The sequence below is a fragment of the Furipterus horrens genome, unplaced genomic scaffold (genome assembly GCF_987537825.1).
Source record: "Furipterus horrens unplaced genomic scaffold, mFurHor1.1.pri manual_scaffold_7, whole genome shotgun sequence".
Classification (NCBI taxonomy): domain Eukaryota; kingdom Metazoa; phylum Chordata; class Mammalia; order Chiroptera; family Furipteridae; genus Furipterus; species Furipterus horrens.
Genome location: NW_028327177.1, coordinates 106583564 through 106655652, shown reverse-complemented (window position 1 = coordinate 106655652; position 72089 = coordinate 106583564). Strand labels below are relative to the sequence as shown.

The 72089-nt window shown below is 41.5% G+C and overlaps 1 protein-coding gene and 1 non-coding gene across 2 annotated transcripts; both read left to right on the top strand.

The window, feature by feature from the left end:
- The first annotated feature begins 32098 nt into the window (after positions 1–32098).
- On the top strand, positions 32099–51508 carry CCDC174 (coiled-coil domain containing 174). The gene is made up of 12 exons (XM_090284933.1): positions 32099–32150; positions 32258–32505; positions 36203–36307; positions 37132–37232; positions 41150–41208; positions 41984–42161; positions 45369–45464; positions 46787–46929; positions 47376–47470; positions 47985–48117; positions 49814–49966; positions 51036–51508. The coding sequence occupies exons 1-12, from the start codon at positions 32099–32101 to the stop codon at positions 51332–51334; spliced, it is 1662 nt and encodes a 553-aa protein (XP_090141059.1). The 3' UTR covers positions 51335–51508.
- LOC150004991 (U6 spliceosomal RNA) lies at positions 36503–36609 on the top strand. The gene has a single exon (XR_016512480.1). It is a non-coding gene; the product is annotated as a U6 spliceosomal RNA (small nuclear RNA).
- Positions 51509–72089: the final 20581 nt, after the last annotated feature.

The following is a 72089-nucleotide window of genomic DNA, read 5'->3' as shown; positions in this document are numbered from 1 at the left end:
CTACTACTTCTTCAAGGTTGGTGTAATTAGCCCCATTTTACATATGAGGACACTGGGGCTCAGAGAGGTTAGGTGCCTTTTCCAAAGTCACACAGCCAGAAGTTGGCAGAACTGGCATTTGAACCCAGATATGCTCAGCTCCAAGCACCTCCAGACAGCACTGCCCACACAGTCCATCCGATGTACTTATCACCTCCATGCTCCTAAGACCCTCTGGTGGATCACATTTAAGCCTCATATCAATCCTGAATTATTAATCACTTCAGCAACTAGTGCACAGGACCAGGGGGTTGGAGTGAGGGAGGGGCAGATCAAGATGCAGGCCCACATCTGCAGAGTGCTGACTCCAGAACTGGTCTTAATGGCTATGAGATTCTGACAAGCCAATGAGTCTCCCCTGGCAGCAGAATTGTGAATTACTCCTGTCTACAACCAGATTGATCGCTTCTACAGCCAGGATGCCCACTGCTCAGGGGATGACAGGACTGGGGTCTCTGATGGGAGAGACAAAGATACTAGTGTCAAGGTCAGGAGGCCCCAGCTGAGGAGGCCAGCCAGGAGGGCAGAGCACAGGCCCAGTACCTCTTCAGTGGTGGGAGAGGAGAAGTGGTTCAAGGAGGATGGACAGTGTACATGAGAGGGGTGTTCCAGTGACTTATTGCTACATAACAGGCCACTCAAAACATAAATGACATAAAACAGCCATTTTATCATGGTTAGGAATTCTATGGGTCAGGAATTTGGACAGGGCAGAGAGGTGTTCTAGCTCCATGATATCTGGGCTCCTTTGGGAGGAGTGGAAGACTGGGGGTTGGAATCACTTTGAGGTGATTTACTCACTGTTGCCTGAGCTGGAATGAGTCAAAAGCTGGGCTCAGCTGAGACTGTCACCCCAAGTGCCCACCAATGGCCTCTCCATGTTCCCTGGGCTTCCTCACAGCATGGCAGCCTCTGGGCAGCTGAGCTTCTTACATGGGGTGCAGCAGCACAAGGTGGAAGCCGCATCGCCTTTTATGACCTAGACTCCAGAATCACAGATTGTCACTTCCTCCTCCCAAATTCCAGGGAGGTGGCACAAACTCTGCCTTCCATGGGAAAATGCCGAAGAATTTGAAAGTGTTTTTGAAACTCACGGAAGGGAAAGAAATGTCCAAGGAAAGATGAGGAGAAAAAGTAACAGAGGAAGTCCTATTAACTGGAGGAAAAGTAAGAGAAAAGGTAATAGGAATGAGGAAGTTGGAGAAGAAATAGCTTACTAGGAGGAATGATAGAAGTAGTACTAGGAACTACTAAAATATAGTACAAAGTGTAGAAGGAGAAGGTGTCAAAAAAACAGCAATATTTGGGGAGTAATATAAAGGAAATTGTAATAAGGATGGCACAAGTGAGTCACCTTGCAGGAAGGAACTATTCCTGCTTCTCTTTCTTTTTATTATCAACAAAATAAAGAAAGACAGCTTTACTGATATTTAATAACTGAGAGTGGTACATATATTTAATTTATAAGCATATACATATATGTGAGGTATGTGCTCCAAAATTGTTTTACCAGTAGGGATGTGAGACCACAGGAGTCAGAGAGCCCTGTGGGAAGGTTAACGCGCTCGCCCCAAGCAAACCAGTCTTCTGGGGGAGTTTTCTGTGTAGTCAAGCACTGACAATAGCTCTGCAATTGCGCAGGATCCCAGCAGGCTGCAGAAAAGGCTTTGTGCTCTGGTTGAGCTCCTGTACAAGGCTTCACACCTTGCTTCTTTTTTCAAGTTCTGAGTCTGGGATTAACCTTCCCATGAGCCTGAGCTTTTACTTCGCTCTTTCCCTGCTCATTGCTGTCAAACAATTGGTATTTCCCTTCCAAGAAAATAATCCAAATACATATTTACAAGTGGATGGCCTAGAAATGGCATTGAGTATTGGAAAGAGCGAAGTTCAGATTCTAGTTCCATCATTTCATTCCTTCACTCAGTAAACATTTGTTGAGCACCTACTATGTTCAAGGTACTACACTTTGGGCAGTGGAATATCAGTCACTTCATGAATATTCTTGCTCTTATACAGCTACATCCTCAGAAAACACATTTGCTATGTGACCTCACCAAATCACTGTACCCCTCTGAGTCTCTGTTAACCCATTTGTGAGGTGGGGCTCATAACCCCCAACTTGGCAACACAGCTGTAAATGAGAGGAGATAAGGGGCCTGGGGCATTTGATGGAAGAAATCCCAGGTGTCTAGAGCTGGAAGGAACCTCAGTCCAGCCCCCTAATTCTGCAGCTATTGACAAATGCAGATGAGAGAGGGGCAGTGACTTATCCAAGGTCACTTGGTGATGTAGGACAGAGCAAGAACTGGGGCCCAGGGTCCTCTTGCCCCTCTTTTCTCAAGACTGAGACTCTCTGCCTGGCTCAGCCAGGGCGGAGGAGGGTCATCCCATTCCGGGGTGGAAAGAAAACTCTCTGACACCAGAGTCTACCTTCATCCTCACACCAACTGGCCCACGTAGAAGCCAACTTCTCCCCTCTCACTCCACCACCAAGTAGACATTGGAGGAAACGTACCACGGCTCTCTTTTAGAAACAGCATCTAGCTTCTGGGCCAGAGCCATGGTGGGAACCCCAGGCAGTCCAGCATTTGTGTTGCATGGAAAGAACTATTCTCTAAATAACAGTTCAGCCACAGCTCTTCAGGATAAAGACCCAGCACAGCATGAGGAAAGGTGAGGAGACAATGCACGGGCCAGGATCAGGGGATCAGTGTTTCTCTCCTCCTCTCCTACAGTTTAGCTCTGGCCACAAAACTGCAAGTCTTGCTCAGCAAAACAAAAGGTGTTCCCTGCCCCACCCTTTGGTTAGAAGACTATTTCACAGGCATGCTCTCAGAGGTCTCACTGTTCCTCCAGGACAGGGGCTCACTAGAGAATGATTTTGTTCAACCCACAGAGAACTCTCCTCCAAGGAGTCCTGAATACATAATTTTCTCCATCTTGGTACCTCTGTAGGAATGTTTTATGCCCTAACATTGGTGCATCAGGAAACTGCCTCACTTGCCTGATCCTTAGTGCAGGTCAGTGTCCATGAGGTTGGGCTAAACATCTCTGGAGAAATGTCCTTAAATAAGATCCCATACTTGAGACGTGGCCATAAATACCTAAAACCATCTCTGTTTGCCCCCTCACACTTGCACAGTTTTTTTTGTTGTTTAAACCAATAATGGTTTCTTCAAAACCATTAAGAAGGGAAGTTATTAATAGTCCATTTTATATGTAGCTAATGCATCAGAGGTCTACACAGACATCCAGGACTTGAATGATCAAGATCCTAGAGAGAAGGGAAGCATACTGAGATGAGCCCAACATTCTCCCCTTGGGTCATTTGCTGATTCTTGGCACAGGTGAGAGGTGGAGAAGCCAAATGAGCTTTAAGTAGTCTCATTGGGCTGATGAGACAAAATCTGAAGTTCAGCGCTAGCGAATCCACGAGAACTTGAAGATCCTGGAGAGACAGGAGGCAGAGAGAAGTAAACCTGACAAAATTAAAGTTTGGAGCTCAGCAGATAAGCTCTAGGAACTGTCTCGGGCTTTATTTGGGACCACTGGAGGTTTATAGTCCTGAATAAGGGGTGAGCCACAGGTAGACCAAGGCTTACAAAAATTGCAATCTAGACTTGAATCACTACACAGACCATGATTAGATTAAAATGATAGACCCTAACTCTACCTATGTTTCCTCTGGAGGGAGGTAATATCATAAGGGCACTCTTCAATTTTTTATGCACAATATCTGGTATTCAATTAAAATTTTTTTACTAGACATACCAATAAACAGAACCAAAGTGAACAACAACAACAGAAAAAAAACTAATAGAAATGAATCCAAAGGTAATGCAGTTATTGGTATTATCAGGCACAGACTTTGAAAGAACCATGATTAATTTGTTCAAGAAAATGTAGCAAATGCAGGACTTTACCAGGTAACTGGAATCTATAAGAAATAACCAGTTGGAAATTCAAGAATAGAAAAACACAATCACTGAAATCAAGAGCTCTTTAGGTGAGTTTATAGATAATTGTGGATATCTGAAGAGAAGATTTGTGGATCGGAGGATGAGTCAGTATAAAATACATCAGTATAGAGAACACATCTTCAGTATAAAGAGCAAAAGTAATGGAAAATACAGGAAAGAGACATATGAAACGTAGTGAAAAGGGCTAACATACATGGAACTAGAGTTCCAAACAGGGAGGAGAAATAGAATGGGGCAGAAGCAATAGTTCTGATAATGACCAAGAACATTCCAAAATGAATTTTAAAAAGACATCAAACCACAGTTTCAATAAATGCTACAAATCCTAAAAGAATAGATCTATGGAAAAACCACACCTAAACCCCAAGATGACAGTTATTAAAAAAAATTTTTGCCAAAGGCAAGAAAAGGTTAGCCAAGTTGATGGAGTCTCAGATATGGCACCAGCTTGCCGGGTCTGCAGAGGGAGGGTTTAGAAAAGGGAAAATGGCCTCTGTTGGCCTCAATGCCAGACACTTCAGTTTCTCCCTGTGTGCCACTGGTGCCTTTCAAGCTGCTACCCTGGAGCTGGAGCTCAGGGGGAGTGAGTCTCAGTAAGATCTGTTAAAGTCTTGACTTCACTAAATGGTGTTGAGAAAACTAGACAGCCACATGCAAAAGAATGTAACTGGACCGCTATCTTAGACCATACACAAAAATGAACTCAAAATGGATTTAAGATCTAAAGGTAAGGTCTGAAACTATAAAACTCCTAGAAGAAAACATATACATTAAGCTCCTTGACATCAGTCTTGGCAAAAATATTTTGGATTTGGCACTAATGGCAAAGGCAACAAAAGCAAAAATAAGCAAGTAGGACTACATCAAACGAAAACACTTCTGCACAGCAAAGAAAACCATCAACAAAATGTAAAGGCAACTCACAGAATGGGAGGAAATATTTGAAATCATATATTTGATAAAGAGTTAATGTCTAAAACATAAAAAACTCACACATCTCAACAGCAAAAAAAAAAAAATCTGATTTTAAAATGGGCAGAGAAACTGAACAGACATATTTTCAAAGAAGACACAAATCACCAATGTACACGAAAAGGTGCTCAATATCACTAATCTTCAGGGAAATGTAAATTAAAACCATAATGCAATGTCACCTCACACCTATTAGAATGGCTGTCATAAAAACACAAGAGATAAATGTTGGCAAGGATTTGAAAAAAGGGGAACACTAGTGTACTGGTCCTGGACTGTAATTTGGTCTAGTCACTATGGGAAAAGGGTATGGATAGTTCTCAAAAAATTAATAATAGAACTACCATACAATCCAGTAATTCTACTGCTGGGTATAAATCAGAAGGAAATGAAATCTCTATTTCAAAGCGATAACTGCACCCCCATGTTCATTGCAGCATTATTTATAATTGCCAAGTCAGGGAAATAACCTAAGGGTCCACTGACAGATGAATGGATGAAAAAAAGCGTGGTGTATATTTACAATGGAATATTATTCAGCCATAAAAGAGAAGAAAATCCTCCCATTTGTGACAGCATGGACTGTCCTTGAGGCATTATGATAAGTGCAATAAGACACAGATTGGTGGTTTGACAAAGCAGGGGAGAGGTGCATGGGGAAGGAGAGAAATGGGTGAAGGTGATCAAAAGGTACAAACTTCCAGTTATAAAATAAGTAAGTCCTGGGGATGTAATGCACACCATAGTGACTATATAATAATTATTATATTTAATAATTATAATTAATTACACTATTGTATATTTAAAAGTTGTTAAAAAAGTAGATGTAAGTTCTCATCACTAGAAAAATAATTTTAACTGTGTGGTGATAGATATTAACTAGACATATTGTAGTGATCATTTCACAATATATAAATATATTAAATCATTATTCACATTTGAAACTAGTATTATATGTCAATTATATCTCAATTAAATTTTTTTAATTAAAAAAGGCAAGAAAAGAAAAAAAAGCTTAAATGTAGTCAGATAGGGAAAAAAGACACATTACTTTCAGATGAACAACAGTAATACCGACAGCTAATTTCTTAATAGAAATGTTGGAAGGTGGAAGAAAATGAATGGCATCTTTAAGGTGCTGAACGAAAATAATTGCCAATCTAAAATTCTGTACTCAGGGAAAATATCCTTCAAAAATGAAAGTTAAAAAAAAAAAGACAACTGAAAGAAATGTTACCAATAGGCCACACTAAAATAAATTCTATTAGGAGTTCTCCAAGCAGAAGGTGAAGAACCCCAGATGGAAATATGAACATGCATAAAGAAAAGAAGGGTAAATCTGGAGTAAAGTGAAATGAAACTTGACTGTACAAAAAAAAGCTAGAATAGTGTTTTCTGGGGTTTAAAATATAAATAGCATTAATATGCATGACAACAATGGGAGAAGTATAAATAGAATTAAGATAGTATAAGGTCCTAGTATTGTCTTACACTGGACTCTAATAAATCAGAGATGCATGTTGTAATATTGAGGGTAACCAATAAATTAATGATCAAACAATATATTAATAATAAACTAACAGAGGTGAAAATGAAATAAAAATTGCTTCTTGATTAGTCTAAAGTAAGGAAGGAAAAGAAGAAACAACTTAAAACAGGTGGCACAGATAGAAAACAAATAGTAAGACTGTAAATATAAAATGGAATCCCTTTGACAAATATTTTTAAAGTGCAGGAACTATGCTCAATGCAAGATACCCAAGTAATTAAGTCACAGTCCCTACCACCATACAATTTAGTAGTAATTTTAAGGAGAGAAAGAAATCTTGTCATATCCTGTTGAAATTCAAGTGAGGCTTTATGGAGCAGGTGGTATTTGAGCTGGGCCTTTAAGGATAGGGCAGATTTGCTGCAGGAGGTGGAGCAGGCCTGCTAGGTGGATATGGGCAACATGTGCAAATGGCCAGAGGCAGTCAAGGGCCATGGGTATCAGAGAAGCAGAACAGTTTGGATGGAGCAGAATATTTGCACACATAAATCCTGGGAGAGGAAGTAATGAAGACCTGGAGAGCTAGATCCAGGAGTGAGGGTCACCTTTCTAATTCATGAAAACAAATATCTAGGAGCTGTAGAGTCTGTCTAATCAAGCCCTGCTCTCCATGCCATTTCACAGATGAGGAAATTGAGAGTTGTATGCAAAAAAAAAACTTGTTTTGGTACAAGCATAACATGAAGTGATCTGAGTTTTAGAAACCTCATTTTTGTGGCCTTTGGGGAGATTGGAAAGGCAAGATTAGAGGCAGGAAGACCAATGAGGGGTTTGTGTGATGGATGAAGTGATGGCGAGGAGGGCTGTCCTGGGGCAGTGACCATTGTGATAGCAAAGGGAGGAAGCACATATGCGTGACATTGTGTGATGTGGCTATGTGCCAGCAATGAAGCATATGCTTATATATGTGAGTGCTAGACCCAGGAGAGCTAATGATGTAGGTTCCAGTCTGAGTCTGAAGGCAGGAGAAGATCAATGACTGATGCCCCAGCTCAATGACAGGCAGCAGGAAAGCATTTTTTCTTATTCACCCTTTTATTCTATTCAGAGCCTCAATGGATTAGGTGAGACCCACTCACACTGGGGACATCAGCCTGTTTTACTCAGTCTACTGATGCAGATGTTAATCTCCTCCAGAAACACTTTCACAGACACACCCAGAATAATGTTTGACCAAATATGTCGGCATCCCAGGGCCAGTCAATTTGACACTTGAAATTAACCATAACACCATGCTAGTCATAGATCCTTCTACCTGCTCAGGGAGAAGCCCAGGCCTAGGCCTAGTTCACACGGTGTGACAGCATGCCCCTAACTCAAGGTGACAGCATGGTGAACCTTTTGGGCAAAGAAATTTATTAAGCCCCTGGCAAGTCTGTGCCAGGCTAAGCACCATGGCTAAGCATGATCTATTTAATGCTTATCATCACCCTCAATGAGACTTTGTGCTTTTTTCTTTACAGATGAGGAAACTGTCTCAAAGAGGTAAAGCGTTCAGAGCTGGAACTCAAACTTTGTCTAACTTCAAAGCTCACCTTCTTCCCACAGCATCAGTCAGGGCTTACCAATGACTTCAACCCAAATGTATTTGTTTCCCTAACATTACCTGCTATATTGAACAGGACCTCAAACGTATAATGACTCAAATATGATATGTTTATTTCTTACTCATGTGAATCCAAACTCACACCTTCACTCAGGGATTCAGAGATCAAGTTTCCTGCATGCTGTGGCCCCAGCATTTCCTCATGGTCACAGATACCAAGTTGGGGGAAGGGAAATGGGAGGCAGGGTGCTTCGAGAGGGCTTTAGAGTCCAGGCCTGGAAGACGCTTACATCGCATAAAAGATATATATGCATGTACATGTACACACACACAGAGAGAAAAATGCATCATCTTAGATTAGGGTCCTTAGATGGGGACTCTGTGCAAGTGTTTATTGAGGGAGAGCACAGGAGAAACTGTCAAAGGAGGGAGGGATGGAAGAGGAGGCAGGGAAGAGACCAAGCAAGGATGTGGTTTCTGGAAAAGTCTAGCCTGAGCCAGACTCCCCAGGGAACTCTGGAGTGAACCATACTTGAAAGGTTGTTCCACCATCCCAGACTCTCCCCAGGGAGGCCGTTGCCATCTGAAAGCCATTTGCAGAAGCTATGAGCTGTTAGGCACTGACACCCACAGAAGCTGGGAGGTGGTGCTCTTTTTGGAAATGGGGATCAGGGAAGGATGCTAACAGTGTCTACTACAACAGGAGAGGAAGAAAAGGTTTCCTGCAGGAGCGGGTTTCTGACCAGGGTCACAAAAGGTAAGTTGAAGTTTTCCAAGAGTAAGGAATTAAAAATACTGGTTCAATACTTCTATGAGCCAAGCACTCTTCCTGCCTCTGAGCTCATTTTGTCCCTGGGGACAGGCTTGCCATACTGCATGTTGAGGATCAGACTGTCACTGCCTGAACTGTGGCCTCCTGAGGGCAAGTTCAGGGTCCATCTCGCTTTTAGTCAGTGCACTGTTCTCTAGCTCTGCACTGTGTGCCAGGTCCTCGGGTGTCAGAATCACTCAGACAAGGTCTCTGCCCCAAAGTGCTGGGGGACCAGTGAGGGACACAGACAGGTAAGTAAATGGGTCACCACAAGACAGAACTGGCAAGGAAATGCCCCACAATTGTTCCCAGCTCCTGGCCCCATGCTTGTGCAGAAGAGGTGCTAAGTGTTTGCTGAATGAAAGAGAAGAATGTCCTTCCCAGTGCTCCTCAGATCCACAAGACCTAGCTCAGTCCCTGTACAGAGTAAGGTGCTCAATAAGGATGTGTGGAATGGAGATCCATGACGCTGGACTGGGACTCAGAAATTATCGTGCTTTCTAGTACTCACCTACCCTGGTTAACTTGGACACTGAGCTAGAGAATGTGTCTACATAGACCCCAGAACCATCCTGTCTGTGGCCCCCTACCCCAATGGACAGGCCTAACACCAGACCCCAGCTGTTCTTCCCACTCCCATCCTCCTCCTGGTGTCTTTACAGGCACAGGATGTTGAGCGCAGAATGAGAAATGTGTGCTTTGGTCCCTCATCCACTATGACCATTGTTTCTGTCAGCTTGGGTTAAGATAACAAAATGCCACAGACTGGGTGGCTTAAACAACAGAAATTTATTTTCTCATAGTTTTGGAGACTGCAAGTCCAAGATCAAGGTGCCACGAGGTCAGTGTGTGGTGAGAACTCTCCTAGGTTTGCAGCTGGCTGCCTTCTCACTGCATCTTCACATGCCTTTCCGCTGGGCTCCCATTGACAAAGAGCTCTGGTGTCTCTTTCTCTTCTTATAAGGGTACTAATCCCATTATAAGCATCCCACCCTTATGACCTCATCTAAACCTAGTTACCTCCCAAAGACCCCAACTCCAAATACAATCACTTTGTGAGGAGGGAAGGGGGTAAAAAAAAAAAACAATCACTTTGTGGGGTAGGGCTTCAGATATGAATTTTGGAGGGATTTGATTCAGTCCATAGCAATTATCGACTATGTGTTGATGCAGGGCATAAAGTGTGAACAAGATGGACAAAGTTCCTGTCCTTGTGGAGCTTACATTCTAATGGGAAGCGGGGGAGAAAAGGGGAGAAAAGTTTTAAAACATGTGATATAATAAGTGTTGATAAGAAAACAAAAAGAGGCTGTGACCGAGACAAAGTAGAATAGACTTCAGGAGGATAACCAGAGAAAGCCTCTCGGAAGAGGTGGCTTTTAAGCTGAGATTTAAGTGGCAAAGTAAAAGCAGTCCTGAGAAGGGTGCAGGGAAAACTTTCTGGGTCCATGGAACAGCATGTGCAGAAACCCCAAGAGAGGAGCAAGATGAACTATTCTGAGGCACTAAATGAGGGCTCCAGCAGCTAGAAGATGCAGAAAGCAGGCAGTGGTTGGAAATGAGGCTGAGAAAAATAGCAGAGCCTTATCCCCATGAAGTTTGGATTTCATTTAAAGGGCAACAGGAAACAATGGAAGGGTTTAAGCAGAGGAGAGACATGGTCAGATTGACATTTCTAGGGGTTCCTTTGAAATTCTGGGTGTGGAATGGCCTGCAAGGGTCCATTCTGCAAGAGAAGAGGGGAGGGCATAAAAGTGGGGTGGAAGTTGGAGGCCAGGCATGGGTCTAGAATTGAGCTAGTGGTGGTCTAGGGCAAAGCAGTGGCAATGGGAATGCAGAGAATGTGAGGGAGACAACACCTAATTCTTCGCTTTTCCTGTGGCCTCACCCTTTGTCATTTAACTTTTCAGCACCCTGCTCCTCGTCCTGGGCTTGGCCACATGACTTGCTCTGATCAATGGGATATCAGCAGAGGTGACACCAGCAGAGGCTAAAATGGGCTTGTGCACTTGAGGGGTGCTCTTGCAGTTCCTCTGCCATTACCGCCCGCTGGGCTGGCCTGGTGAAGGATGAGGGACGTGTAGAGTTGCCCCAGACTCAAGCTGACATAGATCCATGGCCAGGTAGCAACCCCCAGACACATGAGTGAGCCCAGTCAAGTTTAACAGAGCCACTTAGCCTGTCCCCAGCTGATCTTAGACACGTGAATAAATGCTTATTGTCACACACACACAGGTTCATAGACACATGAATAACTGCTTAGTGTTGTGTGCACCAAGGTCTGTATCTGCTTGTTATGCAGCAGTATTGTTTTACTGAATAGCTGATACAGGAGGAAACAGGCTGGAGAGTTGCTTCAGAGGCAGAGCCAGCAGAATGTGCTGATGGTTGGCCTGTAAGAGTGAGAGGGTGAGGGAGGAATCGAGGAGAATCCCCATGTTTCTGGGTGGATGGGGTGCCCTGAATCAAGACAAGGAAGAGAGGGGCTAGGAGGCTAGCAAGTTGCTGGCCTCCTAGCCCCTCTCTTCCTCTATTCTACTTTCTCTGAACGACAAAAGGGAGTCACTGAGGGCTCTTGAAGGACAGTGATCTGGTGACAGTGGTGAAGGACGTGTCCTAAACTCAATGCTCTCATCACCAAATACCTTTCCTGCTATGGGGCTTTCTCAGGAGGTTGAACTTAAACAAATGTTTTTGTCCATTCGGTTCCCAGAGAGAAATAGACCGTTTCCCCCCTTTCCAGTTGCTAGGACACTAATATGTTTGAGGAAGGCACGGGAACATCTGGTTGGCGGAACAGTGCTTCTGGGAATTTCCTTTGTATCTGTGATTCTGATTTGCTTCTCTTGGTTCTGCAATAAAGAAGGGGCAGTTCACATGGGTCACCTGGGCAGCAGTGAGGAGAGCAGACAAGTAGGGGAAGGGCACCCTCTGCACTGGCTAGGTGCCAGGCTGTGCCAGATTCTTCTAGTTGCATGAGAGTCATTCTTTACCCCAGAGGGGCAAATTCTCAGAGGGAAAAGAAACCATATTAGCTTTATCCTGCTTTGTCTTTTTTTCAAAGAAAGATATTAGTTTTGTGTCAGTTATTATGTCTCCCTCACTAGAACATAAGCCTCCTGAGGCTGCTGTTCCTTTGTTTGTTCAATCCTGTATCCCTGGTGCATAGACAAATGTCCAATGCGTACTAATAACAATACATAGCATCTGCGCAGTGTTTACTCTCTGTAGCACTTGTGTGAGTTCTTTAGGTATACTAATTCTTTTAGGCTTCAAAATGACCACAGAAATGGGTATTCCTTTGGTCCCCATTTTATAGACGAGGAAATTGAGGCACAAAGAGATGAAATAATTTGATCAAGGAAGTAGAAGAACTGGGAATCCCAAGTAGTCTGGCACCAGAACCTGTGCTCAGAGTGGCATGACGATTTATTGAATGAATCAATGAGCTTGTCCCAGGCCACACATGGAAACTGGGATCAAAAGGTCCCACATTAGGATATCCTGTTACACACACACACACACACACACACACACACACACACACACACACACACACAAAGCAGCTGCTGCTCTCATCTTCATGGTGTATGAACTTCCAGCATGGTGGGGCTGGGTTTTTCCCACTGTTCCACCTGGCAGGGAAGCCAAGGTAGACTCTGCTCAGAACCACCCAAGTGCAAGGTCACAAGCTTCCTTCTAAGTCCATCAGCACCTTGCCAGGCTCCAGGCACCTTTGCCACCTTAGATGGAGAGGACAAATGCAGACAGGGTAAGTCAGAGCTGAGAGACATCTCAGAGCACAGGTGGTGTCTTTCCAGCCTCTCTCTTGAGCAATGATCCTCACTGGGTACTGATCAGGAGAGTCAGACCCTCTCAACCCTGGGTCCCTTGTCTGGACACAGCTTACTTCATCCCATATCATTGTCTCTCCTTCCCCCTTCCTCAATCCAGAAACCCCTTATATTCGGAGGCCCAAATCACCTGGCTCTTCATCTGTCTTCCCCAAACCTATTGATTAGAACATGAATCTAAGCTCTCACTCAGGGCTTCAATTTTTGAAAGCCAAAAGGCCAGACTCAGGAAAATCAAAATGGCACTTGAAACACATCAAACCTGGCCTTAGAATTCAAAGTTCTTGGCATTTGAAACTCAAAACTCTTAACTTTTCAAACTGAAGTCTTAGCTTTTGAAATTCTTGGTATTTGAAACCAAAAGTCTAGTCTTTTAAAACTCAAAGCTCTGTGCAAGTATGTGTGTATATGTGTGTGTGTGTGTTTACATGTATAGGGAGGAATATCAGTAAACATTTATGGATGAAGGGTTAACAAAACCCTTTCACCTTCTCTTTTTTAAAAAGATTTTATTTACTTGTTTTTAGATAGAGAAGAAGGGAGAGAGAAAGAAAGGGAAAGAAACACCAATGTGTGGTGGTTGCCTCTCACGTGCCGCCAGCTGGGACCTGGCCTATAACCCAGGCATGTGCCCTGACTGGCAATAAGACTAGCGACCCTTTGGTTCATAGGCCAATACTCAATCCACTGAGCCACACCAGCTGGGGCTCACCTTCATCTTAGAACAAATTAGACCTTGGGTTAACTTACTGTCTCTGTTAACCCTAGAAAACAGATAAAGGTAGAATGTCATTGTGTTGCCAGGCAACATTGCTTATGTTAAAAATGACTCTTGATTGGTGAATTGATCTGGACTGGAGGACTCATGAATGGATTATAAATGTCCAGTGGGAATGCCACACTGTTGAGCTTTACCATGTTCAAAGATCTGCAACTGGGTGTGTCCCTTGTGGACACCCTGGAAGCTTTGCCTATGAAGCTGCTGTTACAGAGACATTGGCTGCTAAGGCATGAGTCTTTGAGGCCCATACTTGCCCAATGTGAATTTCATTTCCTGGACCTCAGTTGTCATCTGGGACCAAACATGAATAGCTTCTGAGCTGCTGTGAGAACTCCCAGGGATGGGAAAGGCCTGGAGCTACCCTTTGGCAGGCTGTTTTTCGGATTGTGTCCTGAGTGACAAGTGTGTCCTATGGTCAGGTGTGAATTTCATTTTCTAATTGAAACCAAAGAAGACTCCCCTGGTGATCTTTCCCCATTAGCTCACATCTCTTTTCCAATTACAGCCAGGGAGGCACTTGGAATATAAAACTTACCTGAAGCAATATCTAAAGGAGGAGAAAGCAATGTCCACTACATGCTCAGGGCTTCCACAGACTGTACAAGAGTTCATATCCTCTCATAACACTCTCCATTTTATGGATGAGGAGACTGAGGCTCCCAGAGGTAAAGAGACTTGTTGAAGGTCATGCAGAAAGAGCAGTTGTCTGAGAGACATCAGGTATCGGCAAGAACTGGTTTAAGTACTAGTTATATTGAGTATGAGCTGGCAGACCTTGTGGGCTACTTTGAAACCTAGTTTCTTTCTTAAAATAAATGTAGTTACCATACAGGGAGGCCCTGAGATTTGAGATAGTCCACTTTCAGATGTCAGGTGCCACAAGGCAGCAGAATTCAAAACCTCCTTCCTTTCCCCACCCTGTCTGCTGCCACCCACCCCCGGGTGCTATACCATCTGACAAGTTTCTAGTTGCCATTGGACACAGATATCCCCAGTTCTGCAGAGCTGCATTTCTGTGGCACAGACTGTCCCAGAGCACAGCTAGGACAGAGGTTCTGGTTGTGTCAATGGCCAAATCTGATTCAAAATGGGGAACCTGATTGCCAGCATTCTGGAACCACCTCTGGCAAATGTGAATAAACACAGCTGTTGTTAAAGCACTTGGAATACGTCCATTCATTTGATAAATATTTGATAAGCACATAAAATGCATGGAGCATTGTGAATACCATTATCTGTGAGCACATATAATCCTTGCCCTAAGTATTTAGTCAAGTTAGGGAGATACACATTAATCAAGAAAGTATTCAAATTAATATATAGTTTTTAAAAACCATCAAGGTTTACAAAAGCAAATTGCTGGGTACTATGAAAACTTGTAACAGACGGTCTGTTGTAAACTGCCATTGTTATTGCCCACTCAGCCTCATGCCCTCATTTTCTCAGTTTTCCTTTGGGCACCCACTTTTCTCTTCCATCTGTCCTTGTGATTCAGGTTGGGATGAGTTTAGGGTAGGCACATGACCTTGGCCAATCAGAGCATTCCACTCCTTAACCACATCAATGACTGGTCAAAGATATACATGTGACCTAAGCCTGACCAATGAGATTTAACTCTGGGACTTTTATAGGGACAGGGAAAAGGAAGTTCTCTTTCTGCTGGATTTTCTAAACTAGAGGGTCAAAAATCAGGGTCTAGCATGGGGGCTGGGAGCAGGGCACTAGGAGAGCCTACCTAAGCCTGAGGAAGGCTGAGAAATTTGTCATTAGGCAGCTTCCTGGAATGTCATTTGATACCCTAGATTCAGCGATATCTGATGCCATTGCCCACTGGGCTTTTCTGTTATCTAAACCAACAGTCACCCCTTTTTGGCTTATGTCAGTTTAAGTTTGTTTTCCATCACTTGCAATCTAGAGCTCTGCCTATTATAGGACTAACAGGTCTTGGAATGCTTCCCTGAGTAGTGACATTCACGCTGAGTGCTGAAGGACAAGAGTGAACTAGGCGGAGAGGCCAAGCCTGAAGTCAGCAGTTTTGAGGCTTGAAACCCTAGAGAATTCAGGAAAGGGGAGGAGCTTTCATCCTGTGTAGGATGAAAAGGCAAGTCAGAGAAATCTCTCTTTACTTTTGATAAGACCTATATTATAATGAGCTCCCTTTGCAGACAGAAAGATGCGCTTCCTTGCACTGGCCATTCACAAGAGGGCAAGGCCCAAAGCCTGCCTTCAAAAGCACCTCTGCTTCTGGCTTGGAGGTAGAATTTTATTTTTTTTCTAAAGGGAGGAGGCAATTAAAACAAAAGGTAATAACAGACTGAAAATGGGGCCTGTTTTTATATATAAATAACCACGTCTTAATTTACCAGTTTTATAACATTGTGTATTTTGTGTTTCAGATTTTCTTAAATTTTAAGCTTTTTTTTTGTTCCATTATGAAAGTAATATAATCATATTTTGGGATATGCAGAAAATAAAAAAATAATTCTTTGTAACTCATTTCGACCCAACCAAGGTTAGTTTTTCAGAATTTTTCTTCTGTCTTTTTGTTTGGCTATTTCAGTGCAGTGCATAGCCTAGTGCTTTTAAAACTTTGAGGTGCCTAAGGATTACCTGGGGATTTTTTTAAATGCAGATTCTGACTCAGTAGGTCTGGGGTGGGTGTTGGGATTCTGCATTTCTGATAAGCTCTTGGGCGATGCCAGTGCTGGTACAGACTATGCACTGAGTCATGCGAACTGAGGTCAACTTCAAGCTATGAGGCCTAAGGCAACCCAGTCAGCATTTTTGCCCTAGTTCACAAGTCCTGGTTCTCAGGGATCTGTTGGCCCCCGGACAGGATTAAAGGGCCGGGCAGTAGGAGGTGTAAAATGCTGCAATATCTAGGCACTGCTTAGATGATGATGACGATGATGGTGATGATGAAGATAATGATAATGGTGATGATGATGATAACCCATGTTCACTGGGTGTGTTCCCAGCTGAAATCTTAGCCTATTAAGCCCTTTAGATATTTGCTTGGTAGGGGGCACTTTCTATACAAGGTATTCATTAAGTCTCCTCAGCTCTAGTGAGGCCTGATCCACCCTCCCTTCTATTTACCACACACAGGCATCTGCCTTCTGCTCCCCCTGGCCTGCCACAGCACAAAAAACCATTCTTGTAGCCTGGCACTCAACTGTCCATGGTCTGATCCCTGCTTTATTTTATAATGTCCCATACTCCAAGTATGAAGGACTCCCAGGTTCTACCTCCATGCCTTTGCCATGTTATTTCTTCTGCCTCAACTGCCCTTCCCTGCCTTGATTATGGAAGAACAAACTTCTATTCATCCCTTAAAACCTAGATAAGAGGTCCACTTCTTCATAAATCTTCCAGACCCTTCTGGAATGGCTGATTTCTTGCCCCACACCTCCTTTGTGTCTTGTACAGCCCTTGCAGAGGCATGACTCTAGATAGCAGATAGCTTGGAAAACAAAAGGGAGGAAGAGTCATTTGCTGGGTTTGGACACAGCTAAGACAAAGGGTTAAACTATGTCACTGGGACTCTGTGTCTAGCTGTTGATTGGCTCTGCCTTCCTTTGTGTGTTTTCTCTCTCAAGCAACTCCCAGAAGCCCCTGGATGTTCTACACTTTACCTTCCAGCTTTAAGTTCAGTCACAGGCTTCACTTTCTCAGCAGCCCTGAAAAACTTCCAGAATTGAGTCTCATTGGTCTGGCAAGAATCACATGCTGATCCTTGAACCAATTACTGTGGCCAAGGTGTCTGACAGCTCTGATTCGCCCAGCCTGAGTCACATGGCCACCCTGAAGACAGAGGGACTAGAGCGGGGAAGGGCAACTTCTGGAAGGAAATCAGAGTCCTGGAACCTGAGGCCAGATGAAGGCCAGACAGTGAAAACCCATAAATGCCTACCACAGATGTCTCCTACAGCATCTTTCAAACTGTATTATTATTTGCTTTTATGACTCTCATCCAGCAAGTAGGGAGCAAGGGTCCTTCTAATTTATAATTCCAGAACATCATTCCAGCCCAGGAGAAGAGGAGTTTAATAAACAGCCATTAAATTGTACTTTTTAGGTATTCCTTGCTATGTGACCTACATAGCAAGTAAGTCAGAACAGAGTCTGACAAAGATTTTCATGACCTGTGTGTTAAGGTAAATGCTTCTTGACAATTTTAAAATCACAAATCAAGTTCTTGCTCCGTGTCTGTGTCCATACAGTGAGTCCAGGTGCGTCTCATGGACTCCTCAAGCTGGGAAGGGAGGGCTCCCTCCTCGATGGGTGAGAAAATTAAATGAAGCCCGGACACCTTCAGTAGCTTATTCGAGGAAACACATCCAGCCAGGGGCATTGCGGAGAGTTAATCCCAGGTGGGCTGACTTTCTAGGACTCTCTGATGGTTTGCTGAAGAGATTCTTGATTCAGGAAGACAGAGGGAAGGATCTTGGAATCACTTCTGGGGCTTCTGGAGAATATTCCTCAGCCTTAGTTTGGGTTTCCTCAGAGGCAGGCCCTGAAACAAGGATTCAAGTGGATGCAGTTTACACAAGAGAGGATCCAAGGTCTCCTGCTGAGAGAGCGCCTGTGTGAGACAGAGAGCAGAAGGCCACCAGTGAAGAGAGTTTTGAACGCAGACACCACTGTGGGCAACTGGAGCGGAATGTCGTGCAGACTTGCTGTAGGTCAGGGAGGAACTCAGCTTGGAGTTCTCCTACCTGAAAAGCGAGGGAGCTGGCTTGTTTGTACCCCAATTCTCTTAGGTCACTGGTTGGGGCTGCTCCCAGGGGGCAATAATTTGCCAGCGGCCTCAGCTGCTAGGAAAAGGCCTCAAGCATCGCCAGATGGACAGGTCTGTGTGGGCTGAGACAGCCAGAGGCCTCATGCAGAGGCTGACAGAGGCTGCTGTGACCCTTGTCCTCCCAAGCTGGGAACCTCTCTTTATAGAAAAACAGGCCACAGTATTTGAAATTAGGGCCATCCCAGACTGTTGATGGTGGAGCATTTCAGGTGCCTCATCCCGAGAGCCTGAGGGGACCTGAAGCAGATGTGGCTGGCACGGCCGGTGTTTGCCTGGGCTTACTTCTCTTTGCTTTCCCTTCACTATTCTTGCTGTTTCCCTGAATTTTTACAAATGCCGCATTGAGAGGCTCAAGAAGAATATACTGGCGATTGGAAATGCACAGACAGGGGTTTGGTAAATAACACAAGCTAGTTATTTCTTTACTCCTCCTAAGAAAATCATGATAAAATATTTCAGTCATGTAAAGTAAAGAAAACAATAGAATAGTGCACATCCACGTACCCACCCCCAAGCTTAAGCAGCAGGCCATTTCAAGCTGATTCTGTCTTTCCAGGAGCCTCCATCCCGTTGGAGAGTGTGAGATGTGGAGGCAGGAGCCCAGGCTTCCAGGCTCCACTCTGCTCCTTCATAACTGTACACCCTTGAGTCACAGTTTCCTTAGCCATGAAATGGGGGATAATGCTGGTCCTGCCTCAGGGAGAAAGTGAAGGAACCTGGGAACTGATGCAGAAATTTATTTGACCAGGTGCCTTTTCTTTGGGCAAAATACTTCACTAAATTTCTTAATAAACTTGAAAAGTCTTCTCTATCCTTTCTCCTCTTTCAATGGCTGCCGTTTATATTCAGGAAGTTTCTACCACAATAGAGTTCTTAGTGAAAAATGGGCAAATGGCCACTTCTCAATGTTTGTCAGCAAGCAAATGCAAGGATACACACTTTCTACTCTTGTAGGAAGGATCATGCAGATAGTTCAGGAGTGAGCTGTTACAGTAGAAATGTTAATTTATTTGTCAACATAGGTGTCCTCATTCCTGGGGTGGCAGAGGTGAACTTCATGCCAGTGAATACTGATCCCTGACACATTCTTATCCTGTCACATTAATATCCAAATATCCTGACATTCCTTCAGAAATCCTCTAAAGTCTCTATTTTCTCAACTGCCTAGAAAAGAGGGTAAAGAGACCTTACATCTTAAGCCACACTGCCCATTCCCATCAAGAATTTTAACCCTGGCCAGTGTGGCTCAGATGGTTGGAGCACTCTCCTGTACACTGAAAGGTTGCTGGTTCAATTCCTGGTTAGGGCACATACCTAAGTTTCAGGTTCAGTCCCTCGTTGGGGCACACTTATGGGAGGCAACTGCCTGGTGTTTCTCTCTCTCTCTCTCTCTCTCTCTCTCTCTCTCTCTCTCTCTCTCTCTCTCTCTCTCTCTCTCTCTCTCTCTCCCCTCTCCCCCTGTCTCTAAAAATCAATGACCATGTCCTTAAAGGAGAATTAAAAAAAAAAAAGTAGAACAGCTTTAGAAAAGAGAAGTGTCAGCTAGATACTGCTGGGTAACAAACACTTCAAATTCAATGGCTTAAAACAATCAGCATTATTGCTTGTGAGATTACAGGTCAGCTGGGTGATCTGGGCTCACTCGTTTGTCTGAGGTTAACTGTGAGTCAGGTAGGCAGCTCTCTGATCTGCTCTGGGCTCTCTCGAATGTTTGGGGCTCAGATTGGCTGTAAGCTGGTCCAGGATGTAAGCTGGGAGACTTGGTCTCTTTCATGTTGTTTTACATCCTCCAGCAAGCTAGACCAGGTTTTGTTCTTTAGGCACAAGAAAGTTTGGAAGCAAGGCATCACTTTTACCCCATTCTACTTGTCAAAGCAAGGCATAAAAGTCATGAAAGTTAGCTCATATTCAAGTGGTGGAGAAACAGACTCATCTATCAGTGGGAAGAGAGGCAAAATCACATTGAAAAGGGATGTGAGTACAGGAAGGCTATTAATACAGTGAATCCACTAAAAAGGGAAGCATTCCAGTATGGTCAGCCTATTTTATCTGCCATGGCCCACAGCTCAGGCATGTGGTCTTCAATTTGGCAGGATCAGCTTTGTGCCAGAGAGGAAGAGAGGGAGAGGAAGGAAGAGACGATTAGGATCTTGGTGACCTTGTGTTTTGTTCCTGTCCTACCCAGCTCCCAACGTGCTGTGAGGGATTTGTTCTAGTACTGCAAGTTCTGAGCATCCAAGATGGAACTATAAGTTGGTTTACTGGGACATTGCTGGTACATAAACTAACAACTAATTGTTAAACATTTACCCAAGTTTCTGAGCCACGAGATAAGCACACAAATCATGTTACAGTGACATCCTGACTTGACAAGAACTGCATGTGCTCCTTGTGTGAATTTGGGGGTGGGGGCTGAGCACTGGGGAGCACCATCAGAGAGGTTTAAAGAAGGCTTTTCTTCAGTCACACTGACAGCCAAATGGGCCTCTGAAGACCAATATTGTTGTTGAAGTTCACTCAGTGTATAAATCAAAGTCCTTAAAAAGATCTTAGAGGTCAAGTCATCTGGCCTCATTTCCCTCCCTGAACTCAGCCACCATCAGTCTCCCCATTGCTCATTTTCCTCTAGCTACTCGGGCCTCCTTGCTCTTCCAAGTACGCTGCTTCCCCAGGGCTCTTGCATATGCTGTTCCCTCTGCCAGCAGTGCTCTTCCCTGAGATATCCACATGGCTCTCTCCCTCACCTCCTCCAGGTCTTTGCTAACGTTCACTTTCTCTCTATCTGTCAGACTATCTAAAGAATGCAGCCCCCTCCCTGTGGCATTCCCCATTCTGGATTTTTCTCCTTATTACTTAGCACCATCTAACTTACTCTATGGTTCATTAAATTCAGACATTACCAGTAGCAAGATGAGCTATTAGTTTATGTACCACAAAGAAATGAAAAACACTGCCAATTAAGCCATAGAATAATGTTAAAATACCATTGAATGTAAGACACACCCCAATTTCAGAAATGTTAAATGTGGAAGAAAAATCAACATCCTAGAATCCACAAAACATGGCATATTTTTACTTATTTATATTGTTTCTTTTCTGTTCTCTACATGAGAACAAAAGCTTCACAAGGGCAGGGTCTCTGCCTGTTTTGTTTACTGCTGTGTCCTAGTACAGTGCCTGGCACATAGTAGGTGCTCATGCAATATTGTTGATCATTGAATGATTTCTCTTTTCCCCCAAGAAAGTACAGGGCCTGGAATTGCCTCAGTACTGCCCAGATGAGCAACATGACTAGCCAACGTGAGATGGAACTTGTCACAAAAGGGATCTGATGGGAAAGCAGCCCTCTGGACAGAGCTCCTTGAAACAGGGACTGTCTCTGCACCAGTGCCTCAGCCAGCTCATTGTAAATGTTCCATAAATATTTATTCATTGGGCACCTGACTGGATAATCTGAGATGATATCTTGGACCCAAAACTCAAAACTAATGTGAGGCTACTCCAGAGCCTGGAAGCAATGTCTCTCTGAAGGGGGTCATTGCTGCACTGTGCATGGCGCCCCTGGGGTTGTGGGGTCACCCTGGCTTCATGCTTCCATGTCCTGGGGACTAAACCCAGTGGAAGAGAACTATGGATAAATAAGCATGGTGGCTTGTGGGACTTGCTACAGGTCAGGGAGTAGCAGTTTGTCTCATCCTCACATTCACATGGGGTTTCACACATGGAGACTTGTGAATTCTGGGAAGGTCATGTTCTATGCAAATCTGCAGCAGTGATTTGTAAAAATATTTTAAAAGTCTTATTCTAAATGCAGAATTGGAAATAATTCAAATATTACACTCCTATAGATACACACACATACACCAGTTTGTGGAAGGAAATTCGTGTCAAACATTTTCAAAGCCAGCAGGCCAAGAGAATTATAAATATTACTGAGCTTCAGTGGCAACACATCAGCCATGAATGGATGTCACTTCTGTCCTGTCCACACTGGTTTTGCATTGTGAATTTTAGGTTATGCAGGGTCTTCAGGAACACACCCCTCACACACTCCTCATTGTGTTTTTTTGATTGTATTATTAGTTAAAAGTTTTCCTTCATTCATTTGAACCATTTAAAATATATCACTTTGTGACACCGTTTCTTCACTATTTAGTCTTTTGGGAGCCCCCAAACATGGAAATGGCCCAGTATCTCTGGTCTCTTAGAGGATCTAGACGCCCACCAGATATGATCTGGAAGCTTTCTGTCACCCTCAATCTGAGCTCTACTTCCTCTAGGTCAGTTTTATTCTGTGATAGGCCTTTTTTGGTGGCAAAATTGCTTCCGGCAGCTCTAGTCTCACTTCTTTGCAGTTGGTGACACCAGTGAAAAGCGACTGTCTGTTCCCCATAGTTTCAGGCAAAGAAACCAAGTCCTTTAGGATAAAGTACTTCTCATACCAATGAGTTTCCCCAGAGCTTGCAAGGGTTGAGGTTTGATTTGGTTTTTCCATTTCCTCTAAATTACCGGGAAGATTTTTTTTCTCTTAAGTGGCAGGAAGTGGCATTCCATCTGAAGAAATCCTCATCATCATGCTTCCCTTTCCCCAGTGCCAGTGGGCTGACTCACCCACTTGGCTCTGCGAGCCTCAGCCACTCAGTTCCAGTTGGGAGCTCTGTGTGCTCATGAGTGCGCATGCACATACACAAATCATGCATGCACACACAACTCCAAAACACAACCTTACTTATTTTCAATGCTAGCTGCACAAATGCACCATGCTTCAGGGGGTGTGTCCCCCCACACCTGGGGCTGCCATCAGAAACCGTTCTGCAAAGGCTTGTTGATCCTTGGACAGCCTGGTATGAACATCGTGCTGACGTTTACAGCGTGTGCTCTGCGCTCGCCCACGCTGAACCACGCACCTGCAGGAGGCGACACAAGCATCGGTGCAGCAGAAGTGGTGTACCCTGGCAATGTTTAAATACGTACTCACTATCAAAGGCGTGTGTTACCCAAGCACAAGATCTGAGGGAGGAGGAGGGAGAAGAGCAGGAGGTAGGGTGAACTCTGGCTTCCCCAAGCCTACCTCTGGGTGACCCGGATGGGGAGCCTGATAAATTCCAGCCTTGGAGAAAACAAAAGGCTGTCCTGGCTTTTAAGCTTAGAAAGATGTTAGATTTTATTATATAGAATAAATGCTGAGAGTGCCTGATTATTAAAAAAAAAAACAAAAAAAAAAAAAACACAACACATGGGCTGCAAGTCAGAGAAACCTGATTTGAGTCCCAACTCTGCCATTAAACTGGTTGGGTGACCTGGTCAGTCACTTAGCCTCTCTGAGCTTCCTCACCTGTAAAATAGAGATCTCAGAGGTACTCACTTTTTAGTGTTGTGGTCAGGGCAAGTGAGGTTAGAGATTCATGTGCCAAAAGCACCGTTGGATATTATTTTCTTTATCTGAGCTTTTCAATTAAGAATGGCATGCCAGAACAATTTTGTTCTGATGTTAGAGATTTTACAAACCTGTTCTAGTTGGCTGGATCTCAACTTGCTGCCCCCAACTCTAGCCTTCCCACACATCCTAGGGATGGGTCCACAGATGTCTCCTGTACGGATTCGGTCCCTTCCCTATTCCCAGCCATCTCTGGGCTTGAGGAGAAAATGTATTATGTTATTCAGTAATTTTCTGGTTGCAGTTGGCAGGAAATAGGAACTTACTGGTTTGTGTAACTAGATAGTTCAAGGGTATATCTGAGTGATTAGACACAGGGGCTCAAACAGATCACCTGTACCTGTACCTGATTTTTTCTGTTTGTCTTTCTTCCCCACATTCCCTTATGGTCACATGATGGCAGACAGCAGCATTGGTTTACAGCCAGCTGAGAAAAAGTCTCTGTCCTAAGCAAAATCTTCAGGCTTATTCTGAGGAGTCCATGAGTCAGGCATGGTGGCCCAAGGAATGCACGACACTCATTGGCTTAGACCTGGGTCATTGGCTGACCCTGGCGGGGAGCCTCACCTGGACCAGGGGTATGCAAGGCTTCCTCCTCAAATAAAAATTGGGTTCTTGCTCTCAAAGGGAGATGGGATGCTAGTGAGAGACCAGAGCAGTCTGCTATGCATGGCAGCCTCATGCCATGGTCCAGGGAAACTTGTACTGAGTCTTCCCCTTGGTGCCTTCACCTGGGACCCGGTGTCCCTGCTCTGACCATTGGACCATATTACTGATAAGTGTTGGGAACATGGAATTAGCATACCTGCTTGGGTGTCATGAGTATTCAATGGGTCACATGATACATTCAGTGAGCTCGGCTCATTGTGTAGAAGCCATGCTTTATGCCACCAAAGCCATTTCCATCCCTTGGAGGCCTAGGAAAGCACATTTCCAGCCCCCCTGCAATCCCTCCCCCACCCCCCACCCCAGGCTAGGTTAGGGCTGCAGGACTGAGTTCTGGGTAATGGACTGTGGGTGGGAATGGCACACATATATCCAGGCCTGGCTGTAAGATATCCTGTGGGATCTTCCACATTCTCTCTCTTCCCTGCTTGTCAGGTGCAGGCAAAGGGCTCTGAGGTGGGGGAGCTACCAGATGGACTAAGCCCCAGTTCCTCAGTCACATGTGGAGGTGAGCCACCCAGGTGATCACGAACCTGGCCCAGGTGCATTGGGCTTGTGACAGCAACAAATAAACCTATTTAGGTCAGTGGTTCTCAAAGAGGGGCATTTGGCAATGTCTGGAAACATTTTCATTGTTAGGACTCGGAGTGGAGTAGGGTGGGGAGGTGCTACCGCCATCTAAGGGGTCAAGGCCAGAGATACTGCTGAACATGCTATAATGCCCAGGACAGCACCCATCAAACAGTATTACTTGGCCCAAAATGTCAACAGCTCTAAAACCCTTGCTCTACAATGTGAGTGACTTGAGAGAATAGACTCCTCATTGCTCTGCTGAAAACCCTCCAATGGCTTCCATCACACGCAGGACAAATTCTGGACCCTTATCTTCATCTACAAGGACCTGGATCCTGCCAACCTCCTCTCCCTCATGTCCTAACTTCTCCCCCTCACTCTCCTCACTCCAATTACCCTTGCCTTCCTTCTGGTCTTCTGCTGAACCTCAGGGCCTTTGTATTTGCTGTTCCCTCTTCCTTCAATGCATTTCCCCTGCTCTTCCAATTATGCAGGTACAGTTTAAATGTTACCTGCTCAGAGACACCTGACCTCATTACACAACATGTATTAGATTCTCCCTCCCACCACTTCATAATTTCCTGTTATCACGTCACATTGCCACTATTCTTTCATGGCAATGATCATGATTTACAACGAGGTAGTGTGATGTTTATTTACCTGGGTGGGGGTAGGTGGTTGTCTGCCTTCAGACGAGCACCATCTCCATCTTGTTTATTTCTGTATCTCCAGTATAATAGCTGGCACATGTGCAAGGGTCAAAAATAAATTTGTTGAATAAATAAGTAAATGAATAATGGGTGGAAAGAAGACAGTCTTTGCAGTGAGACAGCCCCAGATTGAACTCTAATACCACCACCAGTTGTGAGTTCCCTTCACTCTCCAAACCTCCATCTCCTCATCTGTGAAATGCACATAAGAGTCCATCTTCCAGCTGCTATGAGGATGAAATAGGATGGTACATGCAGAGTGACGGGCATGACTCCCAGTGCAGAGCAGGCACTTACAAGGCATGCACTGAATATCAAATGCATGAAGTAGATTCCCTGTTAGCTGTCATTCTGAGGTTGAACTCTTGGGGAGGAAGGAGATGAAGTTGGGGTTCCCAGAGGGAAGGCTTCTTGGAATGGAAAGATGGAGAAACTATGCTCATGAACAGAGCTTTCTTTACCCAGGCAGCTTCTGCTTCTCCCTCTCTTGATGATCCTATTCTTCCCCACTCCTTTACAACCATGACCCCAGCTCCCTCATGACAAAGTCAAGGTCCCCAGGCTCACATCCAGCTTCCCTGCAGCCTGCTTCTCCCTCACAAGATCCAGGAGGGATCCCTCCTGTGGGATTTACAGCCCCTCCCCAGTGGGTGCCTCCCCACTCTCTGTCTCTGTGCCCATCTAGACTAGACAGGAAATTAAAATGGGAATCAGGGCATTTCTAATAAATAGCTCACGCCTCAGGCCCTGCGACCTGTGTCTGCGTAAACAAATGCAACAAAGAGTCAGAGGCCCCTTTCTTTCAAGTACAGTGTCCTATCAGACTTGGGACCACAAAGGAACTTGGACTGTTTCCATCTCTGGATGCGTGAACAATGAGGAGCAGCAGGCAGGATGCAGAGAAGGTGGCAAACTAGGGCAGAGATGGGTGCACACACCCCATCTCCTAGGAGAGGCAGGGGTATAAGGTTGGGAGTTCCCCACGACCTCAAGGGGGCCACCCAACCTCCCTGAGCCTCAGTTTTCTCATCTGTCAAATGGGGATGATAAAAGCCCCTGCCCAGTTAGGTTATTATGAAAATTATATGACTTAAAATACATAAAGCACCATGTGAGAGTGGGTTGATCCAGGTGACTTGCTTCCAAAAGCAGGTACACAAAAGGGATCCTTTTTTAGACTAATATTGGGATCTTTTCTGGGTTGAAATGTATTTCTCCCTCTTGTCTTAACTGCAGCATCTCAAAATGTGACCTTATTTGGAAATAGGGTCATTACAAATGGAATTAGTTAGATGAAGTCACACTGGAGTAGAGTGGGCCCTTAATTCAGTAAGACCGGTGTCCTTGTAAGAAGACAAGCATATGAAGGCAAAGACGCAGGGAGAGCACCACATGAAGATGAGGATTAGAGTGACTTCAAAGGTTGCCGGCAAACCACCAGAAGCTGAAGAGAGGCAAGGGGGCATTCCTGCACAGACTGCAGAGGAAGTACAGCTCTGCTGACACCTTGATCTTGGACTTCCAGCCTCCAAAACGGTGAGACAATTTCTGTTGTTTTAAGCTACCCAGTTTGGCCCTAGGACACTAACACAGGGCCAAAAGGAGGGATCGGGGGCCAAAGGGCAATGCCTTTGGCTTCTCCAGACTCAGTTATTTCTTGTTTTTCCCTAGTCTGTGGCCTCCAAGTCCCTCTGAAGGATGTCCCCACCTGACTTGCTCTCTGCGCCCCACCCTTGGAGCCTCTCACTGGGCTTCAGCATTCTCTCAGCTGTCTCTGGATATGCAGTGCAGCTGGGGTGGGATTGAACATGGTAAGACATCGTCTTCTGCTCTTATTAAGCCACTGGGTTGAGGTTGAGGGCAGCACTTGGGCCTCAGTGGTTGGCACTTTTCTGGAGGCTGTAGAAATCTCAGCACTTCCTATATTCAACTTCTGGCGGCCTCAAGCACCAATTTCCTGGGCTGCAGGAGAAGGCCCGCTCACCATGCTGTACTCCATATTTGCAAGCTCAGCTGCAGATAAGCTCCAGGCCACCACATGATCCTTGTTCAGTTCCAGCCTATACAATCAGGCCTCTGGCATTTACCCAGTCAATTCCTTCTGCTCGCAATGACCTAATGACAGGTCTCTCCTGCAGAAATATTCTGAGGCTCCTATAAAAAGTTCCCCTTTCTCCAGTATAGTTGATGGATGAGTGAATAAGTGAATGAATACAAAGCTAATATAATCTCAGATCCACCAAGGAAGGACAGTGTGAGGTCCTGGAACTAGGCTGCCTGGATTCAAATCCTGGGACCAAAACTAGCTGTGTGACCTTGGACAAGTTATTTAACTTCTCTGTGTCTCAGTTTCCTCATCTGCAGAATAAGTATAATAATAGCACTCACCCCTGAAGTTGCTGTGGGAACCCAATAAGATAATGCCAATAATGGATTTTCATGCCTGATGCTAATAAAGGTTAATTTCTTTGTTATCCAGGGCAAGAGTCTCAGTATCTTTAAGCTTCATCCTGTGCTTGTGTTTAGAACCTCATTTCCTTACTTAGGTCCAACCTAATCTTTTCTCACACATTGGACTCAGCTAATTCTTCCACTGCTGAGTAATTTATTATCAGAGACAGCATGCTGGAGACAGAACAAAGGTTGAGGTGCTGCAGGCTGGATGCATGGAGGAAAGACAAATTTTTATTTTCAGGAAACGGGATGTGTAGAAAAATCATTCATGTGCCAAAAAGGTCCTGGACTAAATTAAACCTTTTGACTTAACCACCGATAAAAGCATTGCAATAGCAGCACAGGCTATAGCCTGTAATCATGTTGCTGTGAGCTTTAATGTTGGAAAATGACTGCAGGGCCCCTTTTAAAAACCAGAGCGTGGCTTGGTGGCCATTCTCACAGGGAAATAATTGCCGTGTGTTTCTGAAGGTCTCCTCTCTCCCCTCTTATTTAAAGCACCTACGATATTTGACAGACAATTAAAACTCAGTAAGAGATGAGAAGGAAGATGATAATGGATCTCCCACCAGTCCCACTACTTTGGGACCCAACAGGGATGGGGACAAACTGGCTGAAAACACTAAACATGCAGCATCCTACTGTTGGTGGTGGAACAGCACCAGGTGTCAAACTGCTAGAGTCAGAGCGGACCTCGGTTTAGCAACCCCAGTTTTTGAGTTCTGGCTAAGGGAGAATTCAGAGCCAAGACTCAAACTATAAGAAAGTTTATTTAGAAAGCCAGAGAGGCAGAAGAAGTGAGCTGTAAAAGAAATAGACTCAGGAAACAAGTCAAAGAGGCAAAGAAGGGCCCTTGGAGCTTAGGAGAAAGAGACACAAGGAAAATGCACCTGGGAGAACAGGGTTGGGGGAGGTGCTGGTATGCTCCACAGAGACATCCTCATTGGATCTTCTATATTGAATATTTATCTGGAGAGCTCTGAGGAGGATCCCAATAGAATATTCATCAGCTTTCCAGGTGTGTCCTTTCAGGGCTGTGGTCTCTACTGATTGATTGGCTCCAGGGCAGGGGTTCATTAGTCAGTGCAGCCAGTCCTGATGTCAGCCATGGCATCACTTACTTGGTGTTGTTGTTTTTCTGGGCCTAAAGCTGAAACACAGCTGAGGTCTAGATGTTATCCCTAGGGGTTAATACTTAAGGGAGTGTAGTGCAAGGACCTGTATGGGAGTCACATGAGGTTCTTCCTCCAAGGGGGTCTACCACATGACTGGCGACATGCCATGGGAGGAAAGGTCAGGGGAGGGTCTGAACCATATGACCAGCAATATGTAAGGGCAGGGGGTCTAAACTGTATGACCAGCAATATGCTAGGAGGGGAAAGGTTACTCTGGGGGTGAGGTCCTTGCTTTCCCAGTTTTGCCCATTGCTAAGCACCTGGAGCTTTCCACCCTGGTGACCTTCTGTACCTGGCCCCTCATCCTTGCTCTGCTCATGTCTGTCTACCACAACATGGACTGTCATCAAGAGTATGCCTTCTCTTGCAAGAAAATTGGTGCTGAGCATGACTTCTGTATCCTGCAAGTGATGCACACACAACACTTTTCAGCTTGAAAATCATTTCCACATTCTTCATCTTAAACATCTGTGTGCCCAACTGGGTATGAGAACTGAAGCTCAGTGGAGCGACATGATATTCTCAAGGTAACTCAAGGTACACAGCTGGGACCGGGTCCTAGTCTCCTCAGAGGAAATCCTGTGCTTTTCACCAGACTTGTCTAGTCCATGGCTCCCTTCCCCTTCCTTCCATAACAGATTGAGTTCTGTGCATGAGACACTGGACTGAGATCTGGTTTAGAAGATGACACCCTAGGAAGACTATATGGCCTGGTAAAGAACGTAAGGACTATGGCCTCAATTTCTGTACTTGGTAGAGGAAGACAATTCCAGATAAACTCAGATATTTGGAAAGCATCAAAAGAAGAGGAGAATTTGAGGAAACAGGATAGGTGAAAAATTATTGGTGGGCCAAGAGGACATTCTGGTCAACCCAAGATAAAGCTTTTCATGCTTCTCCAGAAAGGAGACTCATTGTTTTTTTCTTAGTAAATGGCTTGGAGGGTAATTAAAATCAGCTGGATGCCAATCTAGTGAGAACTTCTGGTCAGGGTGATGGTACAAACCTGCCTAAAGAACGTGGCGATGACAACAAGAACACTGACAGGTATTATACAGAGAAAACTAAACTGTTGAGGTCTTCTGAGACATCCATGAACAACTAAAATTACTTTCTTTCTAGCTGTCCAAGATCAAAACACTCTGACCAGCCTCAGTACCAATAGACAGATTTCTAGTCTGTTTATGGTCCTTCCTTCTCCCCACTTCCCTCTTTAAAAAATAAAAAGTAAATTCTCTTCTAACCTTTTTAGATGAAGTCAAGCTATATTGGCTCTCCTTTTTACAAATATATAGGGTGCAAATAATTAACTCAATGTCTTGAGTTGTTCTTCAACTCAAGGCTCCATCACTTGCTAGCTGGTAAATGCCCTCTGGCATGTCACTATAATCTCTTGGGCCTCATTTTTCTTCTCTGTAAAATGGAGATAATAGCTCCCACCTCTGAGATCATTTCAAAGATTAAACAAAATAATCCAGAAGAGTTACACATGTGCCTGACGTGAAGTAATGCCATTGCTACAATCATTACTATTTGTATCAGTTTCCTTTTGCTGCTGTAACACATTACCACAACTTTCGTGGTTTAAACAACACAGATTTATTCTTCTAGAGTTCTGGAGGTGGAAAGTCTGAAACAAGTCTTACAAGGCTAAAATCTAGTTGTCAACAGTTCTGCTTTCCTTCTGGAGCATCTTCAGGATTAATACCTATCATCTTTTAGACTGCCTGTATTCCTTGGCAGTGGTCCCATGTTCCTCCTTCAAAGCCCACAGTGGAGCATCTTCTGATTTATCACATTGATTCCGATCCTTCTGCCACCCTTATACTGACTCTTGTGATTACATTGGGCCCACTCAAATAATGTCCGCATCTCAAGATATTTAATTTAACCACATTTGTAAATTCCCTTTGTTATATAAAGTAACATATTTGCAAATTCTGGGGATTAGAAGATGGACACCTTGGGTGGGGAGTTTGTTAGTCTATCATAATTAATATTTTTACTGAGTAGCTCATTTAATCCTCATTAAACGCCAGTAAGTAAATACTGTTTCATTCCCATGTGAGGACAGAGGCACAAAGAAGTTACTTTCCCAAGGTCACAAGGGTGAAGGAGCAATTCCAACGAGGAAGTTGGCTTCTGGAGTTCATGTTCTTACAAGCTGAAATATGTGACATGGCACGTAGTACGGATTATATTACTGTTAGCTATTATTATTATTTCTACTAAGATTAATATAATAATCCCTAAGTCATATGACTTTGTGAGAATTAAATAAATCAACGTTTGAAAATTAAGAAACAGTGCCTGGCATACAGCAGGTCCTCAAATGGTATTCAGATCTTTCCACGTCTCATTTCCCTTTCTTTTCGCTAGGAAGACATTTGGGGTCATTTCTTCCGCCCCAAGGTGTCGGCACCGCCCACACTAAATGCCCCACTCAAGATGGCGTCTACGCGCTAAAAGCTAAAAGTTATATAAGACCTTCTCAATATGGCGCCAACACCAGTCATTTCCGTCTTCCTCCCTCTCCAAGATGCCTTAGCAGTTAGCTTCAACCTTGGGCACTCTGACCTTCTTAAAATGGTGGCGAAAGTAGTTGTACCACATCACGACCATCTCAGGATAGCAACAGTGTCGCAAATTTAGCGTCGCTATTAGATACTTCCGCTTGCGCCGGAAGCGGGCGAAAAAGGCCTGCGGAGACCTGGGGAGGATTCAGTTTGGGTGGAGGCACTTACTTGACCATGGACCGTAGGAAAAAGCCTTTGGACGTCACGGCTTCCTCGGTGAGTGCGGGTATAATGATGCTACGGGCTCCGAGTTGTTCCCGCCCCTACCAGATGTGAATCTTGGGCTTGCTTGTTTTCTTACTGGGGACCCAGACCTGACCTCCGCTCAAACAGGAACCCTGACCCGGCTTTTCTCAGACGGGAATCGGGACCAACTTTCTTACCTACAGAACCCTGAACTTGGCTTTTCTCCTCGGACACGCACCCGGACCGGGCTTCGTCCCTTAGACACGGACTTGAACCTGGTGTCTTCCCCCGGGTTAGGAATCTCCCTGCCTCTCTCTGTGACAGCCGGTCCAGACACCCTTGCCAGCCTGGTCTTCCTTAACGGTCGTGAAGAAACACCCGCCGGTGCTTGCTATGTATGCAAATTCCCTTTTCTGGTTCTCCTATCCAGAACATCAGACAGTGCGACATTTTCCCCGACCAGGAACGGAGCAATTGTTAATGCATCCATAGGCTGATGCGGTGCCTGGGAACTAACGCGTCTGACAGGCTGTACGCTTCTTTTTTTTTTTTTTTTTTTTTTTTTTAAGTTAGCTACTTCTAGGAAGAAAACCCGTTCTGAGTACGTATTTGTGTCAGCTCTTTATATGCACCATCTTTTTGACTCTTCCCAACTACATTAGGAGGTAGGTGCTAGTAATATCCCCATCTTATACATAATGTAATAGAGGCTCGGAAAGGTGAAAAAGTGTGAAGTGACGTTCCTCTGCTCACATACAGAATTTTTAGTGGTAGAACTGGCTCAGTCAATCTGGGTGCCTCTTCCATTATATCAGAGCAAGTTGCCTAACTTTTGATTTAATCTTGAATTTACTGCAGAGTATTAGGTTGCAAGGGAAGTACAAGGAAAACGTCCAAATATCCCAATATTTGAACCCTTCTTACTCATCCAACACTGAAAATTGCAACTAGTTATTATGTTTGAGGATTAAGAACCAAAAAGATATAAAAAAGTTATCATTCCAACAGGTTAAAATTAACAATGATCATAATAGGAATCCCATCTGGGAATTGACAATTGTCTGAACATCTTCCTTTTAAAATTCAAAAGTTGTTGTAGAATAGGGAAATGTGTGGGGAGAAAATTGATGTGGCTAAGGAAGATTAGAAGAAAAGGTAAACTTAAAAATTTTTTTTTATTAAATTTAGAATATCAGGTTCTGGGATGAGCTGCCCTTTGCATTTTTCTTGCTACAGCTGCTTTTAAATTGATTTCTTCCAAAAGAGAAATAACTGAACTCAGTCATTTTGATTTCCCTTAAAAGTCAGTCCACAGTACTGTGCTTTATAAGTTATGATTTACAAATGCCCGTGTGTATAGGCAGCTGTACCAGATTCTTAAAAAGGAAACTACCATTATAACCCACGACTGATACAGCTGATGGCTAGGTATGCGTGTTCACTCAGCTGTCTCGTTTCTTTTGCCCTGGCCTTTCCTGTTCTTGAATACTGTGATTGAGTTAAACTTCGAGTTCCTAAAACAAATGAGAGGAAGCTTTCTTATCATTTACTCATTCCACTTTATTTTTGACTGTTGAAATCTGCCTGTCTTTTAAGGTGCAGCTCAAAGCTACTTCTAATCACTCTGGATAGAAGGAAATCTTTCCTTACCGGAACTTTTATGCCATTTCTTCCACTCTTACAGCATTTATTGCTTTTTACTGCTTTTATTTATTTTTTATTTTTATTATTTATTATTTACTATTTTTAATATGCTTTATTGATTATGCTGTTACAGTTGTCCTAATTTCTTTTCCCTTTGTTCCCCTCCACCCAGTGACACCCCTCCCTCCAGTGACACCCCTCCCTCCAGTTGTCCCCCCCTTTTAGTCCATGCCCATTGGTTGTGCATATAGTTCTTCTCAACCTCTTCCTGTCTATTCCATTCCCTCCTACTATGCTTCTTAATTCCTGTACCATCTCCCACCCTTTACCCCCCTTACCCCTCCCTGCTGACCTCCCCCCATAATGTTCCCCATACCTATATTTCTTTTCCCACTCTTGTTGCCTACTTAGTTTGCCTTTGTTTTGGTTTCCTCGCTTCTGTTGTTGGTTGTTGTGATACAGTTTTCATTTTAATGTTCATACTTTTGATCTTCTTTCTCCTAAACAACTCCCTTTAACATTTCATGTAACAGTAGTTTGGATCTGATGAACTCCTTCAGTTTTACTTTGTTCTGGAGGCACTTTCTCTGCCCTTCTATTCTAAGTAACAGCTTCACTGGATAGAGTAACCATGGTTGTAGGTTTTTGCTTTTCATTACTTTGAATATTTCTTGCCAGTCCCTTCTTGCCTGCGGAGTTTCTTTTGAGAAATCAGCTGATAGTCTTATTTGGACCCCTTTGTACGTAATTCTTTTCTTCTCTCTTGCTGCTTTTAAGAGTCTCTCTCTATCCTTAATTCTCGACATTTTGATTATAATGTGTCTTGGTGGGGTTCTCCCTGGGTCCAGTTGTTTTGGAACTCTGCTTCCTGGACCTGTAAGTCCCTTTCCTTCCCCAAGTTAGGGAAGTTCTGCTTCATTATTTTTTCACATAATTTTTCAGTTTCTAGTTCTTCTTCACCTTCTGGCAACCCTATGATTCAAATGTTGGCCCACTTATAGCTGTTCCATAGGTTTCTGAGCCTCTCCTCATTTTCCTCACTTTTTGTTTTCTCTTTCTGCACTGGTTGACTGTTTGTTCCTTCCTCGTGTACCAATCGTTGATTTGATTCCTGGTTTTCTTTCCCTCATCACTAGTTTCGTATGTGTTTTTGCTCATTTCAGCAGGACTAACCTTCATTCCTTCCCCATCTCGTTTAAGATCTGCTGTTAGGTATGTAAGCGCTTTTATAAGCAAAGCTCTGAACTGTGCCTCAGAAAGATTTCCTATCTGCTGAGCCGTTAGATTAGCTATTTGCTGTCTGGTCAGCTGCGTCACCGGGATCTCTATCATGATCTGTGCCATCCTGACAAGTTTTGTGTTTACCTTTGCTTCCTGGGCAGGGCTGTCACACCTCCTACACCATAGGGGGCGGAGCCCCATGCACTCTTCACTACTCTGGCGTTTTGTGTGGGGGTGGGGTCCAAGATGGATTCCTGCCGTTCACTCTCCACTGAGAGACTGGAAGCCTCCCCCTCCATCCCAACCCCCTCCAGGCCTCACCGTCCAAGGCAGTGGGGGTCTGCCTTCCCCGGTGTTGGAATCGCAAGCTGATGGGTCTGGTCTGTAGCCAGGGGTGCTTCCCAGGCACTTCTCGCCTCCCCTTAAATACGGGTGTCTGTGCTTACCGCTGTCCCACCACCATCAACACTGCTGCCGCCGCCAGCACAGCTTGACCTCTCTGCCCTGGCTTTGCCCCTCCTACCCATCCAGATAAGCACCACTTCTTTATAACTTCATATGTTGGACTTCCATTTATTTTCTGGAACTTCTGGTTATTTCTGGCTTTCCAGTAGTTGTATTCCTTCTTAGTTGCAGAGGAAGATGGAGCATGTCAGTCTAGGCCTCCATCTTGGCCGGAAGTCTTCTCTGCTTCTTACTGCTTTTATAAGTTACCTTTCTTATTAGATTGTAGGCTTCTTGTGAGGCAGGAGTATGTCTAATTCATGTTTGTATCCTACTCTTCAGTGTTTAATGCCAGGCACATACTGAGTAATCAGATAGTTGCTAAATAAAGACATTTCCCTGTGGAAATAATAAGTTATTGTGATGATTAGATGAGATTATACCATATGAAAAAGCTAAGTACAGTGCTAGTCAAAAAGGTGTTTAATAATGTTAGTTGAATTTGAATCTGAAAGATGCAGACTTTATTTACTTCACTTTATCAGTTTCCCTTTGCCCAGAAGAAAGCCTTTGAGTGTTAGTGCTAGAGTAGAAATACATTTCCCACAGAGATAGGATGATATAGTTTTATTTTTTACTGAATTCTATGTGGAAACATTTAATTTTGTATCTATTCTTGTCCATTTATAGGAACTTGGAATCTTGCTTTGAGAATTACAATAACTTAGAAATCCAGTCACTCATAGAATTAAATAGCATTTTTGTTTATTCGTTTTATTCCAGTTGGTAGACCTTAAGGCTGAACTCTTTCGAAAACAAGAAGAATTCAAACAAGAAAAACTTCTAAAAGATTCTGGAGTTTTTGAAAAACCAAAAACAACTAATAAGGTAAAAATAAGATCTAATTATCTCCATTGATTCCAAACCTAGGGAATGATATCATACCTAGGTTTTTGAAAAGTGTCTGTGATATCTGCTACATATAAATATTAAGGAAAAATTCCTGCCTTGTGTTTGAACATATGCATGAGATGTCTTAAATATTAATATAGAAATTAGTAAGATTATTTGAAAGTACATCTTGTGCTTGCTTCAGCAGCACATATACTAAAACATGAGCAATACAGAGAAGATTAGCATGGCCCCTATGCAAGGATGACACACAAATTCATGAAGCATTCCATTAAAAAATAAATAAAAGTACATCTTAATGCTCTAATTCTTTAGCACTTCTTTTGAAAAAGTACATGCTGTTAGTAAGTGGTTTGTTACATTCTCATGGAATATTATCTAGTTACATAGGTATTATAAATCCAAACAGAGACAAACAGATAATATAGAAATATAGCAAAAAATATCAGGGTCTTTAAGAGTTGTGAATGGTTTCCCAATTTTTAGGTAATGTTGTCTGTTAGTGATTCTCTGTAATGTATACATTTTCATTTTTGTCTTGAATCAATCAGGAGATAAAAGATACAGAAGTAACCCTATGCAGTTGTATAAAGAAATTCTTTATGTAATTTAAGATTTTTCTTTTTCTCTTCAGCTTTGCCATGTATACTCTATTTGCAGGACATAAGTTGGCTGTCAGAAGATATAGTTATCTGCATTGATTCGTAAGATCTAATGGTCTCTTTTTCTTCTGATGTACAAGTAGAGGTGTTTTGCAGTCATTTGGTGGTTCTGTTTTGTCTTTTTAAATTATTCTCCAGAAACCAAGTATCTGGAACAAACAGAATGCAGGAGTTTCGAATCGAGCTGAGAAGGATGTGGAACAGAAGATTGAGGAACAGAAGACTTTAGACAAAGCAAGGTAAAGTTGAACTCCAGTAAATGTAGTTACCACTGAGGTTACCCAGGGAAAGATATGAAAGTTCACCTTTAACTTTTTGAGTTACAGTTTAAATTTTTATCATCCTTCTAGCAGAATATTCTGTAAATATAAAATATACTAAAAAATAATGTAATTTGCAGATGTATTTGCAATCTTAGAAGAATTAAGACATAACTTAAATTTAAAGATGAAACAGTCCCACTCTGAGCCTCTTTTAGGCACTAAGATTATCAACAAGTGTTGAAGAAGTGTATGGGATTGTGATTCTGGACTGGGTAGTATAACATTAGCATTTAGAAACTAAATTTTTTACCCAACTTTTTAATATGAAAAGCTTTAAATCAACAGAGTAATTGAAAGAAGAGTACAAAGAACATTCTAATACTCTTCACCTAAGTTCACAAATAAACATGCCCCGCCTCTGTTTCATGTGTATATAGAGAAACTTTGTAAGCATCCTGATACTTTTAAGTATTTTGGCATATATCTTCTAAGAACAAGAATATTCTTCTATATAACCACAGAGAACAGTATTGTCTATTATATGGTTCATATTCAAATTTTATCATTTATCCTATTACAATTGTGTCCTTTAAAGTTGTTTTTGAAAATTTAACCTAGGATTCAATCAAAGATTACATATTACATATAGTTGTTTTGTCATATTGCTTTAGTCTCTTTTAATTTAGAACAATTTTCTTGCCTTTTTGTTGTCTGTTATGCCATTGGTGTTTTTCAAGAGTCCAGGCCAGTAGTTTTTGCAGGATCCCAAAATCTAATAAGAATCTCATTAACTACTTTTGATAAAAATACCATGTAGGTGATAATGTGTCCTTCCCATTGAACCATATTTCAGTCTTGATTGGTAAAAATAAGCTTGATCCCTTGACCTACCTACTATAAAGGTGCTCTTCCCCCTAACAGTAACCTAAGGAGGGAAACTATGAGATTGTGTGACTATCCTGTCCACCAATACATTTTCATACAGTGGTGTTGACATCACTAATGAGTCATGCCTCTTATCAGTTATGACTTTGATTTCAGAATGATTTTTCTAGTTCTATCATTCCTTCTTTATTATTTTTTCATTTCATTTATTAGCTGGCATTCTTCTGCAAAGAACAGCGCTTCCCCTATTTGTAGTATCATCCTAGACTTAGAATCCCAAGTTTTAATATCTCAAGACTGCGCCACATGTGCTTTTGGATCCACTGCATAATAAAACTGCAGTTGGAAATAGTGGTCGCTAAAGTTACTCAGCTCTTTTGAGTCTGAAAATAAAAGGCAGAATATTAGCCTATTTTGGGAATTAGTTTTCTTAGTGTTTGACCTGTCGCCAACTGACATGAAATTTTACTTTAAGATATACTAATTTTGAAACGTCTTTCTCACTATGGACATATTCTCAGAATTTTAATTTTGTTGAAGATGCTATAATCTTTTAAAAAATTATATATAGTTTTATTGAGAAATAATTGATATATAACAGTTTCAGGTGTATAACATAATGATTCAATGTTTGTATATATTTCAAAATGATCACCATAATAAGTCTAGTTAGCATCCATTACCCTACATAGATATATTATTTTCTTGTGATGAGAACTTCTAAGATTTACTTTTTAAAACAATTTTCAAATATAGAATACAGTATTATTAACTGTAATCACCATGCTTCACATTACATCCCAAAACTTAATTTATCTTATAACTGGAAGTTTGTAACTTTCGAGCCCTTTCACCTATTTCTCCCACCCCTGCCCCCTGCTTATGGCAACTACCAGTCTGTTCTTTGTATCTATAAACTCATTTTGTTTTTGTTCTTATTTTAGATTGTGCATTTTAAGTGAGATCATATGGTATTTGTCTTTTTATGTATGACTTAATTCACTTAGCATAATGCATTCAGGGTTCATCATGTTGTTACAAATGGAAAGATATTCTTTTTTTATGGCTGAATAGTATTCCACTGTGTGTCACATTTTCTTTATTCATCCATCAGTGGACACTTAGCTTCCTTCCATGTCTTGGCTATTATAAACAATGCTGCAGTAAACATAGGGGGGCATATGTCTTTTCAAGTTAGTGTTTTCATTTTTTTGGATAAATATCAGTAGTGGAATTGCTTGATTATACGGTAGTTCTATTTTTAATATTTTGAGGAATCTCCATACTGTTTTCCATAGTGCGCCAGTTTACATTCTCACCAACAATGTACAAAGGGTCCTTTTTCTCCATATCCTCTCTATCACTTGTAATTTCTTGTCTTTTTGATAATAGACATTTTAACAGGTGTGAGGTGATATCTCATTGTGGTTTTGATTTGCATTTTCCTGATCATTAGTGATGTTGAGCATCTTTTCATGTACCTGTGGACCATCTGTATATCTACTTTGGGAAAATACCTGTTCAGATCTTCTGCCAATTTTTTAAAAATTAAATTTATTGGGGTGACATCAGTTAATAAAATTACGTAAGTTTCAAGTATACAGTTCTACGATACATCATCTGTATATTTCATTATGTGCGCATCACCCAAAATCAAATCTTCTTTTGTCATCTTATATTTGACCCCCGTCACCCTTTACTATACTTTCATCCCCTTCCCTCTGGTAACCACTGTACTTTTTTCTGTCTGTGAGTTTTTGTTTGTTTTTCTTGTTTGTTCATTTGTTGCTTTCAGTTTTATATCCCACATGTAAGTGAAATCATATAGTTCTTGATTTTTTTCTGTCTGACTTAATTCACTTAGCATAATATTCTCAAGATCCATCCATGTTGTAAATTTCTGCCAATTTTTAAATTGGATTATTTGTTTTTTGTTTTTGTTTTTTTGCTAATAGGTTGTATGAGTTCTTCATGTATTTTAGATATTGACTACTTACTAGATAAACTATTTGGAAACATCTTTTCCCATTCAGTTGGTTGTCTTTCTTTTTGTTGAGGGTTCCCTTTGCTGTGCAGAAGCCTTTTGGTTTGACGTAGTCCCACTTGTTTATTTTAGTTTTTGTTGCCTTTGCTTTTGTTGTCAAATCTAAAACATGATCATCAAGACCAATGTCAAGGAGCTTACCACCTATGAGTTATGGTTTCAGCTCTTATATTTGAGTGTTTAATCCATTTTGAGTTAGTTTTTTGTATATGGGTTTAGAGTTGTCCAGTTTTATTCTTTTGCATGTGGTTGTCCAGTTTTCCCAATACTTTTTAAAAAGGCTTACTTTTCCCCATTGTATATTCTTGATTCCTTTGTCTTAAACGAATTGACCTTATATGCATGGGTTTATTTCTGAGCTCTCAATTCTGTTGCATTGATCTGTGTGTGTGTTTTTATGCCAATACCATACTGTGTTGATTATTATAGCTTTGTAATTTAGTTTGAAGATAGGGAGCGTGATGCCTCCAGCTTTGTTCTTCTTTGTTTATATCAGGGACCCTTGTCTGAAAATAATACTATAATGCAAAGAGTTTACATCAAATTTGGTGATCTACTTGGAGGGTTTCAAATGGAAAATGTTTTTGTTTAGACACCTTTCTTTCTTTTGGGTGTTTAAGTTGCATTTGGTATTTAAATTAAGTTTGAATCTTAATTTATTCATTTATTTGTTCATCAAATACTGATTTAGCACCTCCTATGCTTCAGGCATTGTTTTAGGCACTGGGATGCTGTTATGAATAAGGCAAACATGGGCCATGCTCTCATAGAGATTACATTTGGCAAAGCAGACATAGCTGAGTCTGAGGATCTCCTTAGGGCGGGAGGTCAGCTGTAGTCAGGGTTATCTCATTATCAGGCTGGAACTCTTGGGAAGATTGCAGTAATGAAGCCAAGGATGGAGCAGTCTTTTCAGGGTAGCAGTTAATAAAACATTTCTAATACTACTCTTGTTTTCTCCAAGGGAGAAATTGGAAGAAAAAGCTAAATTATATGAAAAAATGACTAAAGGAGGCTTTATAGGTAAGTAAAAATTATTTCTTTATACTTTATTTTCTATAATTCATACAGCCAATGCTGTTTCATTATTTGTTACTAACTGTAAGAATAAGGAGAAATAAGCCAGCAGAGGGAGGAGGGGGAGAGTGGTGGAAGCAGATCAGCACAGGGAGGAGGGGACCACTTGTGTGACTGGGCCCGAGGGGCCAGGAAAGGGGGCAGCAAGTTAGAGGCAGGCTGGACCCCAGTCATGGGCTACTGACCCAGCTGAGCTCCTTCTTCCCAGGCAGCAGGGGCATGTTCCCTGCCTGGCAGGGAATCCAGCATGGGAAGGTCAGGCATTCTCAAAGCTAGGGGCCATGAAGAGAGGCTTTGCCTTACTGAAGAAGAAGCAGGGTGGCCATTAACTAGGTGGCGTCAGTATCATGTGGTCTTGTAACTCAACTCTGGGAAGCACATCTCTTTCCTATTTGAAGTATTTTGTGCCCTCTTTTTTTTAAATATTGTTTGGGTAAACCTTTATTTAAAAAAATTCAAGTCTTTTCTCTTTTGATTCAAACTTTGCTTGCATTGTTAATACGGGATTCAGGTCCACAACAGTATGCCTGTTCACGTAGAGATTTGGTCCTGCCCAGACTATACAGTGGGTTAACATCAGCAGCCAGGAGTGGGGTCATCGACTAATGAATCATCCAGGGCATGGAGCCACCCATTGCTGAATGTGATTTCTTCATATCAATTCCATGTGTGGTTTTTTTCATTGATGTCAAGAATCTGACAATTGATTTTTATGTCCTAGATGAAGAAGTGGAGGATATGTACCTTGTGGATTTCACACAGAAGATCATAGACAAACACAAAGAAATCGAGGCATTTGGTGCCGATAGAGGTTCTAGAAAGGCAGGAGAAAGAGAAGATGATGATGAAAATCTTTCTGAAAAAGATATACCTCCTCCCCAGGACCCCAGTGAAGAATGGTTGGTAATATTATGTGATTTAATCATATTAACATTGTCAGGCGTGTGTTTACTTTTTAAGAGTGATTTTGTTTGGTTGTTATCAAACCATTTATCTTTCCTCAGTTTTTTTTTTTTCCTTTTGAGACTCCACTTTAAGTAAGATTGGATTTATAGATGTAGAAACAGTAGCTCCATGCATATTCCATTCTCGTTACTTGTTTATTTTATAACTGAAAATTATAAAATCTATGTTGTTCCAAAAGGCAAGATTTCATTCCTTTTTTATTTCCTCAAAAATTCTACTCTAAGGATGGCATGTTTAATCAGGGAAAGAAAATTAACACCAGTTAAGTCGATTTAGATGCTGTGTAGAGACTGAAAAAAATCACTACCCAAATATATCAGTTTCTAATCCAAGGAACCTGTGAATGTTACTTATAGGGAAAACAGGGGTTTGCAGATGTGATTAAGTTAAGAATTTTAACCTGAGGAGATCATCTTGGATTATCTGGGTGGACCCTAAATAAAAAGGAAAAAAGAAGCAGTAGCTCCAATGAAGAAATAATTACAAATAAAGACTGAACTCCTGCCATGTGCCAAGCACTGTGCCAGGTGCAGGGGGCATTGATACGCCTGTTTTGTTGATGTGAAAGAATTGTTTACGTAGAAACATGCTCCGTTCTTACCCATGTCCTTATTCAGACATCATGGAGAGTCATTTGTCTAGGTAGAGTGATCTCTCCACTAAGCCTTACTCCAGCCATGACATTTTCTGGCAGTGTAATATATAGGCATTATGGGCCTTGAACCTGGATCGCACTAGCTCTACCTTTCCCAGGCAGTGTGACCTTGATAAGTTCCTCACCAATCTGAGGCTTGCTTTCCTCCCCTGTAAAGCAATGGTGATAGTGTTTACCTGTGATTCTTTGCCTTAAACTTCCTTAAGGAAGTAAGAGTGTTTTAGAATATCCAAGAAACTGCTGTCTGTAGAGTATAAGCAGACATTCTGTAAATCTTTATTACTGAAATTATTCTGAATTTTACCGTACATGTAGGTAAATAATGGGGAAACCAAACTAGTGTTTCCTTACAAAGAGACCAATATGTCAATAACAGACCAGAATGTAAATTCCATTATGATGATTTTCTCTAAGTAAGATGTTGTTTAGAAACTTGTTCATAAGTGCTTAAAATTTTGTAGGGATGCACCGATGCTATGCAAATGTCCTGGGAGTAACCAACTCTGCCTGCCCACCCTCCTGCCTGTGCAGAGCCCACTACCTTCCCTTCAGGGCTCAAATATCCTCCTCAGCATGGGGTCTTTGTCAGGAACTGCTTGGGATTGTTTGCACATTTGCTGCCTTCTGTCAGCCTTGGGCCCAGTAGGCAGGTGTCATTTATGAGCAGTCCCTACTCTAGTGCAGACACTGTGCCTTTTCACACGTTGATATAGAACAGGTGTCTTCTTACCTACCTTCTAAAAACTTGTCTTTGGGGTAGGTTTTCTGGCTGCATGCTTGCTATAAGCAACCAAGAGAGAAGCACATACAGTAGTCTCTTCTATCAGAGCTGCTTCAGTCTTAGTGATTGTCCCTCATCCGAACTATGGTAGCATGTTAATATTTCCTGCTCTCTTGGCTTTTAGCTTTTCTTTATTATTAATGTATGCCCGGCCTCGTTAAAAGAAAAAGATTTGAGGCAAACTTTCGGTACTTTTAACGTGCTGCCTGCTGCTGTTAGTGAAGCATTTCACGGGCATGCGCCTTAGCTTCCCCCAGAGCTCTTTGAAGATGACTTGACTGAGCTCTCCTGTGTTACTCTGGTACTTGGAGTAATTGTTTCCCCCAGAGCTTGCTCAGTGACTGCTGATTACAGAGAGCAGTTGCTGACTGCTGTCTTGCCACTTCTATTTTGATGAGATTTGTATGTTTTGGAGGCCTTCTCCAGAAACATAATAGCCTGTGATTGCTTTTCATAGCCGAAATCTCAACTCCTTTGAAAGGTTTAGTATCTTTTTTTCCTTATTAATGCCTGTATGATTACAAGCAATTTGTAAGTGATTTGAAGAGTTTGAAGGGCAATTGAAGGTGCCACATGCCACCATATGGTGAAGGAAGACACACTGCAAGCAGTTCTGACACTTCTTTTGTGTTTTTAAATTAGGCTCCAGAATTGTAACTGCTTGTAAAATCCTTTCAGTAGTTAAATTCCAGGTGGTGGAAAACGTTTCTACAAAAATACTGTAAATAATTACTTAGACCATCTGGCCAGATGGTTTTCTTCCTCCAGAAGGAAAGAAACGAAGAAAATAAATAAATAAATAAATTGCTTACTGCAGTCGGAGGTTTTATTTCTTGTGGTAATCAGCTTTAGCACTACAGCAGTGGATTCCCAAACATTGTTTTTAAGTCATGTGCTGGCAACTGGAATCAGCATGTAGGAGAGGAAAGAAATTACTAACAAAAGCTTAGTCACATACATGGGAATTTGACCTAGAGTTGGTCCACCAGCAGTACTGGCCCCTTTCTGTGTTCTTTAGCACCCTAGTAAATGCTGTGGGAAATTCCCTGCCCATAACTTAAAAAATAAAAAATCTGTTGCATCATAATGCAAATGAAATGTTTTCCATGGAAATCTGTCCATATTATGTTGTGAAAAGTCTGAATATTTCATTTGCCTTGCTCTGCCTGGCTTCCCTAACTACTGTCTAGTCTGGGCAAGGGTTAAGAAAGAGGAACTTTCTTAACTTCTTGTGACTTATATTAATAAATTTCTAATTCTTTGGGAAGAATTGTACCAACTAGAAGAGACAAAAGAAAGAATGAAGTGTCAGATTTGGGAAGACTGAGGAAAATTGGTAGTCTGGTACAAAGCAAAGTTATTATGATGCTGCTAAAGTATTTGGAGTTGTCTAAAACAGATTAAAGTAAGTTCTGAGATGTTGCAGCAAGGATCTGTATGGGCATTTATCTTTGAAATCAGACATACATGATTAATCATTTTCTACAGTTTCTAAAACTGAGATTTAATAAAAGGCAGTGTGTTTTATTGTGTGTCAGCTTTTAACTTCAAAAAGCACGTCCTTATCAGTGTTAGTGGTCTCAGAGATTAAGGAGATTTTTTGGTTATGAGGCCTATATTAATTTTTTACTAGGCACTGACTCCCTAACTTAGGGACCCATATGTCGTATACAAAGCCTTCACGTCTTTTCACTTTTATTTCAGGGTGGATTATGTGGATTCTTTAGGGCGATCCCGGCGCTGCATGAAAAAGGATTTGCCACATCTGCTGGAGATGGATAAAAATCTTCAGGGGAGGCTGTAAGTGTGTTATGTACAAAGCTTTGTCCAGGTCTGAAGTGCAGGCATAGAGATAGTTTTGTGGGCAGGTTGTCTTGAGTCAATTATATTTGGTGCTTCAGGAAGGAGATCTTTTTTAATTTATAAGAATATTTGCAGAAGCACTTATTCATACTTAGCATATACATACACACATAATCCACACCGAGGGAACAACCTGAATGGATGATTCAGATTGTGTAGCTACTAAAATGAATGAGTTAGAGCTATATCTGTTTACGGGCACACCGTGGAGATACTGAGGGGTCAGTTCCAGATCACCGCATTAAAGCAAGTATCACAGTAAAGCAAGTCACACAGTTTTTGGTTTCCTATTGCATATGGAAGTTATGTTTACACTATACTATAGTAATTGTGTAATAGCACTAGGTATTAAAAAAAAGCAGTGTATTAAAAAATACTTTATTGCTAAAAAATGCCAACTGTCATCTGCGTCTGTTGGAAAAAATGACATGAATAAACTTGTTTGGTACTTGGTTGCCACAAACCTTTAATTGGTGAAAAAGCACAGTATCTGCAAAGTGCTTGGAAGGATTTCTAATTGAAGAATAACAAATAAGCCTAAACTAAACGAACCAACAAATCTCTATGGAGAAAGGTGTTTAAGAATATACACTTGGTTATCCCACAGCAAGTAGGGGCAGGGAGGCAGCTAGTTTATTATTAAGTTTTTCATCATACCTCTTTGAATTTTGAAGTAAGGGCCTTATACCTAGGTTTTTTTTCCCCCTGGAGGGCTGAAGACACCTAAGAGATAACTTGCTAAAACATCCCAGGGAATAAGAGCAGCTTTTGTGTAGAAAGTCTTGGGAGAAGGTCCACCTTGTTCAAGTCTTGCAGGTTCAGGTGGGCCTGTGCTTGGCACAAAGGAGGAAGTATAGAATCCCTAAGCTGTCCAGCAGAGCACAAGGCACTAGCTAGGCCACAGCATTATGCAGCTTCCTTGGCCCTGCTCAGGAGACCATCCAGAGAAGGCCTGTACTTCCTTTGCCCTGCCTGGGCTGCCTCCCTCTCTTCAGCCCAGGACCAGGGTGAGAAGGACAGTAGTTTGTCTTGAAGGCAGGCAAGATTCCATTATGCTAATGTAACAGGTCGGCTGCTTGATTCAAGAAAGGTGAAAATCTTTTTTATTATTTCCCAGTGGTATGGTGGGTCAGAAACCTCTGTAAAGAACTGTCTTCTTTATCATTTAGAGTTACCTATTCATGATCCAACTGACCGAACCAAAGCATTGCTGTCTCACAGCTCTTATCTAAAGATAGTTTTTGCTTTATTTCTTCTAGTTTTGTTAGTCCTGCTAATGAAAAAACCTTGCTCTCTGAAGATATGAGAAAAGAACTTCAGCGCCAGCAATGGGAGGAAGAAGAACGGGAGGCCCTGAAAAGGCCAATGGGGCCCATACATTATGAAGATATTCGTGAAAATGGTATAAAGCTTTTAAATCATATTTTTATCTTGAACTAATGGCAAGCACAAAGGGAAGCATTCATTCATAAAGCAGCAATTCTCAGGTAGAAATAAAAGATTCTGCTTTGGAAATTGAAACTATCCCTTTGTTCATTTCATAGCCTAAAAAATACTCATATTGGAAATATCATCCTAACAGAGGGTCTGTTAACCCAAGAGTTTGTTCCCTGAGAGAAATGGAGACAGTCTGTGACTGAATATGAATTAGTTTTTGTTATGTTTATCACTTGGTAAACAGGATGAAAATGTTCTAACATGCTTTTTTATCTGCCTTTTTCATTTTTTAAAACTTGTGCCAAGTATTACTGCATTTTATTATTATTATTATTTTGCCAAATTTCTTGTAGGTTATAATTTACTGATAGGGAAATTTTTAATCTCTCATATAATTTTGACTTCTTTCAGAGGCCAGGCAACTTGGTGTTGGATACTTTGCGTTTGCCCAAGATCAAGAGTTAAGAAACAAGCAGATGAAAACTTTAGAGATGCTGCGTGAACAGGTACTAGTTAAATTCTGAGTTGATATCAAGAAGGATTTGAGCAGTTGGTTTCTTATTGGACCATACTGCAAAAAAATTCAGTAAATTAATTAGAATTTTAGATTGATATTTAGAATGCAATTATAGGTTTCATAATGATAATTGACATATTATTTTGGTGTTTTAAACTTTATATTATAGCTGCTCAGAAATAACCTGTATGCCTTTGTATTTGGTTCCAAATACACTTATGGAGTGGCCAGGGTAAGAAAATAGAAACTTCTTAAGAGATTAAGGAGTAGAACAGAATTGGTTGGGTTTTTTGAATGTAAAACCTTCCAGGATGCTCTGATAACACTTACTAAACTTCAGAAACATCAGAGGGCTTGTGTAAGATCTTAAGGATAGTTTCTTAGAAGTGGCATGGAAATAAATTAATTAGCCTATTTTTACAATAAAATTATTTCATCCTTTTAAACAGAAGTTATGAATTTGGTTTAAAGCAAATAGTTTTTTAATTTTCTGTTCTTTTTAGACAACAGACCAGAGAACAAAACGAGAAAACCTAAAAGAAAAGCGAAAGGCTATGTTAGAAGCAAGACTTGCCAAACTCCGACAAAAAAAGATGAAAAAATCAAAAGATGATGGAACAGAGGAAGAAAATAAAGGTATGTTATGGCTCGTGTTAATAAACTTCAAAGAGAAAAATTTTAGTTCCACTGATGTTTCAGTAATAAGACTGGCAATGTGAAATTAACCATTTAGTTTTATTCTCTAAGAAAGCACCTTTGGGTACTGCAAGGAGCAGTTTTTATGACCAGAGTGATGTGGAATGACCCTCCAAGGAATCTTTCTAGGTTTTCAATAAGGAAATTGACAGTACATTGAGTCACTTCATATTAACTCAGACTTAGTTTAGTTGTGTATATAGATGTTTAAACCTAATTTTCTATTTATTTTTTTGTGGCTACAGTTTTTGTTGATTATTATATATTTATTTTAAAGAAATATACTTACAAAGTCAGATAATAAAATGAAGAATTTACAGGTATGAGTATGGACAGCTTACAAAAGGACTGGTAAAACACTTAGAAATGCTGTTAAGCATTGTGTTCAAACTAGTTCACTATGTGAGTTATGCTGGTCTGGGCTAAATTGCCTTGACAAAGAGACCCCTACGTAGATTGCCTCAAACAAGAGGGAAGTCTGCTTCTCTCTTTCAACATTTCAGGGGTGGTAGTTGTCCAGGTAGGTAGTGGTTTTCCCCCGATGGCCACCCAATCTTCAGCTTCCTCCTGTCTTGCTGTTTCTGCCATTCCCCAGAGGGTTGGTCTCACCTGCACAGTTGAAGCTTGCTCCCCAGCATCTGTTCATTATCCATCCTGGGGGAGGGAGGAAAGAGAGGAGGGGAACCGGCTCCTTTTTGAGAATGCGAGTCTGAAGTCACATACAGCCTGTGCATTTACATCCCAGTGGCCAGAACAGAAGGAGGTCAATGGTCAGAATGCAGAGAGGCTGGGGACCAGCCTCTCTATGGAGATGCCATGTATTCAGCTGAAACTGGGGGCATTTGGTTCCCAAAAGGAAGAAGGGGAATGTGGGTGCTAGGGGCATGCATATAGAAGCCTCTCCAGTGCTCACAGCAGCCTTGTGCTTAGTCATGGGCCGTTTTCTAATTCTACACTCAAGTTTAATTTAGGTTTGAAAGGAGACTAGAAACATTTTTGGATTGGAAAAGCGTTCATTTAGTTTCATATAATTGTCTCCGTATAACATGTTAAGCTCTGCAGGCTGTTTAGTTTTGCTCCACTCCTGAAAGTCTGTGGTTTGCATGAATGGTGAAGTGTCACCGCAGTGTTTTTTAAAAATCCATTTTCCTTTAAAATATAGCCGAAGTTGAATAGCCAGCAGCCTGTCACCAGGCTTCAGCTCTTCACTCTGAGTCCCCTTGTTTTGTCTGAGACCCTTACTTTAGTTGAGTAACTGGGGGATTAATGGTCCTTCAGTTGTTGGTCTGGAGATACAGATACTTTGAAATCCATCCAGCCTGGGTTTGAGTCCTGGTTCTTATCACTTTTGACCTGTGCAGCGTTTCTGAGCTTAATTTTTCTCATCTACAAAATGGGGATAAAATGGGAATACCAGTACTGACTTTATTAGAGTTCTTACAGAGTTAAATGAATTATTGTATACAAAGTACTTAGCCCACTGCCTGGGACATGGTAGGTGCTCAATAAATACTGGTTTTTACTTCTACTCTCAGGATTAGTATATTCTCAAATAAATAAATAAATAAATAAATTAATTAATTAAACAGCTTTAAGCTTTATTATAATGAAGTCTTATTCCCTTGCAAAAAAATAGATGCAGATGTTATTGGGCCCTTACCACCAGAACCAGAGGCTGTGCCAACTCCACATATTGCTGCCCAGAGCAGCAAAGTAGAAGTCATCGTTCAAGAGAGGAAGGATACCAGGCCGGGAGTGCCACATGTCCGGGAGTGGGACAGAGGAAAAGGTAAGGCGGGTAGGCTCCAAGGTGTAAAAATCTTTTCAGTTATGGGCCCTGCACAGGAGATTTTTCTGGTTCTCCTGATCTGAGTATGATTCTGATGAGTCTTTGTGGTCCTTTGAAGGTTAAGGAATTCTCCAGATCCTTGAACTTGTTTCTTCCCGATACCCAGAGCTGTTTATAAACAGAAACACTAGAAAGGGTGATTTCAGAAGATTATGATCCATAAGGCATCATGTTGAAGGATGAGGTTTTTGTTTTATTTTTTTAGAAGTGCTTGGGAAGTTTTCTGAAATTCGTGCTGCCTCATGGTTTTGCAGCTTTGGAATGCCATTTCTCAGGAACTGCTTTTAAAATCTTATGAAGATTTGATATTTTAATGTATTCTGTGTTTTTAGCAGTCTCTTTTATGTTTAAAGTAGCCTGCATGCCACTGTATTAACCTGCATTCACATATGGTTCCATTGGGGTATGCAGAACTACCTGTAAGGTTCTGGGGATCCCCCATGGTGCCCACAGCAGCCCCTCTTTGGAATACGACTGTGTTTTATTCCTTTCTGAAATCATATCAGTACTGCATTAGCTCATGCTGTTTGAGCGGATGATATCCAAGACTAAAGTAAAAGATAAACAGATAGGTGAGTGCCTTTGGTGAGTGTGGCTCTAAAATAGAGAAGAAATACCGACAGATTTGGACAGGTTCCTTTGTGTCACCTAGAACTCAGGGCAACGTTTGTGTTTGCTGTGTAGTAGCTACGGCATCATGTCAAGCAAATGATTTGAGTGTTTACTTTTTCTATATTTTAATGCCTTATTGTCAGTGTTTTGAAAGCCTGCGAGACTGCTCCACAGAGCCTTTCTTAAATCTTTGCCCTTCTGGAAGTAGTCACTCCCTTAGCCTACTTCCTTATGCTTCTGCAGCATTACATGTGCCTCAGATTATAGTTTTGTTATTGCTATCCTTGTTTTCCAGAGTATTTGAGGTGGTTTTTAAGAAATACATATAATAATTGAAAAGTAATAAAAATTCATCTGATTCAATAATTCTAATAATACTCTTTCTTATTTTTACTAGACTTTTCCTTTGGGTACTGGTCGAAGAGGCAGTCAGATCTCCGGGCTGAAAGAGATCCTGAGTTTGCCCCCCCATCAGATTACTTTGTGGGTCCACAGAGAACTGGTTCTTTCAGTAGACAGACGTGGAGCAGACCTTCACCTGCACAGAGTGGCACATGGCAGAGCCCTGGCCAGAGCCACGACCCCAGCTGTTTACATGCATCATCCATTCCTGCCCCCAGCAGCCCACCACAAGCCTCCTCAGTCACTTTTGAAACTCTGGATGATATGATATCATATTATAAACAAGTGACATGAAGTTAAAAAACATTCTGACTTGGGTCCATACTGTTGATGGGTGTCTTCCTCCCCCAGAGTGGAGAAAATGACTTAACTTTAGGTGATGAGTTGTAACTTCCTTTTCCTGTCCTTTCCCTAAAAGATACAGGTTGGATTTGTCAACAAGGAAGAAAGCGAATGGTACATAGAAAATCTGTGGCCAGTTGGCTGTTTATTTCTTTCTAATAGGTATGGAGACTATTCATCTGGATTTACATGTAAGCTGTGATAGACTACAAATACTATGTAATATTTGACACTGCGGAGCTTTTAATCCTGTTTGCCATACCCACTCCCATGACATACTCAAATTTAAGGGCTCCATTCCTTTCCTTCTGCAAATGCTAGCATGTAGATGTCTTTTTCCAAGGATTCAACTTCCAGGTCAGTTGATGGAGCATCTCTCAAAGAGTGGCAAATGAGGAGACACTGTGTGGGAAGCAAAGTGAACTAGTTTTTGAGAGGACCCTGGAGCTGGAAGACACAGTAATATTTGAAACTATAAGAAAGACTAGGGAGGAGAACTTTATAATCCAGAAAGGTAGAAGTTGAAGTCACTAACTTATTGTAATCCCATCCTGAGTGATGATTATCATCATCTGTGCATGGTGGGCATTCAGCAGGTGACTGGGGCACAGCTCATTAACCCCATTTAAGCTCATTCATAGTTAGCATCAGAGAACAGCAGATTTGCAGAAGGCAGGGAGGGAAGGACCCTTCAAATTCATTCAGTCTAACTGCCCCATTCATAAGGAAAGCCACTGAGACTCAGAGAGGGAAGCACTGACCATAGTCATGTAATTGAAAGGGACAAAACTAAGACTGGAACCTACCCGTGTGACTTCCAGCTCTTTTTCTCTACAGACATGGTCAGAAACCCTCCCAACCCCATGTGTGGTCTCCCGTGATGGACAGTGGGATCATCTCATTTTCTAGTATATAATGAGGTTCTGAGGGCAGCTTAGGTCATGTATATGCTCCCACCCACTGAATTCCAGTCAAGGTCCTTCCACTGTCCCAGAAGGGCCACCTGGACTCACCACCTTCTGCTGTGCCGTCATGCCTGCGTTGAAGGTGTCTCCAGAGGAAAGAAGCACCCACGAATGTCTTCTCACACAGATTCTGGTACTACACAGAGAAGAAGTAGTGGGAAATGCAGGATTAAGTCACCTGAGTCAGCCTCGTATTCTCTATATCAAAATTCCCATTACCTTGGGATTCCTGGGCTGCATCAGACACACAAAAAAATTCATTTGCTGAGTAAGGAACTCATGTCAACCCCCAAAATATATATATACTGAGTTTTAAACCACTGCCAGTATTCTAGAGCACTGCGAACACTGTGTAGGTATTTGCAGATACTAAGAAATTTGTGTTGGTTTTTTATGGTATGATGATGATATTGTGTGTGTGTTTAAAAGTGGGGATCCTTGCCTTTTACAGATATATACTGAGATATTTACAGATAAAATCATGTAACTGCTATACTTCAAAAACATTTCAGGGGTGGGGGGAAGTGAGTAGGGCAATAAGTGCAACAACATTGGCCCTGAGTTGATGTTGGGCTCAGTACGTGTATTGGTGAAAATATTGCTACGTGGAATATCTGAAATTTTCCTGCCTGTTTTCCTCTAGAACTTTTATGGTGTCACGTCTTACATTTAAGTCTTTTATCCATCTTGAGTTTATTCTGGTGTGTGGTATAAGCTGGTGGTCATTTCATTTTTTTGCATGTCCCTGTCCAGTTCTCCCAGCACTATTTGTAGAAGGGGCTCTTCTCACTCCATTTTATGTTCCTTTCTCCTTTGTTGAATATTAGTTGAGCATATAGACCGGAATTTATTTCTGGGCTCTCTATTCTGTTCCACTGATCTACATGTCTGTTCTTATGCCAGTACCAGCCTGTTTTGATTACAGTGGCTTTGTAGTATAGTTTGATGTTAGGTATTGTGATTCCTCCTACTGTCTTCTTCTGTCTCAAGATTGCTGTGTCTATTCAGGTTCTTTTTTGGTTCCATATAAATTTTTGAGGTATTTGTTCTAGGTCTGCGAAATATGTCACTGGTATTTTAATAGGGATTGTGTTGAATCTATAAATTTGCTTTGGATAGTATGGACATTTTAATAATGTTGATTCTTTTGACATTTTGATTATAATGTGTCTTGGTGTGGTTCTCCCTGGGTCCAGGTTTTCTGGAACTCTGTGCTTCCTGGACCTGTAAGTCTATTTCCTTCCCCAAGTTACAGAAGTTCTGCTTCATTATTTTTTCACATAATCTTTCAATTTCTAGTTCTTCTTCACCTTCTGGCAGCCCTATGATTTGGATGTTGGCCCGCTTATAGCTGTCCCATAAGTTTCTGAGCCTGTCCTCATTTCCCTCACTTCTCGTTTCCTCTTTCTGCACTGGTTGACTGTCTGTTCCTTCCCTATGTTCCAATTTGTTGATTTAATCCCTGGTTTTCTTTCCCTCACCACTAGTTTCGCATGTGTTTTTCTTCATTTCAGCAGGACTAGCCTTCATTCCTTTCCTGTCTTGTTTAATATCTGCTGTTAGGTCTGTAAGCATTTTTATAGCCAAAGCTCTGAACTGAGCCTCAGAAAGATCTCCTATCTGTTGCTTCGTTAGATTAGATATTTGCTGTCTGGTCAGCTGCGTCACCGGGATCTCTATCATGATCTGTGCCACCCTGACAGTTTTGTGCTTACGTTTCCTTCTTGGGCGGGGCTGTCACACCTCCTACGCTATAGGGGGTGTAGCTCCGTGGACTCGTCACAACCGGGTGCCCTATCTCACCACACTGTGGCATTTTCTGTGGGGGTGGGGGTCCAAGATGGATTCCTGCCATTCACTCTCCGCTGAGAGACCGGGAGCCTCTTCCTCCATCCCCACCTTCTCCAGGCCTCGCAGTCCAAGGCAATGGGGGTCTGCCTTCCCTGGCTTTGGAATCGCGAGCTGATGGGTCTGGTCTGCAGCTGAGGGTGCTCCCCAGGCGCTTCTCATCTCCCCCTAAATACGGGTGTCTGTGCTTACCGCTGTCCTGCCTCCATCACTGCTGCTGCCACGGACAGCACAGCTTGAACTCTTCACCTCGGCTTGGCCCCTCCTACCTGTCTGGACAAGCACCACTTCTTTATAACTTCATAGATTAGACTTCCGTTTATTTTCTGGAACTTCTGGCTATTTCTGGTTTTGCGGTAGTTGTATTCCTCCTTAGTTGTGGAGGGAGACGGAGTGTGTCATTCTAGGCCTCCATCTTGGCTGGAAGTCTCCTGTGGATGCCTTTTATTTTTCTTGTCCAATTGCTGTGGCTAGAATTTCCAGCATTATATTAAACAGGAGTGGAGAGAGTGGACATCCTTGTCTTGTTCCTGATCTCAGGGGGAATACTTTCAGTTTTTGTCCACTGTGTATGCTGTTGGCTTCCTGTTTCTCATATATGGCCTTTATTATGTTGAGGTATGCTTCCCTCTATTCCCATTTTGCTTGATGTTTTCATCAAAAATGGGTGTTATACTTTATCAAATGCTTTTTCAGCATCTATTGATATGATCATGTGATTTTTGTCTTTCATTTTGTTTATGTGATGTATTATGTTTATTGATTTGCAAATATTAAACCATCCTTGCATCCCTGGAATGAATCCCACTTGATTGTGGTGTATGATCTTTTGAATGTGTTGCTGGATCCAGTTTCTTGCTGCTTTTAAGATTCTCTCTTTATCTTTAACCTTTGGCATTTTATTATGATGTGTCTTGGTGTGGTCCTCTTTGGGTCCAATTTGCTTGGGACTCTCTGTGCTTCCTGGACTTGTATGTCTATTTACTTCACCAGATTAGGGAAGTTTACTTTCATTATTTTTTCACATAAGTTTTCAATTTCTTGCTCTTCCTCTTCTCCTTCTGACACCCCTATGATTCAGATACTGTCACTTTTGGAGATGTCCCATAATCTTCTTATTCTTTTTTTGAATTGTTTCTTCTTGCTCTTCTGGTTGAATGTTTATTTCTGCCTTATGTTCCAAATAACTGATTTGAATCCAGCTTCCTCCCTTCTACTGATGGTTCCCTGTATATTTTTCTTTATTTCACTTAGCATAGCCTTCATTTTTTTAATGTTGTTGCTGTACTCAATGAGTTCGCTGAACATCCTGATCAACAGTGTTTTGAACTCTGCATCTGCTAAGTTGGCTTTCTTTATTTTGTTTAGCTCTTTTTCTGGGGTTTTGTTCTGTTCCTTCATTTGGGCCATATTTCTTTGACAGCTTCTCTGTATTTGTTTCTGTGTATTAAGTAATATAGCGGCTTTGATTGTCTTAGCACACCTTAGGTATTCGTTAGGATGGGGAAACCCTCTTTACCACTTAGTGGTTCTGTGTTGGGGGAGGGCTTGGAGAGGGGACAATGCTGCTGCCTGGCTTCTGGAGGTTTTCCTGGCACTAGCTCCATTTCCAGTCACTTCACCCACTTCCCGTATTCGACTGGTACCCTTCCAGCTATAGTCTTGGTGGTGAATGCCAGAATGGGTGCGTTTGTGTATGTTCTAAGTCCATGCAAGCCCTTTAAACTGGCAGCCTTCCGCCACCCCAACCCCCACTGATTTGTACAGCCAGAGGTTATGGGGCTTTATCTTCCCAATGCTGGCACCCTGGGCTGTACAGTCTGGCCTGGGGCTGGGATCACTCACTCCCAAGGTATCTCTCCCAATTTTTATCCACCACACGAGAATATGAAACCACCTGTTCCACCACCACCACCTCTCCATCCCACCACCAGCTCTCTGTCCTGACTCTGCATCTCCACCCCTCCTATCCATCTGGATGAATGTGGTTCTTTAAAACCATTGGTTGTCGGACTTCCATAGAGTTATTTTCTGGCAGTTCTGGGAGTATTTTGTTTTGAGGTTAGTTGTGATTCTTCTTGTGGTTGCACAGGAGGCAAAGGGTGTCTACATATGCCTCCATCTTTACCAGAAGTCTGAGGAACACTATTAGTTCATTTTTAAAAACTAGATTCTCCTTGATGGTAGGAGGACCCATAGGTGCTAAAAACGTTCTGAAGAGATTTCACCTTAAAATTTTTCTCCTGATACAGTTTAGTCATACAGGTTTATATGCTAAGATACAGTCCAAGGATAACTTTAATACAGTTTTCCTGAATAAACTTGATACTATATCCATTAGAAAATCAGGAGCTTTGAAGTTTAAAGAGCAAGGTTCAAATGCCAACACAGCTCCATCTCTTAATAGCTATGTGACCTTGGGCAAGTTGTGTGGCCTCAATATCTTGATCTGTAAAGGAGGAATGATAATAGCTTTTTAAAAAACTCTAAAAAAGAAATTAAGAAGCTCATGATGTACTTCCTTTGAGAAAGTTATAGTGCTTGATAGTTATGAGAATTAAAAGTTAATGTATATAAAGTGCTCTGCAAAGGGGCTAGAAAATGGTAAATACAGTCAATAAATGTTAGCTATCATGTATGACCTCCACAGATCCCTCAGACTTCCTGTCATGTAGCCAGCATTCATCAAATATTTGATGTAATAAAAATATATTTGTTTAAATTTTTCTCATTTCTTGTCCGTTGATGAAAGCCCCTTGCAAAAATAAGGATAATATCTAGGGAGTTCTTACTACACACCAGATAATGTTAAGTGCTGTGTACTAATTTAACCTTTCAGCAACCCATCTTACAGAAAAGAAATTGTGGCACAGGAAGATTAAGTAACTCGCCTAATGTCACACAGCCAGTATGGGATAGAGCAAAGATACAATACCAGGCACTAGCCTCTGGCATCCAGCCTCACAGTGTATTAGCTCCCACGGAGGCAGAGGCAATAAAACTAGTACAAACCAAGAAAATGAATTTACAGAACAGAGAATCGGTTTTTCGATAAAAGAAATTTCAAAAGTCTTGTACACAGGGCACCTCTTGTAGTGGAGAATGATCACGGAGAAAACTGTTTATCTCATCCCAAAATGCTTTTATTTTCTGGTCCATTGCCTCAGATTCTTTTTTTTCCCACTCCTGAAACCTTGTTATAACATCTCTTTCACTGTCAGGTGATTTCTTTTCTTCCTACAAAGAAAAACAAGAGCGACCGAATCACTAATCCTGCATTATGGCAAATATTTACTGAGCAACTGCTAGGTCCCCTTGTCCTGCAAGTCACAATGGAGACCCAAAGAATATTTGTGCCACGGTCCCCACTGCTTGGACTTGGAGTGGGCCAACTTTTATCTTAACTTCAAAGTCCCTTGAGGACAGAATTATGTCTTTTCCGTCTTTATAGTCCTCAGAATGCCTGGCATAGCTGATGCTCAATGAATATGTGCTGAGAGAATGAATGGTGGATGAATAAATGAAAGAAAGAGTAGGATAATTTATGTATTTTCATTTTACAAATATTTACTGAGAACCTCCTCTGGGCTGGTTCTGGAACATTCAGAACAAGATCCATGCTTTCTCTGCAAAAATCTAACTAAGAATGCAGTGTAAAAAGCTGAAATACAGAAAAGAAACTGCGGCACAGGAAGATTAAGTGACTCGCCTAATGTCACACAGCCAGTATGGGATAGAGCAAAGATACAATACCAGGCACTAGCCTCTGGCATCCAGCCTCACAGTGTATTAGCTCCCACGGAGGCAGAGGCAATAAAACTAGTACAAACCAAGAAAACGAATTTACAGAACAGAGAATCGGTTTTTCGATAAAAGAAATTTGAAAAGTCTTGTACACAGGGTAGCTCTTGTAGTGGAGAATGATCACGGAGAAAACTGTATCTCATCCGAAAATGCTTTTATTTTCTGGTCCATTGCCTCAGATTCTTTTTTTTTCCACTCCTGAAACCTTGTTATAACATCTCTTTCACTGTCAGGTGATTTCTTTTCTTCCTACAAAGAAAAGCAAGAGCAACAGAATCACTAATTCTGCATTATGGCAAATATTTACTGAGCAACTGCTAGGTCCCCTTGTCCTGCAAGTCACAATGGAGACCCAAAGAATATTTGTGCCACGGTCCCCACTGCTTGGACTTGGAGTGGGCCAACTTTTATCTTAACTTCAAAGTCCCTTGAGGACAGAATTATGTCTTTTCTGTCTTTATAGTCCTCAGAATGCCTGGCATAGCTGATGCTCAATGAATATGTGCTGAGAGAATGAATGGTGGATGAATAAATGAAAGAAAGTAGGATAATTTATGTATTTTCATTTTACAAATATTTACTGAGAACCTCCTCTGGGCTGGTTCTGGAACATTCAGAACAAGATCCATGCTTTCTCTGCAAAAATCTAACTAAGAATGCAGTGTAAAAAGCTGAAATACAGAAAAGAGACTGCGGCACAGGAAGATTAAGTAACTCGCCTAATGTCACACAGCCAGTATGGGATAGAGCAAAGATACAGTACCAGGCACTAGCCTCTGGCATCCAGCCTCACAGTGTATTAGCTCCCACGGAGGCAGAGGCAATAAAACTAGTACAAACCAAGAAAACGAATTTACAGAACAGAGAATCGGTTTTTCGATAAAAGAAATTTGAAAAGTCTTGTACACAGGGTAGCTCTTGTAGTGGAGAATGATCACGGAGAAAACTGTTTATCTCATCCGAAAATGCTTTTATTTTCTGGTCCATTGCCTCAGATTCTTTTTTTTTCCACTCCTGAAACCTTGTTATAACATCTCTTTCACTGTCAGGTGATTTCTTTTCTTCCTACAAAGAAAAGCAAGAGCGACCGAATCACTAATTCTGCATTATGGCAAATATTTACTGAGCAACTGCTAGGTCCCCTTGTCCTGCAAGTCACAATGGAGACCCAAAGAATATTTGTGCCACGGTCCCCACTGCTTGGACTTGGAGTGGGCCAACTTTTATCTTAACTTCAAAGTCCCTTGAGGACAGAATTATGTCTTTTCCGTCTTAATAGTCCTCAGAATGCCTGGCATAGCTGATGCTCAATGAATATGTGCTGAGAGAATGAATGGTGGATGAATAAATGAAAGAAAGAGTAGGATAATTTATGTATTTTCATTTTACAAATATTTACTGAGAACCTCCTCTGGGCTGGTTCTGGAACATTCAGAACAAGATCCATGCTTTCTCTGCAAAAATCTAATAATGCAGTGTAAAAAGTTGAAATTCAGGTTCAAATGCCTTCCCAGCGTTCTGAATAATGCAGGAAACCTCAATTCCCTGCTCTACTTTTGGACAGACAGTTCTAGCAAAATAATTGAATTATCTTTCCAGATGAGCTAAAATCATTTGCCACACTGGGAAGATACTACCCTAGCTCTAACTCCCAGCTCCAGGAAAGCAGTCAAAATTTTGGCCCTGTGAGATTCACATGTATCTTGGGTCTCCAGGGTGGTCTGTGACTGATTCCCCTGACAGCTCTTCTCCGTGCCCACCTGTCGCTGCCGCTGCTTCTCCAAGAGGGCTGCCAGCTCCTCTTGAGTTGATGCTAGCTGGGCCTGCAGGTCTCTTACCACCTCCTCCATAGACTGTATCTTCTTTTTGTCTGTGGGGTCTGTGCAAACAGAGGATGACCAGCTTAGGTGAAAAAGACAGTGGAGTGTAGTTCCTCGCCTAGGTCATCAATCACACACTTCAGTCTGAGACCAGCTTTGCCACTCACATTTTATGTTGACTTTGGGCAAATTACTTACCCTCTCTGACCCTCCGTTTCCCCAAACTGGAAAATGGACTTAATAAACACACCTAACTCAGAGGGTTTTTCTTCAACAAATAAATGATATGGGGGAAGGAAGGAGAGGGAGAAAAGGAACAGTTAGAGCCTAGGAGACTTCAGAATCATGACAATCCAATGAAATCTGCGGAACTTGTTTGGATCCTATTTGAACAAATCAACTATAAAAAACACATCTTTGTGATAATTAGAGAAATCTAAACATGAACTAGGCAACAGAAAATAACAAATTACTTACTCTGTTATTTTAGTTAGGTATAATAATGGCACTGTAGTTATGGTATTTTTAAAAATCCTTATCACTTAAAAATATGTACTGAGTGAAATAATCTCATGGCTGAGATTTGCTTTAAAATATCCAGTTGCCTTCTCCCACAAAGTAATTTAGGGGAGAACGGGTTGAAATAAGGATGGCAGGATGATAACAGTGGTGGAAGCTAGAAATTCCCAGTTTTTCAAAAATTTACATTATACCACTTCACTTTTATGAGAGACCTACATAGTACCTGTTTTCACTAACTGAAAGAAATGTGAAGAGGAGTTTTGCTTGCACCAAAAAAAAAAAAAAAAAAAGTGAAAAGCCAAAATAGCACTCAGTATTTGTTTTGCAGCGTGCATGCAGAGCAGGGAGAGCGGTCCTTCCTTCCAAGCCACCATAGTTTTGACCTGTGCCTAAGCATCCTTGCTTCATCTCGGCTTATTTTCTGACATCCATTAGCAAGTTGTGTTCTATGGTAGCACAAAAGTCTAAGAGAGCTTCTAAGAAAGGTATACTTAGCATAAAACTAGATGTGATTAAGTGTATTCGTAGGATTTGGTAGGTTATTTTCTGGGTCGGAGAACACTCAAAATTTTTGCATGTAAATTAATGGAACTATTCATAGGAACACTCTACTTGCAGATAGTGAACTATTTTCTATTTTTGTGTATGTTTAACAATTTCCCTTATAAAAACTTAGTTTTTTTCATTTAATAAAAAGAATGGGGAAAAAATAAAGTGAAAACTGTGTAAAGTCTTTGCAGTTACAGTAACTAACTATTTTATAAGTAGAAGGAATACAAGTCCTGGCTGGTATGGGTCAGTGGATTGAGCTCCAGCCTGTGAACCAAGAGGACACTGGTTTGGTTCCTGGTCAGGGAACATACCTGGGCTGTGGGCCAGGTCCCCAGTTGGGGATGTAAGAGAGAAAACTGATCAATGTGTCTTTCCCTCCCATTTTCTCTCTCTATAAATAAATAAATAAATAAATAAAATCTTTAATTAAAAAAAGGAATACACTCTTAAACAATGATAAAAAAATTATGACATTTATTGTCATTATCAACTATTATGTACTGTGCATAATTTTGTGTTACACTTTTATAGCACATATACTTTTATATATAGCAATGCAGTATTTTGTTTATACCAGCAGCACCACACACAAACATGTGAGTAATGTGTTTCTCAATGATATTGTAACAGCTATGGTGTCACTAGGTGATAGGAATTTTTCAGCTCCATTATAATCTTATGGGACTACAGTCATATATGCAGTCCCTTATTGACCAAAATGTCATTGGGGTGGGGGGGCGCTTGACTGCATGTATTATGTACTCTTTTGTGTCTGCCTTTTTTCACTTAACATAATATCTGTGAGATTCAACCATGAATCCATACTGTAAATAGATATAGGCATGGTGTGCTGTTTCTGATAGCTGTGTAGTATTGCGTTGTGTGAAGATACCACAATTTATTTTCCTGTTTTAAGGACATTTGAATTGTTTCTAATTTGGGGCTATTATGAATAAAGCCACTGTGCATATAATTATAAAATTTTTTGGTGGATATTGCACTTAATTCCCTCGGATTATGCCCAGGAATGGAATCTGGGTAATAGAGTAAGGTGTATGTTTAGCTTTAATAGCTAGTGTCCGTTTTCAAAGTGTCTGTACTAGTTTACACTTTCCTATCTAATATAAGGCCATTCCAATTATTTTATGTGCTCCACAGCACTTGGTATTATCTGTTAAATTTTAGCCATTTTGTTATGTGTGCAATGGTATCTCCTTGTAGTTTCCATGTAGATTTTACAACAAAATTTTAATATACAATTCAATTTGAATTTTTCTTTTGTGATGGATAAAAAACAATAACTTAATACCATAACATTCAAAATCTTGACATCAAAGAAGGAAACAGAAGGTTATAAATAGGAATGAAGAAGTGCATAATGGCTCAGCCCCTGCTCTTCCCAACCTACACCTTTCAGAGAATAGCTGTGGGAATCAACAAACTTGAGAATTCTCACTGACTTTCTCAAATCTGGAGAGAATCAAACTAAATATAGAGCCTCACCCCCTTCCTATTCTGAATGAGAAGAAATGGGTTGGTTGTTGGAGAAAAATTGGAGAGAACAAACAGTGAAGATAGTTCTTTGAGGTGAATGTGAAGGGCTACTCACTGAATAGGCAGGTGCTCTCAAACTGTGTGTATGGTTCCATGGCAAAAATAAACAGGTCTTAGATCTTATGTGAAAGAAATTCCTTGATTCTATCAGAGTGAACACAATATGTAAATACAGGCACCCAACAATAAGCAAGATAAAAAAGGAATCACATGTCAACTATGGAAACGTTGAAAAGAGTATAAGCTGGGGTGAGCTGAGCAGAGCTGTTATTTAAAACTTCGTAGGTACAGCCAGACTTTGGTTTGTAAATACTATTCCTCCTCTAAAAGAAATCAAGTGTGCTTATTGAAGTGGTTGATTCCAGGGCAAAAAAAAAAAAAAAAAAAAAAATACAAAATGAGCCTGGAGCACCTTGTGCCAGAAAGCAAGGAAGTGTTCAAAGAGTCTGGGATATCAAAGGATAACAATGGAAGGTTTTCTACTCACCAAATCTCAAACAATTTCAGCATCAAAATGCATGATAATGGTAACAGACTGTAGCCTGTTGAATAAAGCAGGAATTTATTTTCCCATACTGGTGTAAATAAATAAATAATAGGGAAAAGAGAGAGCTGTTATTACACAAGAATGCTGTGTATGGATTTAAAAAATGATAATATATTTGTTCTCACATTGTAAGTTCTTCTAGCTGGGCTAATAATCAAATTAATAGATACAGATTAACAAGAAAAAATAAGATTTGAATATATGCACATGGAAAATCCACATAAGCATGAAAATTTCAAAGACAGTGAGGTAATACTGGGTATGTATGTCATTTTGGCCAAAGGAGAAAGGGAGGCTGGGGGCCTGAGATTTTAAAGGAAATAAGCAGTTTTCAGGTAGTTGATGAAGTGTGGGGCATATATGACAAGTGAATTCTTGCTTTAATGGGACAAGGGGTGATCTAGCTACCATGCCCCTGCCTGGACCCTTTCTATCTATGCTACTCAAATTTGGCTAAGGGGAACATCCTAAAATTTCCTTTCTGAAGCAGACTTTTCCAATCTCTTAGGCATGTAAGGGGTGGGACCAAAAGTTCTTTTCAAATCTTTTGCTTCTTAATAACAGTTAAAATCAGTATCCCAAAAGGCAGCTTTAGGGTGGCAAAACTTTGGCACCCTTCAGCTGATTGATAAATATAGAAAGACATTCAGAGTTAGAAATCACTGTTCAAACATCATGACAATCATTATCTTCATCATAATTGTTTCAAGCAAGAATCTTTAATAAATGCTAACACTACTGGGTAAAACTTTGAACAGTAGTAGGATATTTACATAGTATCAATATATCTATTATTTGAAACTACTTACATAATCACAAAACATCTTTCTAATGGATACTTATTGCAACAAAGATAAGGACAGAGATTTTACACTAGAGATACCAGGCCATGCCACATTAACAGTGTTCAAAGGTAATCTCACTAGGAATAAACAAACCACATCATGTACATTATGATATAACATATATTATGTCTATGGTACTTCTACCAAAAATAAATAACCTAAATCTAATCTTGAAAAGAAGCAGGTAAATTAAAGTTGAGGAAGATTTAAAAAAATAACTTGCCTGTTTTTTCACAAAAACCATGAAGTATAAGAAGAGATTGAGAAATATTAAAAATTAAAGGAGACTGAAGATTTATGATAAGTGAATACAATGTGATGCTATAAAAGACATTCTTAAGTCAATTGACAAAATCTGAATGAGCTCTGTAAATTCCATAGTATTTTACCAGTATTAATTTTCTGATTTTGACCATTTTATTGTGGCTATATAAGGGAATTCTTTTTTAAGGAAATACTGAAATTATAAGTATAAATATAAATATATATCATATATACGAGGTCTGTCCAGAAAAAGTCCAGCCATTGTTAATATAATGAGGACGGTTTGCATAACATTGACGTATGCTGGCAGCCAAGGAGAGTAGATTGGAATGCACATGCATGAACAATGATGGCTTCACTGTACTAGTCAGTGGGGGGGCAGTAGATGTCATTGAGTGAGCATGTGTATTGTGTGGCCGATACATTCAAAATGACTGAGGACTAGAGCAATAAATCTGCATCAGCTTTTGCATTAAGCTTGAACATTCCTCTGTGGAAACTATTTGGATGACTCAGAAGGCTACAGCTATGGGTAACTGGTGGTCGGCAGCTTCATCATGACACGGCACCCACCCACACATCATGTCTCATGCAGAGTTTTTTGGTGAAACATCAAATCACCCAGGTGACTGAGCCCCACTACAGCCCAGATTTGGCATCTGCTACTTCTGGCTTTTCTCAAAACTCAAATCGCCTTTGAAAGGGGAGATTTCAGACTGTTGATGACATTCAGGAAAATATGATGGGGCAGCTGATGGCAATTGGGAGAACTGTGTGAGGTCCTAAGGTGCCAACTTTGAAGGGGACCGAGGCATCACTGTCCCATGTCCAGTGTTTCTTGTATTTGTATCTTCTTCAATAAATGTCTCTATTTTTCATATTACATGGCTGAATACCTTTTGGACAGACCTCGTAGAGTTCTTAACCCATCTATATATTTCGAGGGCTAGAAGTTAAAAAGAACTACAGTTTTTTATTTTCTAAACGCCCTTGGCCAGCTGAGGCCTGAATTCGGGTTTTCAAATGAAAAACACTTTGTGAGTTATTAAACAAAAAAACAAAAATTAACTTCTAAGGTGAAAAGTTGTTCTAAAGGAAAGATTTTACTAGGTCATTGCTAGTAAAGAAGAAAAGATTGCCCTTGGGGTGTAAGGTCTAAACTACCCACAGCATGGTTAAGCAGGAAAGATATGTCCTTTATCTCAGAATTTTGCAAGTGTTTTTATACATCAAATAGAGGGCAGAAAGATGTTAGCCTTTCTGAAAGGATTTAGATGAGCTACAGACAAAGGGGATAGGAGAAGGTGAAGTGGGGCTAGTTCTGGGATAGGAGCATCACGGTCCTCAAAATAGTGGATTAGCCATAGGCAGCAGATTGGAAAATTCATGTGTAAATAAGAAATGAAGGCTCCTGGGATTACAGGAATTGTCAGACTGGTCCACAGCTGTCAACAGGCTAACTCTTCTGTCTCTTTCGCTCATTCTCAGGCAACTTTTTTTTTTTTTTTTTAAATTTAGAATATCTCAGAATTTTTTTTCTTGTCAGAGATCAGAAGGTAGAAGAAAGGCTTCCCATCTGGTTTTGGCAATGGCAGTGGCTCCAGTGGTGGTGAAATTCCTGCTGTTCCTGATCTCAAGTAAAATTCTCCCTTCCTGTTTGTATCTTTAGTCTTTCCAGCAATTTTGCCATCTTTTTGCTTAAAATACCTAGAATATGTTTTATTTTCCTGTATGTTGTACTAGGCAAGATGTTCAAGGAAAAGGCAACAAGCAGGTGTTTTCAACCATCAAAATAATACTAATTAAAAAAAAAAAAAAACTCCAGGAAGAAAATATCCAGGGCTTTTTTTTTTTTTTTTTTAAGAAAACAATGGCTTGACAATAAAATCCAGCCATACAAGAGCGGAAGAAAAATAAAGGACACAAAAAGGAAGAACTGTGTTTAAAAGATGGAAGATTGGAAACAGAGAGTAAGGAGGTTAGGAAATTCCATGGTGAGGGGAGTAGGGTACTTAATGAATAAATCATAGGATGGTTCTGGAAGGCCTTGCCGGTATGGTGACATATTGAGAAGAAACCTTAATGAATAAGGGAATGACCTATGGAGATTTCTGAGTTTTCAATCAGTTTGTAAAAGGTTAAAAATATCAGGAAAAACATCTGTCCTTGCTATCTGCATCTTATGATTGAACAAGGTGATTATGACACCTATCAGCCCTAGATGGCAGCACACTTAGGAAAACTGAGGCGAGAGGACGTCTGAGGTTGGTTATCAAACTAAACAGTCAAAACTCACAGAAGAGTATGAGTTCTGTGTGGTGTCTCTAGCCTCTGAATCTTATTGTCAAACATTTCATTCGACTTTCTAATTTCATCAGAAAACACACACACACACACACACACACACACACACACACAATATCTCTTCTTTATAGGTTTTATTAACTTCCAGATTCAATTCCTGAATTGAAAATGGCGAAAAGATCAGATTTACGCTGCACAAGTTATCCTCGCTTCCCCATTATGACAGACATCTGCCTACAGATTCTGCTTTTCTATATCAGGTAAGGAAGTCCTCCCTATTCTGTGCGCAAGTACAATTCAGGAGGGTGGGGAGTTAACAGCCCCAGAGGAAACCTCAACCATGTTTTACAGGGTGAAAGTGGTAAATGCTCCAACCTGAAGATGCATATGGGGCATTCTGCATGTTTCTCAGAGGTCCTCAAGAAATAAGCAGTGACTTCAATAGTGGATGCTTATGTTGACTTTTATTCTTTCTTTTCTCACTCTCCTTGACCCATCAATTCTGTTCCCCGGAAACTTCTCAAATAAATTATCAGTACCCAAATCATTATCCCAGGATCTGCCTTTTTGGGTATCTAAACTAAGCCAAAAATTCATTCAACAAACATTTACTAAGTGACTGTTCTATAGTAGGCAGTGAGATAGAAGACCTAGAAGATAAAATTCCTAGTGCCTTCCATGAAGTGTATAGAGGGAAGACAAACAAGTAAACAATTATCAAAAAATACAATATATTGAAAGAGATGCTGTGTTATTGGCAAGAACGAGTGATCAAGGAAGCCATGAGGGAGGGCTCACCTAAACTAACCTTGGGGGAGGGGCTCCCTGGAGAATGTTTGACTTGAGCTGATAGATGAAAACAACTATAACAACTCTATATCATACAAATATCAACTGAACATTTCATTGATACCGCTGCATGCTCTGTGTAATGGTTATGCTCTGCACTGTTGCAGTATGCAGTATGTGACATGATTTTAAGTGATATATGGATGGACATTTAAACATTTTTTAATGCGTACTAGAATAAGAATAAAAAATGCAATAAACTTGATTTTACTAAGGATTATGGTTTAGGATGAAACTGAAATTATTTAATAAGTTGAAATTGGTTTTAGAAAAATACTGAGCGTATCGTTATACCTGGGTACAGATTGGCAAAGATTATGGGGATGATATGCAGATTACTCAAGTTTGAGAAACAGTCTTGTAGTGGAAGGAAAATCTAAAATGAAATTCCTGCTTTCCAGAAACTCAACAGTTTGTTAGGGACACACAGACCCATAAGCAAGGATTATTAATGCTGCAATAAATTTAGAAATCAAGTATGGGAGAAGATAAGAAAGCAGTAAGGAGCAAAGCGAAGGAGAGGCTAGAGGCTACAAGATCAGTTGGAAGGCTACTGCTGTAGTCCAGGGGAGAAGTAGTAACAGTGTGAGTTAGAGAGTGGCTATAGAAATGGAAGAATAAGTCACATAACAGGTCAATTACAACCATCCTGTAAAAACCTTACTGGTTAAGAGCAGCACAAAGTTAAAACCTGTCTGGCCACGTCCAAGGTAGTTTTGAAGGTACGCACACACACACACGCACACACACACACTGTGGGAGAGGTGAGTTAATCAATCAGAAATACTGTAATTAGAAGTATATTTTTTACTTGGCTTCAGTTATCAGAGCGTTTCAGTTTGAATTATTCAGATATTTGCCTCCATTTCCCCCCCCCTCCTTGACCCAGAGGCTGGAGAAATGCTAACACATATGTAGCACTTTCTACGTTCCAGGCATGTTCTAAGAGCTTTAAATTCTCTATGCTTATAACCCTCATTTAACAGAAGGGAAAAAACTGACTTAAAGGACATTAAGTTACTTACTAGAGGTACTGCAGCTGATAAATGAAGTAGCAAAGATTAAACTCAGGTGTTCTGACTCTAGAGTTATCTATTCTAAACTGAACACTAGAATAAATAGGTAAGGCAGACAACGCTAAAGCAGGTCACACTTTAGCGTTGGATTATGAAACACTTATTCGTGGTAGAAAACTACTGAGATCACGGTTTCTCCATCTGTAAAATGGAGAATTTGGTGCAAAGAAGGAGATGAATGTGTAAGTGAATTTCAAATTATATATGTGGCTTCACATACTAGAGTCTCGGAATATGAATACGCGAACTAAAATTGCTACAAACCAGTACTGAAGCTAGTAGCGGCGGAGCGAGACTCCGCCCCCGGGGCTCCGCCCACAGCGAGCGGCAGTTGGGGCTGGCAGATATTCTGTGCGCATGCACAAACTGCTGTCCGCTCCCACCTCTAACCCAGGCTGGGAGTAGTTGCTGTTTCTCAGCAGACGATTGGTATGGAGGCCCCTGGCGTGGGATCGCTTTGATCTCCCTTCTGCGGACTCTGGCTGCACTTCAGCGGTGTCTAGAGCGTGACCCCTTCTCGTCTACCTGCCTGACTTTCTTCACAGGTGCCTGTCGTTAGCCCAATAGTTTGTTGTCGAAAGTGCGGGCCCCCCGCGCCGGCGTCCGCTGCAGCCGGGTGGGAAGGCTGAAGATGGCGTGCCTGTTGGAGACCCCAATCCGCCTGAGCGTCCTCTCGGTGAGTGACCTGCTGCAGCCGCCAGCCCAGGAGTTGGGGCCCGGCCTGCAGCATTCGCCTCAAACGGGGTGCGCTTCTGAAGGCGTCACCCCTCAGGGTCACCTCCGACTCAGCTTTGGGCGGGGGAGTGAGAGAGGGTTGGGGAGTGTGATAGACGTAACGCGGGCCGAGCCAGAGACGTCTCCTGCCCTCGGAGCTCCCACCGGTGCCGGTTCTCAGTTCTCAGTACGGCACCCAGCGGGCAGAGTGGTTGGGCGTATGGGCTTGGCGGCGCGGCTTGGGATTTGCCAGGCGCTTCAGTGAGCTTTCCTCTTAGCGATACGGGTTCTGCGGGACCGAGGACTCCGTGCTGTCAGGTGCGGGGCTTGCCGGTGGCCTGGGAAGGAGCGCCCACCCTGCCCCTCGCAGCTTTGGCAAGAAGAGGTGCGGGCTTGTTTTCCCAGCCTCAGAGCTGCCAAGCCAGGTCTGTGTGGCTTCTATCGCGTCCCAGGACCCCGGCACTGGCTGGAGCAGCTTGCTTCTTGGCAACGGGGATTTCGTATCAGTTGCAACGTCTAGTGTGTGTAGTTAGTTAAGACCCTTTACTCTAGAGGGTTGCAGCCCTGAATCAAAAGAACTTGTGACTGGCATTCCTTCTTCCTTTAAGGGGAGTCAGCCCTTGGGGGTGAAAAAAGATCTAATTTTCCTATTATTGAAAGAAGGGAACATATTGACATGCCAGGAAGTAATACCTAGTTGTTGTTTTTAAGCTTAAAAAACAAAAACAAAACACGGCTTTCATTATGTTGCTCTAGAGAGAGATCCAGGACCAGAGGTGAAACTTACTTTGTGATAACCTCAAAGAGTTTTGCAACAAATTAGATCCGTCTAATTTTGAATGGTCAGTTTAACCGTAGTCCATTTGCTATTGCTGGAAACAAGCAGGCATGCACTGGTTGACCATCTTTTAGATTTTGTAGTCACTCTGATATTGAGAGGGTAGTTGGCTTATAGATAACTTGTCAGGTTCCTAGAGTCTGTGACTCCAGGTTTCTCTTAACCCGACTTCTCCCACAAATACACTCAGCTATCAGGAAGCACCGAGGATGTTTGCCTATGATTTGGGGTTAGAGCATTATGGCATACTGCAACCTTGCTGATTTACTTTTGAGGGGGAGGGTGTTAACCAATTTCTCCGCTAATCCATTTCAGTAGGCCTTTTGTCTTATTTTTAAACTGCAACTGGGGAATACTGTTCACCTAAATATTGAATCAGATTAGCCCATTACTCCACCTTTGACTGCAATATCCAGGGATGTTTTGCAGGAGAGTAGGCCAATGACTTTTCCCTCATATGTTGACTTTTCCCTCGTTTGTAAAGAAATTTTTAGGGAAGTATGCGTCGCCACTGTTTTCCATTCCCTTTTATTATCTTGTTTATCTTTCATTTCACCTGAAGCTTCTTTACTTTTTGTGCATTGTCAACTTGTATAGTAGTGCATACAATTGAAAATTTTGATTTGTTTCACTGCCTCAGTAAATAATATTTCCTGGCACCTTCATTGAAAAACTTCTGAAAGAGTATTCCCTACTTTTAGTGGAGATTTGCTTTAGCCCTAGTCTCCTTGGGGGCCTCTTTTTTTATTTTTATTTTTTAATATTTTCACAGCCCCCAAGTCTGGTTTCTCAGCTCTTCAGTCCTGCAGTCTTGGGAAATCAGATCTTTGGATAAATGACTTCAGCTGTCTAAACTCACTGATTGTACTAATTTAAAGTGAAGCTTGTTCCTTTCGAATTACTACCCACCTCGCTACTTTTTGAAATACAAAGTGAGGTGGAACAGGAAATATTAATCAAGTATCTTTAAAATGAGTGATTCCTTTAATAGGCTACTTATTGTGCACCAGTTATATACAACACCCTGTAATGTATACTTTAGAGACTGCAAGGATGAGATTGGATATGCCCTCCGGGAACTCACAGTCTGAATGACTCTATAGCTTGATACACGAAATTCAAGCAGGGGCAAATCAAATGTTTAAAAGATTTTTATGCAAGGCCCTTTTTCCCTTCTCCCCTCTGAGAGAGATCTTACTCTTGTAACCTTAACTGTGATCAGCTCACACATGTACATTGCCAGCCTTGACTGTTCTCAACCTAATCTCACATCTTCAATTGTGTGGATGTTATCCATTACTTCCAACAAAGCACATTCCACCCCCTAAGAGAACTTGGTCATGACTTCCCATTCATTCATTCATTCATTTATTTATTTATTTATTTTTTAGAGAGAGGGAGAGAGAGAAACACCAATATGTGGCTGCCTCTTGCACACCCCCAGCTGGGGACCTGGCCTGCAGCCCAGGCATGTGCCCTGACTGGGAATCGAACCAGCGACCCTTTGGTTTGCAGGCTGGTTCTCAATCCACTGAGACACAACAGCCAGGGCCCCATTTTTTATTAATGGTACTCTCTTTAACTGATTACTCACTGTAAACCCCTTGGCTTATCATAGACTCTTTCCCCTTTTATGCTTCTATATCTGATTAGTTCTTAACTTCTTTTGGCTCTTTATTGTTAGTGTTTTTCACATCTGTCTGTTCCCATGGTTGCTCTCTTATTCAGGACATCATCATTTTGTGCCTGCATTAGTACAGTGTTCTCTCAAGTATTTTTACTGCCTCTAGTGTCTTACCCTCTCAGTTCAAGTTCATTATGCACATAAATTTTTTTGTAGAGCACACTGAACATGTCACGTCCCTGCTTCAGTTTTGTAGTGGCTTTTCATTGCCAAAGTGCTGACATTTCATTTTTAAGATTGTTTATCCTTCTCCATTAACCTTCTATCTCATATTAACTGGCTTTCTGAAGGTGAAGGATCTAGAGTTCTTCTAAACCCCAGTAACTTATTGTCTGCCTGATCATTTGTACATATGAATTATAGCTTTATATAGATTTATTCATGTGATATACTTTGAGCTTTTGTCATTTGCCAGACATGGAGTTGGGTATGGGATTACAGTAGTGAGCTACACGGACCCTTTTGGAGATTTTAGCCTAATGGAGGGAAATAAATATCAGATTGTCACACAGTTCTTTCTT

What these genes read in the sequence shown, in the direction of transcription:
- CCDC174 (XM_090284933.1), top strand. Translation starts at nt 32,099, where the DNA reads ATGGACCGTAGGAAAAAGCCTTTGGACGTCACGGCTTCCTCGGTGAGT. An exon ending in GACTAAAGGAGGCTTTATAG is followed by an intron (nt 41,209 to 41,983) that starts GTAAGTAAAAAT and finishes TTTATGTCCTAG; the next exon opens with ATGAAGAAGTGGAGGATATG. An exon ending in TGAAGATATTCGTGAAAATG is followed by an intron (nt 46,930 to 47,375) that starts GTATAAAGCTTT and finishes GACTTCTTTCAG; the next exon opens with AGGCCAGGCAACTTGGTGTT.